Raw genomic sequence first — 72,089 nt, forward strand, 5'->3', positions numbered from 1 at the left:
AGAAATCTAATTCATTTTCCGAATCGAGCCGTTTGCGTGGTTCTTATAGTCACCCGTTGACCACGAACGCTGTAAATGGTTCGAAACGTCGGGATGTAGGTAGTATGAATTCAATATACGCGATATAATCCGTTTCAATAGTTTTATTTCATGCGTAACTATCGCGGTAACCGAAGACAATATTAGGTTCTTATCGTGTTTTGTTCGTCTTAGAGAGATTACAAAGGTAAACCGAATAGAAAAATCGTATTCGGGAGGTAATTATACAAACGCATAAATAGTACTGTATAACCGTTTAGGGAATCGTTGATAACTTAGTTTTAATGAGGTTAAATACCTCTTGTTTGAATTATGAAGGTGTTAATAGGGCGTTTTCAGAAATAAATATAGAAAACCCGATTCTCACAGATCCCGGTGTTTTTGGGTTCTTTCAACTCAGAATCACTAGCATATTCAATTCTGATGATAAAATAAAATGTCCCAAAAATTTGTATGAAAATTGTACATTCACACGATGTCACTATGTCACGCACATACAAGTGAAAAAAAATTTCATACTAAAACGTGACGTAATGGAATGGACATTTTGGGACATCTGTTTTTAATGGTGGGATGGAGAATGCTGTCGATTCTGAGGAGAATGAGCCCAAGAACGTCCAGATGTGAAAGAATCAGGTTTTCAATATTTATTTCTGAAAACGCCCCACAAGGATTTCGCCTTATCGAGGTTCCACTGTATGTATTTTAAAAAGTTCTTATGTTTATACCTGCACACCTTGGGTATGCTTTAAACGTGCTTTATATACCTGAATTTTAAGTTTTTTATAGATTTTTATAATTTACAATGTACAAAAAATATTTTCCTCTTTGATAAGCTGTTTATAAAGGTTACTTAAAACAAAACTTTATGCATTCAGAGAAGGGTGCCGATCTCGTCGCATATTAGTAATTGATTGTTCCAATGTAATGTTATGCATATAAAAATTCTTTTCGCATAATTTTTCTCCAGCTGAAACAAAGAGTATTTTCGGAAATATTTTGCATAAGGTTGTGTAGAATAGGGTAGGATAGGTTAGGTTTGTTTTATAATTTTTCAGAAATGTTATTAGTTTCAGCACAATAACAATTATGCGAAATGAGTTTTATGCGTAACATAACATTAGGACAATCAATTATTATGCGACCCAATATAGACCCTTCAGAGAGATGTACAATATTTTTCTATTTTTAAATATTTTTCAATTAAGAAAAAAAAATCGAACATAGACCGATAAAAATGATGTACTTATCTAAACTTACGTCTAATATCACCAGACATTATTAACTCTATCCTCATAAGCTCATAAAACTTGATATAAGAGTGGACATCACAAGGGCTACTACCGAGTTAGCGTTCTCGTAGACATCTGCGCCTGAAACAAAAAGGTAGATGTTTAATTTTGAATAAAAGCACTAAATCTAATACCTTTAAACGATCAATGTATGTTTATATATGTATATGTTTCGGAGATTCCCGAACAGCTCTAACGATTTCGATGAAACTTTAAACTCTTGCGTTTTGAACACAAACGGGTCTACCGCGATATAATTTCATTGTTTCATTGTAACGTCCGAATTTAAGATAAAAACAATGCAATTACATCGCGGTAGACCCGTTTGTGTAATTAAATGTGATTTCGATGAAAGTTAATATATGGGGGTTTTCGGGGGCGAAAAATCGATCTAGCTAGGTCTAATGTCTGGGTAAACGCGCTTTTTTTAGTTTTCCAAAGCTCGGTCTCCCAGATATACATAACTTACTAATTTATAGACAGTGAACAAGCTTGAAACATTCATTGGTTTATAATTGTCACACGAATCTAAATTACGCTTTCATTTTAAAATTGTATGGGAGTGGCATTTTGCCAGCGTGACTGTGATCCTGATACATTTTTTTCTTTTCGTTAGGCGTTTGTCATCTTGGCTAGGCGTCTTGGTGGGTTTAATTTCAAGGTAATGAGAGTAGTGTTTTATACAATTTTAAGGCGAATCTAGACGGATATGAACCGTGAATACATTTTGTATTGTTTTCGAGCTCCCGGTCGATATAAAGTCTAGTGAAACTAACCGTGAATCATTCAAAACTGTTTAAGGCGATTGTTTAAAGTTTTTTGTATTTTAATTAAAATTTATAACTAGTTAGCAAACTTTAAATTAAAATTTATGAAAATAATAAATAATACATTTATTATTCTCTAAGCGCACAAAGTTCTACAAACCTAAATAAATATTAATTTCGTATTCCCAAGTTGAGAGTTACAAAGCAAGGTCGGAGCTCCAACAACGCCCAGCCTGTTGAGTCATAGTTGGACACTATAGTTATTTACAAATTAACTACGTTATTTAAACATGCTAGCGTCAGTTCATTTTGTATTAAACCTTTAATAACTGACTTATTTATTCGCAAAATAAATAGTTAAACTATAATTACAGCACGCCAATGCTGCCATTGTAATTGGTATTTTAGATGTATTAGGTTAAATATTTTATTTAGGTACCTACTTATGAATTAAGTAAATCTAATCATTGGGTTACCTATTTTAAATTAAATATTTTTGGATTGTTATTTCAACTCAGATAATTTTTTTATTACTGGAATGAAATATTCTTTCAAGCTATTATGTAGTTTGTAATTTGTTGTGTTGGTAATTTATGTTAAGATTTTTTTTGTTTATTTTACTCTGTATTTATGTATTAAGTTTGATAATTTGTTTGAGTTTCATTCTAACCAGAATATTACACCTACCTTAGTAAGGAAAATAAGGATTGGGCGCACCGCGTTACGCTGCGTCTTACGTAAGCGAACAACTCGCGAACACGACGCGGCGCGGCGCGGCCTGACGCGGCGGGCCCAAGGCGTTCGCGTTCGCAACGAGATTGCCCACGTAGGACACTTCTATAGGTATCAAAGGACTGATTCACCCCGTGCCGCAGGCTTCGCTTCGCGTTCACGTGTTGTTCGCCTACGTAGTACGCTGCGTTATCTGCACGAATAGTGCTTTTTACTTCATACCCACCTCTGTTAGAAACATATTTGTCATAGAGCTGCGTCCTAGTGTTGACGGCGACAGTAGCGATGGCGTCGCGCAGCACAGGCGGATCCACCTGCACAGGTAATATATACAATAATATACATGACTTCGTAATAGACTTTCCAAAAAATTGTTGTGTATGTCTTACTTGTGCATCAGTAGCTTGAGAGAAATCCCACACTAGCGTCTTTTGAGCGCTAGCGTCTAGTCAGCCCCATGGAAAATAGTGTCTGCGCGGTTGCACCAACGTTGCGTCGAGCAGTAGTCATAGATTTGACTAGACGTCGACGCTCGGGAGACGCTGATGTGTGCTCTCTCTGAATACATTAGAGCATGAGACTCGATCGCACAAAAGATCCCTATGGGTCCAAGTGTATCCGCAAGGGCCCCCGAAAACCATAAGATAGGATAAGGGCATGAGACTCACCAGGAGCACGGACTCGCAGCGTACGCGCAGTGCGCCGCTGGCGGTGGCGGGCACGTGCACGCGCAGCACGCGCCACGACGCGCGCAGCCCGCCCGCCAGCGGCGCGCTCACCTCCGTGTGCTGCCACGCTTCGGGCTGCAACAATACCTGTGACGTTTATACAATAAAAGTGCAATGCGAACTACCTGCAAGTCGACATTCTGTTGTCAACTGTCATGGCGTACAGGCGGGTCGCGGAGCACACCTGACTGACCAACTGAGTTTTATTTATCACCTTGTAATACAACAGAATCTAGACGTCACAATGGCGACGAGGATAAAGAACGTAAGAAAAAACAAAAAATCGATGTAGTTGCTAAATAACCGACAAAAAGTTATCAGTTTGAAATTATTTTTTCAATAAAAGGGAGGGAGACGAATGACCCAAATAGCACAGGTATGATGGACCCATTGTGGACTTAATTTATAGCTCTGAGCACATAAACATCTTTATAAGGTACACTTCTGGTATTTAAACTATATTTTGATCGAGAAAAGAACTATTTTTACGCTAATATTATTACTATAGGGCACATTTCAACGTCTTATTCAGTTTAAATACTATTTAATGCTTTTACCTTTCCAAAAAACGGGTCGGTGAACAGAAATTAAGCCAAATACAGTAAAATAAGTTATTATAAAATAGAAATAAAACTTTTATATTGTGTATTTAAGGAAGCGTGTAAAACTATAATTAAGTTATACGTATAATAAATAAACTGTCGCGCATATTGCTGTGTAGTGCTGAATATGTCTGTTCACCGGTAATTTACTACAGGTAACTAAGTATACCAACGTGGTGCTGTCTGCGTTAACGGTTGTTGAAACAATATCTGGGTGCGCTGTAGTTTATTATTAGCTCACAAATGTATCAAATTAACGACAAATGCTTAATAATAGTTCACATAATAGGGTTAACACTTTTAACCAGAAGTTATCTACCTAAATAAATAATAAGTGTACGCTTTATTTAGCGTCAGACTCAATAAAAATCAACAGATCATCTGCTATACAACATGGTGCTACTTAGCTTACGTGTGCTAGTTAGATATGCATTTAAATTATTTAACCAAATCAGCATAATATTATCTGGGTCTTGTTTCTATAATGCAAAAGGAAAAATAAGTAAACAAATTGATACTGTCGGTGAAATTTGTCGTAAAGCTTAAGCTTAATACGAGTATTCTCCAAAAATGGAATACTTTTATGGTTGTAAATGTTGTGTTAATATTGCACTCACCCTCCTGGGGCCCAGCCATACAAGGAAAAAGTCTGAAATTTGCTATTGAAATTTGAATCTATAGTGTAGGATTCAGGGTTGATTTTGTTTTGTTTAAAATGGAACGAAGCAAAACAGATGCAACTCTGCTTCAATTAAACATTAGGTTGTGTCGCTAAGGAGCAAAATGTCATGGTTACGGCGACGGCAAACATTGAATCCTGAACGAAGCGAGGTATTAAAATGGAATACTGAGCGTAGTGAGGGATTCAAGTGTTAACGCCCAAAGTGAAAATAATTTTGCTACCATGTGACCCATACTGCTTTTCACATCACATAATATATGTATAAGGAAATAAAAAATAAAAATAAGTTAGATTAAAGAACCTAAAGTCTTAAGAGTTTAAACCTAAAGAGTCTAAAGAGTCTAAAGAGTCCAAAGAGTCCAAAGAGTCTAAAGAGTCTAAAGAGTCTAAAGAGTCTAAAGAGTCTAAAGAGTCTAAAGAGTCTAAAGAGTCTAAAGAGTCTAAAGAGTCTAAAGAGTCTAAAGAGTCTAAAGAGTCTAAAGAGTCTAAAGAGTCTAAAGAGTAAAGAGTCTAAAGAGTCTAAAGAGTCTAAAGAGTCTAAAGAGTCTAAAGAGTCTAAAGAGTAAATAGTCTAAAGAGCCTAAAGAGACTAAATAGTCTAAATAGTCTAGAGTCTAAAGAGTCTAAAGAGTCTAAATAGTCTAAAGAGTCTAAAGAGTCTAAAGAGTCTAAAGAGTCTAAAGAGTCTAAAGAGTCTAAAGAGTCTAAAGAGTCTAAAGAGTCTAAAGAGTCTAAAGAGTCTAAAGAGTCTAAAGAGTCTAAAGAGTCTAAAGAGTCTAAAGCGTTTAAAGAGTCTAAATAGTCTAAAAAGTCTAAAGAGTCAGAGTCTCAAGAGATTAAAGAGTAAAGAGTCTAAATAGTCTAAAAAGTAAAGAGACTACAGAATCTAAGTTAGAGTCTAAAGATTGTAAGAGTTTAAATAGTCTAAAGAAGTCTAAAGGGTCTAAGAGTCTTGAGAGTCTGAAGAATCTAGAGTCGTACATGTGTGCAGTAAACAGATTTTGTTGAAAATAATTATAATAAAAAAAAAAAAACATTTTCCGAATAAATGTAAAAAAATTCTTCCACCGAACTTAGAAAGTACCTACTACAGCTGGTAGGACCGTGGGCCTTGGGAAGGTATGGCTATGCTTAATAATTCTGCCGCGCCAACAATGATTGCGCGGTGATCGATTACATTTGGAAACTCATGAAATGCTTATCTTGTCCTCCTCAAATAAATTCTTTATTTAATTATTTAAACGAGTTTTCAAATGCAAGTACCGCGGTTATGGTGGTGGGGCGGGGTTGCTGATGCCGACTATGGTGTATTTAAAATAACTAACTAGACATTGACACAACCTTGCCTATAAATATGAAAACTAGAAAAGTCGAGTTTCATAGGCTGAAAAGACAATGGTATTAATGTATAGTTTATGCAAGATACGAGTTCCGTATAAATAAATACCTACAATTGGAGTGAAGACTCCGTGAGTGGAACCTAAGTCCGAATAAGGAAATACCATTGGAGTGAAAACTCCGCGAGTGCTGCATGGGATATCGGCCCATGTAGTGCAAATGATAAGTTCTTCAGAATTAAAAATAAATATAGCTCATAAAAAAATCCATAAAATTTAAATTGTTAGTAATATGTGACTATAATTAACGTTAAGGAGTGAAACTCAGGTTATTGTCACAAAGACTCGTTGAACTTTAATGTATGTCTTGGGGTCCAATCCTATGTATATGTGTCTACCTGTTCTGTTTGTTACACGTTAGGTTACTTCGATAACTCCTTAAGTACAGAAACTCGGTAGTTAGAAGGTACTTACCTAACGCACATGTTCCGTGCTTACTTACGGATAGTATTACAATGATGTCTTAATTGTCCGCTTTAGAATGTGCCTGAGTGTCGTGTGCCTGCTAACTGCGAGCACTCTTCCAAGTACGCACGTTTCAGAAGCTAGCGTAATGGACATTTTTAAAGTTGCTGTCGACAAATTATAAGAATACTTTTCGCAAAAACAGAGTTTGTATGAACGATTCGTGTTTCGACTGATGCAACAAGAATGGTACTTTGGAAATTTCTAATCTAATCTATTCCTAATGATTCTAAATGTGATTTCAATGCGGAAAATTGAGCCTCCGCCGATCTAAAGGAAAATATTGAATCTAGGGGTTTCAGTTACAATAAACAAGTGATTATGGGAACAAATTTGATAAAATGTTAGGAGGCAACTGAAAGAGTTTTTGGGCAAACATAACAAACAGGTAGACAGGATTGCGATAATGGCGCCGCCTTCCCCCTAAAAGATAAAATGTGCCGGCATGTGATAAATGTGCCTACAAAGGCCAATTCAAAATGCAAAGCTGCACTAGGACTAAATCAGTACCGATAAAAGTCGACGGGCCGACTAAATTAAAGTCCAAAAATAAATAAATTACCTAAAGCCAATCAACTAATTTTAGTGCCAAAAGAACACAATAATTTTAAAAATAAATAAATTACCTAAAGCCAATCAACTAATTTTAGTGCCAAAAGAACACAATAGTAATTCTATAAATTTACAATCAGGTCAAAGGTCAATTTACGGTAAATAAATAGACGCTGGGTCCGTCACAATGCCACACATTGTGTAGGTATCTAAAGTAAATGCTGAAAAAAATACAAAGTACCAATCAGTGACGATGCGTGAAACCTTGCACTCCCACTGCGCTACTTTATATATGACTTGTTCCTAATAGTGAAAACATACACATACGAACATAGTAACCAAATCCGTAAAATGGACGGCCAAGCGATGGCGTCAATATCGGACAGTTACCCAGATAGAGATGAGTTTTAATTAAGTGTAATAAAAAGGCACGTTAGTGGGAAATTTATACTGTGTACGTATAAAAACGTAAGGACCAGACGTGATCTTGATTGCACCAAATTGCAGTTTGCCTAGTTGAGGTTGAAACTAACAAAATCAAACAAACCTTGTAAATTGAGGTTGCAGATCGAGCCTCTATATTTGCAAGAGTACATATATATTATCAAAGAGTTATTTATTTAAGTCGTTGTTTAATTATCGTACAGGTACTAAGTACCAAGGATGAACTAAAACCCAAAATGGCCTAGGGTTTTATTAAAGCAACGGAATAATAATAAAGTAAATGTTCATGGTAATGAAATTCCATTGGTTCCTTGTAAAATATACATAATTAGAGTTAAACAATATATGCCACCATCAAAATGAACATACACAGGTGCTAGTTTTGCTCTATAATATATCTGTAAGTAATTGAACCAAGGGAAGCAAAATGTCTATAAAAAATAATAATATTAATGTGACTGTAACCATGGTCAAATTAAGGCTGTGTATATTGTAGTCAAGGGCTACTGTAGACTATAGTCAAGGCTAAAATCAACTTCCAATTGTAAGCAGGGATTAAAGTTGTTTTCATAACATAAATAATATCATTCATTGTATAAGTAACATTAAGTTGCTAGATTAACAGTAGGTCGGTATACCATACTTGAATATAATTGAGGTCAATACTGTATTCAGCAAGTATTATAATTAAAAAACGGTAATAAAATAATGTATCCAATGCAATTTATAATAATAACGGTCAAATATGTAGGTAACCTACATCATTTTACCCGAGTAATAGAAATCTATTTGTATAGATCATGGTTTGCGTAAATAACATACCAGTACACAAGTAAAACTAAATAGGTTGTGATATCTGGTATGACTTTTTACCTTACTTAACATTGGACCATTTACGTATATTATAAATTGCATTATATCTATATATTATACTATATTACCTATCAAACAGCCAAGTAAAACTGAGGAAATCAGTTGTTGCCAATAAATAATGTACATGTACGAGATGTTATTGGAAAGCGACCTGTATGTTACAATTTTATTGGAAATTCACGAAATAGGTATTAATTGTGTGAAACATGTATATAGCTTGAACGCTAATGAAAATACCTAGAAAAGTGTAAGCATCCAAAGAAAATATGTATCAATTAAGGTTAAACTCGTAAGATATTTAAACCTCGAGTTATTATCATTTTGAATAAAAGAAAGCAGACTCAAAATTCAAAACTGAAAAAAGGAGAAGGAGAGAGACTGATATTGTAAAAGTAAAACCATAATTGTATTAAAACACTTTATTACGCTAAACAAGTACGTAACAATAAGAGAATAGAATAAATGTGTACAAAGGCGAACTCATCCCTTTAAAGGATCTCTTCCAGCTGACCGCTAAGCAACTGAGAGAGATACTAGGAATAGTGTAAATATTCCAAGGTTATATTGTTAAATAATGTTTATTGTTGAACTGTTGAGAAATGAATATATCCACACCTCGCCGAGTTTCTTCCGCCGGTTCTTCTCGGGTCTGAGGTTAACGCTGTTTTCCGAACCGGTGGTAGTATGTCGGAATTAGAATCTAAATTAACCTAGCAGTTATAAGATAAACAGATGTGAGATGACTGAACTATTGTTGCATGGCTAACGCAAAAAATAAATTAAATAAATCATTATAAAAAGGAAGAGATGTGACGTTTATACAATAAAAGTGCAATGCGAACTACCTGCAAGTCGACATTCTGTTGTCAACTGTCATGGCGTACAGGCGGGTCGCGGAGCACACCTGACTGACCAACTGAGTTTTATTTATCACCTTGTAATACAACAGAATCTAGACGTCACAATACCCATCGATTACTATACTTGCCGCAAAACTAAGTGGCGATTCAGGTCGTAAATCATCGGAATCATACTACTTATCTCTTTCGCACTTGCACTGCCTTATGGAACGGGACACGAGTAGTATTAAATATATTATCGGGTAGGACTACAGTAATGCGGGTAGTATTACATAAAAAGTGCGGTAGATACTTTTATTGCCTGAGATGTCGTACTTAGCAGCTTACAATGTTATCTCATAAACTGAACTGGGGGCCTAGCCAAGATACCAATTGTTTCCGCCGTAGCGAACGAAATGGTACCTAATGTCTCTCGTATCACCCGTGTATTCTCATGAATATAGTCCGGTTAGACGGGGCAACCGCGTAATTAGTACGAGTGCGAACCAGGGTATTCAATATACTTATACTGATTTAATATATTTATACTAAAGCATAGAAAATTGAGCTTCATACATAGACCAACTCAGAATCATTGCAGGTTTCAATTCATTGTAGGATTTGAAGTTTCTAATTACGATATTGAATAGGTCCATTTTGCAATACAATTAAAAGGGTAGTCACGTCCCCCAGTCACGTTGGCGTTGGCCCCTATTATGTAAAGTATTGATAGACCACCAACCTTTTGTATTTCGTTGTCGATGTACCAATTAATGTTTGAGGGCGGCAATGAGTAGTCCGTCGTACAATTCAGCAGCATCTGATCCCCCGGACGAACAAAATGCGGAGCTCCACTTATAACTGGATCCTTGTCGGGCATGGCTGCAGGTAAAAATATTTTATTTTATCCCTTTATTTATCTTTTATCTTCGGCTAGGTTTTTGTAATATGGATATAAAAGTAAAATACAAAAATATATTATAAGAAACCTAACCTAGGGTGCCGCCGGCAGCGAAGCAAGCCCTAAGCTGCCGGTGGTCAGAGCCGCAGAGTGAAGAACCGACTTACTATACGCGCCGTGTCCAAAATTACCGCCTCGCCTTCTGCGTCTGACCCACCCAGCGAGAGTCTCTCTAGTTGTTGGTCGAGACACTCGAGACTCTTATATCATCACTACACCTTATAAAACAAAGTGTCTGTTTGTGTGTTTGTATGTTCGCGATAAACTCAAAAACTACTAAAAGGATTTTCATGTGGTTTTCACCTATCAATAGAGTTATTCTAAAGGAAGGTTTCGGTACTTTCGTTGTTTGTTATATAATTTGTTAACCCGTGCCAAGCCGGGGCGGGTCGCTAGTTTATTTTTTTATTATGAGCCCATAATTATTAATGTCCCACTGCTGGGTAGTAACATCCCTATTCTTCCACGTATCCCTATCCTCGGAAGTCTCACAACTCTCACAGTCTTTGTCAAAGAAATCAAGCTGGTCCAGCCATCTCCGGCGAAGTCTACTGTGACGCCTTACAATTTGTGAGTCCCAACGGGTAAAATTTATTTGAATGTTGTCAATCCACTTCAGTAATAAGACTAAGTCAGCCATGAAGATTCAAGGGGAATAAATATCTAAAAATAATTGAGTCATATAAAAATTGTAAGAGAAATTCCTTTTGACACCGTTAGGTTCTCGAGTTGTAACAAAGGATCGAAGCGTAATTAAATTTAGGCGTTGAACCAATCGTAGCGGCGTCTCGTTACGCCTGAATCAATGGAATGACAATGTGTTGTTAACCGCAGCTCTCGACGTGCGAGTCTTTCGATTTTCTCAGTAGGTAATTTAAGAAATGCGAAATGATTACAAAGAAATAAACATTCACTAATTAATCTGCTAATTTTTACAAGATATACTATAGAAGGTTGAGTCTAATTTTATAGGTAAGTAGGCGTAGGCAACTGACCTAGTTTTATTTGAATAATATAAGATTAGGTTCTTTATTTGCATTCTGCTGTTTCGGAATCAGAAATGAATACATAATTATGTTTTAATTATTATTTCGCGATAAAATTGTCTCTGATGTAATGCCTACATATTTTGTAAACAACATGCCATGCGATTAATAAATTATGTATTTGTTTGAAAACAAATGTTACATAAAAGCGATCTAAGATTGTTATTATAATAACAGAGTGGTAATGAAAATTACAATTGCTTTTCCGCTCGAGGAAAACTCACTGTCACGTTTCTCAGATATTCAATCTTCCTGAAATTAATATCCTATTGATTAAGCAATACAGGAAATGCAGGAGAGCAGGCCGCGATGGTATGGTCACGTAAAAAGAAGGCCTTCTGACTACGTAGGAAATTTGGCGCTACAACTTTCCATCCCAGGTCGAAGATCTAGGGGCAGACCCAGAACAAGATGGAAGGATGTAGTGCTAAAGGACATGAGTGAGTGCAAGGTATCCGAGGACGAAGTCGTGGACAGGGCGAAGTGGAGAAGGTTAAGCAGGAAAGCTAACCCCGCCACCATGTGGGATGGATAGCTAGGAAGAGAGAGAGATTGATTAAGCAATACAGATATGAAACAAATAAACTCTACAGGGCAATTAGGTTTAATTTTTTCATGGAATACTGGATCCGTTCTGATTGGTTTGCTCACGCAAAACCTACCAAATTATCTACGTCTAGCCACAGAATAAATAATATTACTAGGTACAGAATGTTCACTCTCTAAGAAAACGCGTCAATTATGCATATGAAGCGCAATCGCGAGCAGGCGTCCGTTCCGTAGCGGTGCGCGGCAACTACTACTGCTAGACACCAAAATTGGTGTAGGCAGCATGTACTTGTAGCAATGCGACGAAATCGCGGAGTAAGCCACGCCTGATCTAGCGCTAAAACGAGAAGCTGACTAGACTGACTGAAACGTAAATGGACAGGAAGAGTAAAATTGATCACTATAGTATCTCTGTCAACATGTATTCGGTAACACGACATAGGGGAACTGTCAAACTTTTGATAAAATGTGTGACAAATTGAATATCAAGTCTGTTTAATATCAAGAGTGATACTTGAATACAGCTTTTCTTCCACTAACCTTACGTTTTGGTATATTCAAGCGGCATTTACAAACGCAGTTCAAATGTACCGCAATTAATACCACACTCAGGAGGAGAATAATAATAAGAACATAACAATTCTCACCAACAACGGTCATGTGTTTGGTCTGGCGGGCGATCTGGAACATGGGACCCTCGGTGGAGACCTCGCAGGTGTAGGCGGCCCGCGTGGCCTGCGGCAGCGGCATGACGCGCACAACGCACAACTCCAGCTCGCATGACCCGCCTTGCACCATGACGCCGGTCACGTTGAACAAGCGGATTTGAGTCTGTAAGATAATCATTTTTAAATCGACATAGTTTCAGTTCATTATTCAGGTGTTAGCTAGGTAGTTTAGATTCGGAACTTATGTACGAAATATCATTTTTATATTTAGGTACCATTCGTTTTTCGGTGAAGGGAAACATCGTGAGGAAACCGGACTAATCCCGATAAGGCCTAAGCTCTGGGTTAAGGTCAGATGGCAGTCGCTTTCGTAAAAACTAGTGCCCACGCCAATTCTTGGTATTAGTTGTCAAGCGGACCCCAGGCTCCCAGGAGCCGTGGCTAAAATGCCGAGATATCGCGAGATGATGAGGGAACTCGTTCAGATAAAATTTGCATTCAGATTGCACCAGAGTTACTGCAGCCTATTGCGGCGCAACATTGTTGCTGACTGCATTGCTGCAGCAAATGTCAAAAATCCAGGTATCAACATTGATTTTCACATATCCATTAGCAATGCTTCGATACGGACCTCGTACTATGATAATACCAATTACCAAATACCAAATAAATCTAGAACGTTAAAATTGACAAGTCAGGTTAGTCGTATTTCACGAAAAATTATTCAATCATTCAATCAATCAATCATCCATTTATGACCCATTTTGTACCTTGTCACAGTGACAATAGTATGTGGTCTCCAGCTACTTTCATATCGGTGGTCACTGTGACAAGGTACGAAATGGGTCATAAATTAATACTTTGAAAGGTACTGTACGTGTTTGTGAATTGGGCCAAGTCTGTTGGAATTTAATTTATGTACGTCGACAGGTGTTCAATAATCAATTATTAATGAGAGTGGTCTACTTTAGGAAAAATAATTAAATGCAAATTGATATTTAAGATGGAATCAATTTAACAATAGGATTTCACGCGTTGAGAGAATTTTACCTTTTGAGAGGGGTTGTACCGGAAGATCTCGTGCAGGTCGCGGTACCACTTGACGGAGTGCAGTTTCTGGTCGTCCATGTGGAAGTGGCAACTGAGCTCGGCCGCGCGCCGCGGGTCCGCGTGCAGCGGGACCTTCAGCTGCGTTATCTCGTGGCCCGATGTCAGGACTGGCGACAAGGAAAAAAAATATTACTGCATCGTAATAGTACCTACACAACCCTAGCCCTATAGTAAGCTTGATAAATGGCATAGACTAAGGGCACACCTTAGTTAACTTTTGTGGAGCACTTACCGTACCTACCAATTGTTGAAATAAAAAAAAATTAAAAGTTTATTTCGTTCTGTTGCGATGCCCCTTTTTATAAGTACCTAAACAAATAATTTGTACATTATCGGGTAGTTATAACATTTATTGATTAACCAACCAAAATACAAAACCACCTGGATCTGTCACTGAACGACCTGACTTTAACCTACATTATTTGATCATGTAATGTTTTCATCTACCCTCAACTGGCTTAAGAAGCCATTTGAGGGTAGATTGCGTTAACTCTTTTTTAAATACCTAAAGACACAGGCTATAAGCAGGTATAAGAGATAATTGTATTAAGAGCCAACAGGAGTGGCCATTCCTCCATACAAACGTAGTCCTCGTTTTCCTCCGTGGTTTTTGAAGCTAGAGCAATGATTTTTTCAACACAGATTAATATTGTCAATATCTGTGTCGGACCGTTTTGCTTTTTTTGATATTTTTGTTTTTTAAGGCGCTAGAGCCCTTCAAAAACGGCCAAAATGGCCTAATAGACTATGCCGCAATGAGAGGCGTGGTATTCAAAACTGATATCAATTAGCCAAAAAAGCAAAACGGTCCGACACAGATAATTTCATAATCATTTAGATTTCCAAATTTGGTTACGATTGGTTAAGTTTTGGGGGAGGAAAAAGAGGACTACGAAACCTCTATTTTTGTCATTTTTACGCAGGATTTTTCGCCTCAGCTGCAGTTGTCCCTATCGCACTAATTTTAGGGGCGGAGTCAAGTTTCTAAATACGTACACAGCCAGAAAAGTGATGGGCAATAGTCGACATTTAATGTCGATAATCTAGTGATGTAAGAAGTTATCGATAAACCGTCTTGTGTGAAAATATCTAGATCCTAAGATACAAGGGGTTTTGGGTTGAGAGTAGGGAACACATTTTTGTAGTTATGATATACAATCTATTATGAACTTTTTGATTCTAATATTTCAAATTAGAAATCAAAATCAAAAATATTTTATTGCATGGTTAAAATGGGTTAACAAAATTTTTAGGTACCTACAGGCACGCTTCGTAATTGTCGAGCAATTTAGGGTCCTAGCTGAATTGGTTGTTCCATACTTACTCGTGCTCTATGGAATGTCCAATTTAGCTAGAACCCTAAATGGCTCAACAATCACGGAGCGTGACAGTACTAATGATTCATGTTCTGTATATCCTGCCCTACAATGGCGTTAATATTTGGTTGTCATGTCTATACTTCGTTTTTAAGCATTATTGAAAAAAAAAATAGTAAATACTAATATTAACCACTAAGTACATAACTATTACAAAAAAAGCTAAATAATTATACGATTGCATGCTTAAAAAAGACACATCACCTTCACTCTAATGCTAAACAAACGAAGAATAAGAACTAACAGCGATAAGACCGCCTGTTGCTACCTTTATCTACATTGTAAATCGGTTTTAGGGTTCCGTACCCAAAGGGTAAAACACGGGACCCTATTACTAAGATTCCGCTGTCCGTCCGTCCGTCTGTCACCAGGCTGTATCTCACGAACCGTGATAGCTAGACAGTTGAAATTTTCACAGATGATTTATTTCTGTTGCCGTTATAACAACAAATACTAAAAACAGGATAAAATAAAAATTTTAGTGGGGCCTCCCATACAACAAACGTGATTTTTGACCGAAGTTAAGCAACGTCGGGCGGGGTCAGTACTTGGATGGGTGACCGTTTTTATAAATAATGGTACGGAACCCTTCGTGTGCGAGTCCGACTTGCACTTCGCCGGTTTTTTTTTAATTTGTTTTTATGTTTGTGGTGTAATAAAGAATATTTTAGAGTCAGACCAAGAAAAGTCTACAGCAATTTTGATAGCACACGCAGTGCAAGTGTTATTTATATGTCATAATTTCATAGAAGCGACGTTTGAAATAATACTTGCACTGCGTGTTCTATCAAAATCGCTATAGATTTTTCTTGGCCTAACTCTACTTTAAATTACAAAGTAAGGCCTAAATTATAAAATAAGGCCCATCAATGTTTTTTTTTTGTGTTTATTAAACTTGATATTTTGTCTATAGTATTAGCGGACATGGCCTCAAAATTTAAACCCGCTTAAGAATCGGGCCTTATTTACAATACTACCCATTTTTGTGTAGTCATTATTTATACTATAGAAGCATTGTTTGAGTAGCCAATTATTTAAACAGTATTTTTTTAAAGGGCAACGGTGGCAATATTTTAAGGTCTGGATAATAAGATACAGATCTTAATAAGGATATCAATGTAAGTGAATGTTACCATGACTACCAAACAAACAAATGTGATAGAATTTGCCAGCTGGCATTGTAACATTCAGACAGTTACCTATGTACCTAATCTGAAATATGAATAAATTAGTAATATTTTAAACAGGAAAGTAAACCGAATTTTGGCCTTTTGCTGGACACAATCACAATAGTAATTTGTTTTACAAGAGGGCAAAGTTTATCGCCACCGGTTGATGCATTTGCAGCACCAATGGTAGAAAATGCAAGCTCATCATCAACTGCATAATCGACGTTTGATATGACTATTGAATCCGAGCTTTTTGATCATGAATCATGATAAAACAAAATTTTAGAAGGTCGCAGAATAGTGGATTTAAAATATTTATTTTCTGTGATCTCAAATATCAGGCACGATCATACAAATTGTACATATGCTGATCTTGCCTTTGTCATTGAAAGACGTAAGGGTTTACACAGAGAATATATATTTAAGTGTAATATGTGCAAAAAAAAAGGAAACGATACACTCTGAAGACCCAAAAAGAAAATGTTAGTAAATACTGCTCCTCCCCATGGTTACTTGGTTCCTTATTCAACCTACCTGAAATTAAACGAGTAGGTTAGTAAATTATATCATTTTACATTATAAAGTTAAATGTTTAGGTATCTCAATCACTTACTCACTGGTGGACATGGACGCAAAATTTTTGCCCATCTACTCTTATACTATCTTATAAAAAATGAAATTTTGAAAGTTAGCACGCTTAAAGTTCGTTTTTAGGGTTCCGTACCTCAAAAGGAAAAAACGGAACCCTTATAGGATCACTCGTGCGTCTGTCTGTCTGTCCGTCTGTCACAGCCTATTTTCTCGGAAACTACTGGACCAATTAAGTTGAAATTTGGTACACATATGTAAATTAGTGACCTAAAGATGGAAATGTTTTTTTTATAATTTTAAAATACATAGGTTCGAAGTTATTTAAGAAAACAGCCAAAAAATGACCATTCATCCCCTTTTATCTCCGAAACTACTGGGTCTAAAATATTGAAAAATACACAAAATAGTTCTTTACCTATAGATGACAGGAAAACCTATTAGAAATGTGCAGTCAAGCGTGAGTCGGACTTATGTACGGAACCCTAGTTTTTGCATTAAGGTAACAGATTTTGACATGTCTTATTAAAAATTACCATTGAAAAATAAGTCATAGCAAATATGTTAGAATTATAAATCATATTAATCATATTAATGAGCAAGAGCACCCTAAACCGGCGAGCGTGTATGAGGAATGTTATGAATGTGAAGGAAGCGAAAGTGGTATGTCAGGATCGTAGCAAGTGGAAATCCGTGGTCTCTGCCTACCCCTCCGGGAAATAGGCGTGATTGTATGTATGTATGTATTAATTATATACTTTTTTATATTCTTTTGCTTTCGTAAGTAATATAAACTAATTTTTGAAAGCGTTTTTCAATAATTATTAATAAAAAGACACGTCATGATTGTTTACCTTCTTTCTAATGCTAAAAAATAACGAACTATAATAACCGGGCCTTATTTGGTACAGAACCTTGATTTGATAGGTAGATCGGATATTCTGGGCCCCTGAGTTTGTTACGTAAAGGACAAAATGGTGACATGTGGTTAGAGCTGATACTGTTAAACTAGTGGTTCTGTGCGCTAAGTATAAAAAATAAGCTTCAGCGAACTCATTAAGCCTAGAAAAAACCCTACACCCTACTGCCACTTAAGTCAGTCTTGAGTCTTTGAATCAATTTCCGTAGTAGTACTAGTACTACTAAGGTACTAGGAGGTAATAAGGCCTATAGTAGGTATAATAAGGCCTACCTGAAAAATAATGTTCTTACAACAGTGTAACCGTGTTAGTTATTTGAGTAACATATATGTAAAGTGATACAATTAAAAGCTAACAGCAAACCAGTACATAAATTATATCTTATGTACTTCTTATGAATTACACTCTTATAAAGGTTTCGGCTAATTACGCTTAATTACTTGAATAAAGGTAGATGAATTGCGTACGGTCCAATAGGTAACCACAACTCACGGAGTCCAAAACAATAAGCTGATCAGCAAAGTCAAGTAAACAAAGCCAAGTCACAGTAGTAGAAAGATTATCGAGTTCCGTAAACGTAAGCCGGGTCAAAAAATTCAATCGCAACACAGTAAGTAATAAGTGAACGCCTCGTGGCAGTAACGCACGAAAAATAACATTGCAAATTGTCGGCAATGAGGCGCGCGCGGGTGCAAGCGTACGCATCTGTGTGCGTGCATTACACACACAAATACAGTCTCTCACGCCCCGTCAGAGCGACGGGTATATTCAGCTTGAAATCTCAAAATTGACTTTTAGCTCAGCTCCCGTTTCGTCTTAAGAAGCACCGCTCTTCCGTAATAGTACCTACCTAGCTTACAATTTTGGTGTGTGTACTACAGTAGGTATACTGTTGCAGTGTTGATCAACAGTTGCTTCACAAAAGTTAACTGCGGTGCGGATGCAACATACAAACGCGGGAGGGAACAAATGAACATACATATGTATATACATATGTACATACCCACATACATACCGGTCAAAATCCTCCTTTTGCGTTGCCGTAGTCGGGTAAAAATACTAAAAATGTATCGGGATCTTAGAGCATTTAGTAACTGGTGACGCCTTATCGGTCATTTTCTGTACAAAACAGTCTGCCGATTTCTGCGGGGGAGGGGCACGTCAAATGTATGGCTATTTGTACATGAATTGTACGTAACGTACAGATAGCCATGTCAGATAAACGTCAGTCCATACAAAAATTTGCACAATTGTGCAAGCTAGGTTTTCGGTAGAGGGGTAAGCTCTTAAAGGCGACTCCTGTTACTAAATGCTCTAAGATCCCGATACATTTTTAGTATTTTTACCCGACTACGGCAACGCAAACGGAGGATTTTGACCGGTATGTATGTGGGTATGTACATATGTATATACATATATACATACATATGTATGTTCATTTGTTCCCTCCCGCGTTTGTATGTTGCATCCGCACCGCAGTTAACTTTTGTGAAGCAACTGTTGATCAACCTGCAAGTAAAAGTCACGTGATAATATCTATACATTATTTAAGTTTCAATTGATGTTTTCTATAAACGGTTGTCGATCGTCTCGGCCCCATGAGAATTGGAGTTTTTAAAGTGTTTTATATTTTGTCTCGTGGGGACTTTGTTACATTTGTTTGGAACTTAATGTAATTATTTACGGCAAAGTTGTCAATACAATAAAGTAAGAATAAACTTTAAGACGTGGGCCGTAATCATGTTTGCATGTTAAAGTAGTTTATATTCAAGTCTTACTCCAAAGTTCTTAGAAACTCTTAAGAGCCCACGGGAGTGGTCATTTCTCCATACAAACGTACTCCTCGTTTTCCTCCGTGATTTTTGAAGCTAGACCAATGATTTTTTCAACACAGATTAATATTGTCAATATCTGTGTCGGACCGTTTTGCTTTTTTTGATATTTTTGTTTTTTAAGGCGCTAGAGCCCTTCAAAAATGGCCAAAATGGCCTAATTGACTATGCCGCAATGAGAGGCGTGGCATTCAAAACTGATATCAATTAGCCAAAAAAGCAAAACGGTCCGACATAGATAATTTCATAATCATTTAGATTTCTAAATTTGGTTACGATTGGTTAAGTTTTGGAGGAGGAAACAGAGGAGTACGAAACCTCGATTTTTGTGATTTTTACGCAGGATTTTTCGCCTTGTCTTATCGCACTACTTTTAGGTGCCGCTTCCGTTAGCGAGACGGGTATATTTACCTAAAATATTTAAAACCCAGCTCCTGTTTCGTCTTAAGTCTTGTATTCACGCAACTTGTCAAAGATACTCTGGAAAGTTTTTACACGTGTACAGTCTAGTTTAGAAACAATTTTACAAGCCAACACTCCAAAAATATATTTACACGATCTTATTGTCAGTGTTATAGTGATGTGCCGATGAGAACGTTCTCGTTTCTAAGAATTCCTTTCCGAAGAATTTCCAACTTTTTCGAGAACGTTCTCTTATTAGCATAACATATCTGGGAGACCGAGCTTTGCTCGGAACACATAAAAACACTCAAAAATGCGAGTTTTCCCAGAGATAAGACCTAGCTAGATCAATTTATCGCCCCCGCCGAAAACCCCCATATAGAAAATTTTATCGAAATCGTTAGAGCCGTTTCCGAGATCCCCAAAATATATATCGTATAAATAAACAAGAATTACTCGTTTAAAGGTATTAGATAAGTTATGAACAATCTTAATTTTTTTAATGGAATGACATAATTATTTACTTTTGTTAAGCTTATACCTTTTGCCTCAAATAACTTGTTTGGGCAATTTTGTGTTGTTTTACTGCTGGTTTTTTTATCAATTAGTATTATTTTTTATATTCCTATGAATGGTGCCAAGTATTTGCTTTTAAGCTTCCATGGTATTTGTCTTATCTCCTACACTAAGCGGTTATAAACAAAAGAATTCATCGCTTTTGCGACGAAAGGGTAAAACTCTCAGAGAACATTTCCGAGAACGTTTCCGATAGATTTCTCTGTTCTCGGGAAAATATCGAGGACGGCACATATCGCTAGTCAGTGTCTTAGAGGCGTGTAAATATATTATAGAACGTTAACTTGTGAAGTTGTTTTGAACTCGACTGTACGTAGTTCGTCGTGTCGTCGTCGAAGTTCGAATTTAAGCATAAAGTTTGCTGGAGCTTATAAATAAATGATTAAATATGCGCTTTATCAACTCCAAAACACTTTAAAAAAAATTGTTTTTGAGTTGTATAACTCTATTATGTATAAACCCTTGCTTTAACCATTATCGTATAACGTAGGTACTTATCGTAGAAAATATTACGATTTTTTGGTTGTTGTACACATGAACAGTTGTACACTGAGCTGCAAAGTTCATGTGAACTTAATGAATGAATTCCATTCATAATGACATCGTAAGATTTGGACCCGTTAGTTTACAATCTAACGTAGGTTAGGTTAGATTAGTTAGTAATCTCCCTACCGTCAGTTTATAATTTAACTAGCGAGATTATAAACTGCCCAGTGTTTACAATTTTACGGTGAAATATGCAATTTTGCAGCTGGCAGTATGTAGGTAAGTAGTATGAACTATACAGGGTGGCTAAAAAATAAGTGCATTCCCGTTGCCAGGGAGGTTTTGGGATTATACTGGGCAACTTTTACTATGGCACAAAATTGGCTGTATGACATTGTGGCTGGTCCATTTTCTATGGGAGAGTAATTTTTTTTTCGCGATTTCGGGGTTGGTCTCATAGTAAAAGTTGCTCAGTATAATCTCAAAACCTCCCTGGCAACGGAAATGCAGTTACTTTTTGCCACCGTGTAAGCCCCATAATCTTCCTACACTAATTATGTGAACAGGCAGAACGCACTCAAAGAACCTAAGGGTAACATTCCATTTCTGACCGCAGCTGCACTAATAGTACGAACGCGTCGGTGTTATTGTCAATTTCCATAGTAAAATGAATGGTAGTGGTAGTGCTGCTGTCGTTGGTAATGGACTGTCACCTTAACTTGTGACAACACAGCCCCAAGAATTATTTTGGCATCTGTCAAACCAAGCTCTAAGCACTATTGTCTGATAGCTTCGGGCGTGTCGTTAGAAAATCGATCAAGTATCGAGCTTGAAGCGGCGCTCTGGCTGCTTCATCCAAAAATGCCTACGCATACACAAAGTTGACGAGTTCTTCATGACGCCCCGGCCCGGGCCCGGACCGTTGTAGCGTGAGTCATCCTTTGGACCGCCTGTTCCTACTTAATTCTGTTTTCTTAATCCCTGTGTTCATTTTACATTTTAGTTAATGTAGCAATAAATAATATTCACTGAGGTACTATTGTCAGAATGGAACTGAAATTTATAATCAAATTAATTTAGAACTTACCCACAACTTCACTAAGTCATATGATATGACTTAGTGAAGTGATATGACTCATATCATAGGAACTCAGACAACAGCCCTTCCATAAGTATTTACATAAATTACAATACTAAGTTACGAAGGGACTGATTGCATATGTAGAAATTCATAATTTAATTTATATTTAGTTTGCCGTGAAGTTATATATTATGTCGCCGGCAAATTGTAAGAATCGTTTACAAAGCGTCGGCATTTTACAAACGTTTCGCCGTTTGCAAATTGTCGAAGAAACTATGCACAAGGAAACGTACCGACGAGAACGGTAGATGGTAGCACTTGCTTTGGCAATGTACATGTGTACATATGTTTCCGATTCAGGCCACGAGATGGCAGACTCTCCAACGCGCACGGTCCCTATACTCATGGACAAATGTAGGGAAATGCAAAAAAGGTTTAATTACTGGATTACAGCACCTAATGTCAAAATTAGTATTTTTTTTGTGTTCCTCTAAATTTGTCCATGAGGGTGCAGTTTAATCAGTAGGTAGTGCTCGCGATTCTGAATAGGAATAACCTTAAATTTTATAAATCCTAAGAACAGTTGTACTAACAAAGACTAACAACAATAAAAAAGTCCATTTGCAATGAGGGCGAGCATCTTTTTAAGTGTAATTTACTGTAATATTTCTGGATAATTTATTCGCGAAACGGATATTCCAGTCCATTTACTTTACTTTAGCACTTTGGTTCGGCGGAGGGAAAGAAACGTTTTTAATAAAAGTACATAATTTCGAAACTTTATTAGATTCGACTCGCATAAAGGTTGACGCACGCTAGACAGCGCCAAGCCCAGGCCGAGGCGTCTCACACATTTTCTATGACGGCTGATCGGTGATCACGTGGTGCTTTCCATAGAAAATGAAGCGCCGGAAGCTCCGGCCCGGCCCCGGCCCGGTCTAGCGTGAGTTATCCTTAAAGGTTGAATAATAACTATGGTGGAGAGTTCCCGCATTTTTTGAAGAGGAATGTGGACGACCGCTTCTTCATACAAACGTAGGTCCCATTTTCCTCTGTGATTATTAACATTATAGAATGTATTTTTACACAATTTGATGTATATTAACCACTGGTATTCTCCTTCGTTTGACTTTTTTAGATTTTTTTTTATTATATGAGTTATGAAGAAGTTTCCTTAATTCGCAATTTTTTTCGCTTATAACAGTAATAAGTAATAATTAAAAATATCGGATTATATTAACGGATTAAATGTCATCCTTAGAGCATTTAATAGAAAAACTTGCACAATTGTGCAAGTTTTGCAGTTGGCTATTTGTACGTTACGTACAAATCATGTATGAAATATCAATACATTTGACGTTCCCTCCCCCGCAAAAATCGGCAGACAGTTTCGTAAAGAAAATGCAGCGATGACATCTCCAGTTACTAAATGCTCTAAGATGTCATCTCATAATCGCGGCCTTCGACTCCCTCATACATAACAAAATTTGGGAAGCCCTAAAGGAGCAAGGTGTATTGCCGAAGTACATCAGGATAATAAGAAATATATACGAAGCAAGCACTGCTAGAATACAGCTAGAAAGTAAGGGAGAAGAGATCAAAATAAACAAAGGAGTACGACAAGGGGATCCTCTTTCTCCAAAAATATTCTCTGCAGTGCTTGAGGGAATATTTCGTAATCTTAAACGGGATGGGAATCCCAAATACGGACTTAAAATTAATGGTACTACTCTTACACATTTACGATTTGCAGATGATCTAGTGCTGATAGCAAAAACAGCTGAAGACCTGCAAAATATGCTAAAGGAACTAGCTTGCGAGAGCGAGGCAATGGGGCTTCGAATGAATGCAGAAAAAACAAAAACAATGACCAACTCCAAAAAGACACCTATAGTGGTAAGTGAAGAAACCATCGAGTATGTCGATGAATACATATATTTGGGACAAACAATATCCATGGATAACCAGATGGAGAAAGAGATTGCTAGAAGAACAACAAACGCATGGAAACGGTACTGGTCACTGAGAGAAGTAATGAAGAATAAGGAAATTAATATAGCCACGAAGAGGAAGCTGTTTAATACATGCATTTTACCAGTCTTAACCTATGGCAGCCAAACTTGGACTTTAACTAAGAGCAATCTAAACAAACTACAAGTATGTCAAAGGTCCATGGAAAGAAGTATGATTGGAGTCAAATTGAGAGATAGAATTAGAAATAAGGTGATTAGATCTAAAACACGTGTAGAGGATGTAACCATTAAAGTTAAATCACTCAAATGGAGGTGGACAGGACATATGATCAGAGGCAAAGAGAAATGGAGCAAGAGAATTGGGGGTTGGGGGTTGGGGGTGGTTCCTGAAAGATAGAAAAAGAAAACAAGCACCACCAAACATGAGATGGGAAGACGAAATTGTAAAATTCGCAGGGAGACAGTGGACTAGACTAGCGAGAGACAGGGAAAAATGGAAAGGGATGGAAGAGGCCTTTGCCAAACGGCATAAGGACCAAACCGATGTTGTCTGAAATAGTAATAAGTTAAATTTTATATTTGATAAGTTAAGTACAATAATATGTAAACTCTTAAACTGTAAAATTTGTCTGAATAAAAGGCTTATATTATCATTATTATATTGTACATAATCGCGGCAGTAATGAGGCGAACCCATTTTGTACAAGTAAGTAAATTTTGGAAATGTTGAAAACTTGAAAGTCTTGAAACTTAATCAGTTACAAGTTTGGGCTTGAATTAGTTCAAGTTTGGGCTCGGTTTCATCAAACAGACAAAATCAGTTCAACCACATTCGTGGCCCAAGTTTGGAAACTTTGAGTAACTTACGCTAAAATCATTCGTGCGAGACGGCCAAGACGTTTAGAGGCCAGTTCGAACGTACTGTAACATCAAAGTGGTAAGTATCGAAATGATGTCATTTAGTCTCTCTCGCGCCTATACACGTACCGGCAAGTACAAGCGCAATGCATGATAACTAAATGACATCATTTTGATGTCAGTGTACTTTCGAATTGGGCTTGGAAGTCAGAACCCCTAGTGTTTATTCGGTAGCGTGACGAGCGTTCCCGTTTGCGTTATGTCTATTTTTGTATGGGATTTGGAACAGCGCCAAGCGGGACATTTTGGAAACTCAAAATCTCATACGAAATGACACTTAACGCGTTAACGCGTACGTCACGCCACGCTATCGAATAAAATTTACACTAGGGGTGGTATACAGTACGCAAAATCGTGGCAGTTCCGTGGCGCATTGCCTTTTCCCTGCCTCCAGGGACCTCCCTTAGTAAGTAATACTAATCAACATTTTTGCAATAAGTAAGCCTTCGCACAACGAGCGTACTACTAGTGATTAAGCTACGTTAATTTTATTATCTATGACGTAAATATTAATTTATATTTGTCATGGGATTTCATGGGAATATTTATTTTGAAAATCTGTTTTCCTTAATTATGAGGATTCTCGGTTAAAACCATTTATAATTTTGAAACTAACACGGGACTTCATCGCGTGAAACTTACGTTTATTTATGGTCTGACGCTTAGAACGTAAGTTTATTTATGGCCTGGCGTTTCGAACGTGACGTTACGTTCGAAACGTCAGGCCATAAATAAACGTAAGTTTTAAGCGATTAAGTCCCGTGTTAGTTTTAAAATTATGAGTGAAAATCGTGTTAGTTTAAAACAAAACTATTTATTCCTTGTAGCTGCGTATCACTAGGTACGTATAAATAACCTAATTGATTGCGTATCACTATATACTTAAGCTATCATTCTAATTAAGAATTTCCATGAACCACCCCCTCTCTAATTTAAGGCTTGAACTCGATCTATAAATAAAATTGTAAATTAATAAAGTCAAATCCGTCAAATAATTCTTTTTGATAACGAAACAGCAAAAGCTATTAAATTGTACCTATTATTTATTGTACACCGTGGGCTTTCCGCGTTCCAAATGAAATTTTGTCGTTTTATTTGTTCCTTCACATTGGTAGGTAGGTAAGTTTTACATTATCCAAATAGGTATAAACTTATTTCGTGAGCTTAGCCTGTTTCCACGGGTGCAATTTGGGTTAACGTTTAGAAAGTGCGAAGACAAGGGAAACTTACTACTTAATATGTAAGTCGATGCCTATAAAATTATGAAGTATACAGTACGGTTACCATCAGTTTGTCACTGACATAAACGCCGTCGAGAACGTAATTTACTTTCTATACGTCCCGTTTGCACTAATATGCGAGTGCGAGCGAGATGTATAGAAAGTAAATTACGTTCTCGACGGCGTTTATGTCACTGACAAACTGATGGTAACCGTACAGGTGTCAGATATACGCTAACTATGTACTTGACTTACTATACCCAATATATGTAAGTAGTCATACCGGAAAATTTTCAATAAATAAGAATAAATGAAAGAGGTTTTGCAAATAGATCATAGGTAATGAAATGAGTAATGACTAAAGCTTTTAATTGCAATATGAGATAAAGCATTGTACTATATGTAGAGTTATAGGTGACACAGCTCAGGTAAGAAAGCACATCAAAATTTATGAAGGCATCTCATAACAATCAGTCAGATCCCTATAATATGTATTCTCATTTCTTTTATTGACTTTAAATTCTTTTTTTTGTTTTGTATTTTGTCTCTTTTCCTGTTGAATTTGATATGTTTTCTGAAAGAGCTACGTATTTGTTTCCTAGTGATTTCATATATGTACATATATTTTTTTTTGCACGCATTCTATACTAATTTCAATTGTATTTTTCTTATTTACTCGTAATGCATGTTAATTATAAGATGTAAGTAATAAAGTTTTGAAAAGATGTGTCCCGCCGAGTTTGTTGCCGGTCCCATATTGGGATACCCTCCTCCAATTGAGGGGGGATTTAAATCTTCTCGAGGCAGAGGTGTAGGGTTGGAACCGGTGTAGCTTTATTTGACGTTCATAAGCGCATTGTAATATGCCTACTTGAATAAACTATCTTTTATCTTTTATCTTAATTAATAACGTTTACTTTGTTAATGACTTCAAAATTACTTTCCATCGTTACCAATAAGTCGATTTTTAAATTATCACTAGCGTACCTACGTTTTTTTCCTAAAAAAACCGTTCATGTTCATGCCCGGGCTAAATATGAAATACAATTGTCATTTTTCTTACTCTTCCAGCGTTGGAAAACTGTCAGGCATAGATACCTACGTGGCATCAAATGGCACCTATCAATAGCAAAAAGAATTGTCGCCTTTTCTCTAAAATATTACATTTGGCGCAGAAACTCTACCTCGAATTGGACAATTGCTGTGTGCTGATATCTGCTATTTATTGTTGACGATGTGGTTCATTTGTAAAAGGTTCATATTGTGCGAAATTGCTTTTAATTTAATGAATTTGGTAATTCATTCATCATCAAAATTTAAGAGTATGGCTCTTGTCGGTGGAGTATGCGCCAGTTCATTACTTGCTATTAAATATTGTACCTATTTATATTTACCTAGTAAAACAAACTATTACATATTATGTACTCTACAGTCTCTACACCTACCTTATATGCTACAATTATAATATATGTCAGTGGGTCACTAAGTACGTCATTATTAATTATGTTTTAGTTTTTCAGGAGTGTTGGGTTAGTGAATAATGAAAACAACGAGTTAATAAACGATTTTGAAGGAAACTATTGTTCTGCACTTAACAAAACTAAAAACCGGTTTACCGTTTTTTATATTCCTATGTCGGTTAATTACCGGTATTGAAAATCCACCGGTAATTACATTCTCTAGACTAGCCGCGAGTCAATCATCTAACTTCGTCAACAGAAGCTGTTTAATTCCACTGACAGTTGAATAAAAATTAATCAACTTGTTGACGAACGCAACAATGCATGTTGTTTCGAATTGCTGGGACTTTGACAGGATTTAAACGCAAACCTTTATAAATTACGCCTAAGATAATCCAGTAAAATAATCCCACTCAAACCTCACAATTTGTACAGAAAAACACTTCTCGAATTCGGATAATCCTCAAAGAAGATTCTCTTATGTTGTGCAGATTGTGTAATAAACGAAACAGGATTTCATGTTTGTTTTCAATCCGAAGGTCGAGGGTTCAAATCCTGGCTGGTACCAATGAGTTTTTCGGAACTTATGTACGGAATATAACTTGATACCTAGCTATTTACCACTAGCTTTTCGGTAAAGGAAAACATCGTGAGGAAACCTGCATACGTCCGCGAAGAAATTCAAAGGTGTATGTGAAGTCCCCAACCCGCATTGGGCCAGCGTGGGGACTATAGCCTAAACCCTCTGGTGCTTGAGAGGAGGCCTGTGCCCAGCAGTGGGACGTATATAGGCTATTTTTTTTTTTCAGCACAGCGTTGGGAAATACGAGTACATGTATAGAGAAAGCTCTTAGTAGATTTTTGATTTAAAAAAACAGCGCTGATGACTTACATGTATCACTGACAATTATATCCCCTCTCCAAAATTCATACAATACACAATTACCCGCTATTATATTAGTTTTATTTATATCTCCGTTGACATTTGCTGGAACGTCAGTCTTTCCGTGATAACAGCTGGTGCAACTCAGCTATAACGTCGGAATTGAAGGTAGGTAAACAATGAAAATATATCGCGGTAGACCCGTTTGTGTACTTAAATATGTGTAGAAAACGCGAGAGTTTAAAGTGTTATACCCGCTATTAGAGTTGTGATTGGTCAGGATAAGTTTTGATTAGCTAAAATTAAATTCTTAATAATGTCAAACATGCATGTTGTCTTGCGTTGTCAAGCTGCTCGCAGTACAGTTGAGTCGCTTTAAAAGGCACTTGGGGTCATTTTTAGGGTTCCGTACCCAAAGGGTACCTAATAGGACCCTATTACTAAGACTCCGCGGGACTAGCGGACAGTCTGTCCGTCTGTCCCTCTGTCCGTCCGTCTGTCTGTCACCAGGCTGTAACTCATGAACCGTGATAGCTAGACAGTTGAAATTTTCACAGGTGATGTATTTCTTTTGCCGCAAAAATACATAAATATTTATAACAAAATAAATACATATTTAAGTGGGGTCCCATACAAACAAACGTGATTTTTTACCGTATTTTGCATAATGGTACGGAACTCTTCGTGCGCGAGTCAGACTCGCACTTGGCCGATTTTTGAGCTCCAGTCTAGTCAGGCTTCTATAGTTATTCTTGTTCGTTGGTTGAGCATATAATGTGCCGGCAGCTCACCGGCATAATTGCGTTATATCTGGTTGCGGTTAAAGCTAAATTATTCACTAATCTCTCCCAGGCGCAAATTAATAGAGCTTAGCTTATAAGCTGTACCGTAAAACGGGGTGAGTAGGTGTCGCGGGGAGAGGTGGGTTATGAATGGGGAGAGAAGGTTTGAGAGGGGGTGAGAAGGGATTTTAAGGCTACTGCTACAAAAATAATGTATTCCAATTTAAAATGGAGCTAAAGTAATACGCATAATAAAAAAATTTTATCCAAAAATCTTCCAAAATCACCTTTGTATGAAAACCCCATCTCACCCCATATACGAGGCACTACGGGGTGAGGTGGGTTTTCCTCTTTATCGTCAAAGTTATGAAATGGAACTAGGTACCCAAAATAAAATAAAAACTAAAATACAAACGTCCGGAACACTTATTATATACAGCCAGCGGTCGGCAACCGGCGGTCCGCGGGCCGCATGTGGCCCGCGAACCTCTCACTTGCGGCCCGCAAGCCTCCCTGGCTATTTTGTATGTAATATTGACAAACAACAATGTCTAATAAAGTCATAAATATTAACAAAGTGCGGCCCGCGTCAACTTCGTTAACTACTATGTGGCCCTTGGCTGCTAAAATGTTGCCGACCGCTGATATACACCATTCAGATTTCATATTTAAAAATAAAATTTTATCGAGGTTTGAATTTCAGTTTTGACCCTAGGACCCTACTCACCCCATTTTACGGTACTCAACTAATTACACAGCAATTGAGATAAGTAGTGGCAATATTATCACGCACATTCACAAACAGAGGCTATCAACAAAGTGGTAGCAAAAGTATAAAACTTTGCCCTTTAACATAACTTTGCCCACCGCGTCACAGTTCAGTTAAAGCGAAAAAACAGATACACTTTCTTCACATTCTACAGAAAGTGTGTCTGTAACTACTTTTAAGTTATTTTAATTCGCGCAGTTTCAATTGTATGGCGGTGGCTGACTTTATATGATGACTCCTAAAATAATGTACTGCAGTTAGTCAGGTATTTTCGGAGCGGAAGCTTTCAATTCAGGCAATTGACTCAGTTTGAAGACGGCGCGAGATTTATTAGACCGTTCTCATTTATTTGAATCTCGTAAATTTGAAACGAGCGGAGCGAGGGTTTATGCATTATTTATTACAAGAAAAATACTCTGGAAAATACCGTTGGGAAATTCGCATTATAAATAGAAGAAGAGTAGTATGCGATTGGCATTAATGTAAGCAGGTTGTAAGCATGGGAACGTAATATTTCCTTTTCTTTCCTAAAACCCCTTGATATTATGAACAGGCATCGTAAATTTTATAGCATTTTTGGTGCAGCGGAGTGGTGTTAACGGAATCGGTATAGATAATTCCAACTGAAATGGGAAATTAAATAAATAAAAAAATAAATATTGGGGACATCTTACACAGATCGACCTAGCCCCAAACTAAGCATAACTTGTACTATAGGTCCTAGGCGACGATATAAACGTAATTATATGATTAATACATACTTATACATATACATAGAAAACACCCATGACTCAGGAACAAATATCTGTATTCATCACACAAATAAATGCCCTTACCAGGATTCGAACCCAGGGCCATCGGCTTCGCAGGCAGGGTCACTAGCCACTAGGCCAGACCGATCGTCAATCAATTAAGGTTAATATTTACGTAATTAGCGCCAATGAATCATTAGGGTTGAAATTGTTTATATTATAACAATTCCGTTAACACCACTCCGCTGCGCCGAAAATGTTACGATGTCTGATTATGAATAATTTGCAGAGTACCTAATGATAATGACAACATTTTTGTAAAAGTCTATATAATCAAATTCAAATAATATAAGTATTTCTGACTAGTCACTATTAATCACTATAGAGTCTGTTCGGAAAGAAAAGAGTCGTGGAATGTATTGGGCCTCATACATTCCACGACTCTACTCTTTCCGCACAGACTCTACTCTGTAATCTCGTCGCACTGTCAATACGATCGGGTAGATTGGGGAGTAGACGTACTGGTTAAAATTTATATGAAAACGTTCACCGAAATAAAATAATTATCAATAAAAAAAAGTTATTTGGTATCAAAATTAAGATATGTATTATATTATTGATCTTTCATTATCTGAGTCTGCGTAAGTGCGTAACATTATAAATGATTTGGGGTCGGCCGAAGTCTTATAGAAAATACAGCCATTAGGTTTTGTTACCTATTGAGTACCTACTTAAACAATGATTAGGAAAACATTTTAACTTTAATTTAAAATCTAAACCCTCTTAGCGCCACTTGCACCGTTCCACTAACCCGGGGTTAACCGGTTAAACCTGGACTTACCACGGTTACCAGTACAATTTGACACTGGGTTAACGGTTTAACCGGTTAACGCCGGGTTAGTGGAATGGTGCAAGTGAGCCTTAGGAGCTATAAGTAACTAATACTATTGATCGTAAATATTTGCTAAATACTCATGTATACATATTTTTAAGATATATCAGGCAAATGCGCAGACGAATCGCCTGATGGTAAGCTATTAACGTCGCCCATGGCCACCCGCAACTCCAGTAATATCTCGAAACTGAATTACAAAATCGACAGGCATAGGCCGAGCCGGGTTAAATGAATCAAAATGCTATTTTGCTTCTAACGGGGATCAAAATCCGCGATTAAATAAATCTTATATAAAACAAGACACTTTACTCACCACATAACGTAATTAGCAACAAAAACATCATCTTAACAATGTCATGAGTTCACTCACACACTTCAAATAATTGCAATTTGTAATTACTTAGTCACATCACGTTTCCAATTAACTAGTCCTATCAAATTCACCTACCATCTAATCGATAGATACCATTAATTAAAACAGAATTCGATGTCAATTTTGGTTTCTAAATTCAAAAACTTTCATCCGTTGTTTACAAATGACGGAGCGCGATCGTAGGCCATGTCAGCGCGAGGTGCCGCGAGCGTGCCGGCCGAGTGCGCGCCGCGAGCCGAGTGCCCTCCGTGCTCGCTACCCTAGCGACATGCGCACTCTACACTTCCCCTAAAGAGTCAGTGGACTAAGTTTTTAAACTTCGATGATTTATAGAATGACAAGGTTTGTTAAGTGAAAAGTTGGTAATGAAACAACGTTTTGATTACTGTTTTAAAATCTGTAAGATGTAACATAGAATTTATCGGTTTTTTTTTTTCGTGTTATGTAATGTTTTAACGTCAAAACCTAGTCAGATTATCGTGTATATAAAATGTAATTTTAGTCATTTAAAGAAGTCAAAATTATTAAAATGAAGTAACCTTTAACCTTTTAGTGATAGGTAATATTCTACAAACAATATCCTTAAACATATTTTAAACATACTTGTCTATCTTCATTTAACAGAGTTGTGAAGCATTTACTGCTATTTACATTTAGCGAGTGAGCGATCTTCAAAAATAAATAAACAGAACAAAATAAAATTATTTACTATAGTTGCAAGCTCTGTTACACATTGCAACTAAAATTGCTATTTTTCTCAACCACTATAGTAGCGGAACTCATATACAATAACTTATCTTGGGATTGTTAGAGTGAGCTCCGTCCGCAATCCTAGTCTAGTTCTGAGTGGAGCTACTCTCGTGCAATATGAAACAATAGGCTACATGCGGGAAAAATATTGTATAATGTCTGTAGTCTGTACATAGATCATTCTAGTCTCGTGTTGTAGCAAATTTAGTCTACTTTAAAAAAGTCCAAACTCGGGGTTTGCCAGAGAGCTATGGAGCGCAGCATATTAGGTGTAAAATTAAGGGATCTAGTCCGAAACACCACGCTGCGCTCTAAGACTCGAATAATTGACGTAGCTCGGAAAGCGGCTAAGTTGAAATGGGACTGAGCTGGCCATGTCTGCCGAATGCCGGACGACTTGTGGGCCAAGTTAACCACGGAGTGGCAGCCCCACGATTCTAACCGGGGATCCGGAGGAACTAGTCGGCTGGACTCCTTTTTTAGAGGCTGGCCAGATATAGCACAGAACAGAGACGACTGGAAAAAGAGGGGGGAGGCCTTTGCCCAGCAGTGGGACACAGTGGGCTCTGAATAAATAAATAAATAACTGGATTTGACGCAAACGCTAAATGTATAATGTTACTGGATTATAAGCAGCGAAATGCTATACATGGAAGTATTCTGTCCGCTCAATTATGACCCAACGCAAACTACCCCGCGATAGGCGGTACTTACAAACTGCTCGATTGGCAATCTCAGTACCACCGAGATGACAGTCAGTGACAAATGGCTAAATTGATTTATAAAAACAACGTTTTTTTGTAATTAAAAATATATTCATCTGTCGTGAAGTGGTGCAGAAGTTATTTTAGTTCATACCAAGAACAGTGGAATCACTTTTCACTTGTAGTAAACAGATAACTTCAGTAGAATTTGGAAAAAACATGACGATTTGTTTTCGATACTACCGTGCTAAGCTAAAACGTAACAACTGCATACGACTTTCATAACAACATACGACTTTTTAAATTACGAGGATAATAGGGATGGTGTTATGCTAAATGAACTAGACTATTTTATTAACTTGTGTTTGGTTTAGGTACTTTCTATATAATTATAAATGTAGTAATAAATTCCTTCTTACAGATTTGTATTTTCCTTTTTTATTTCATGAGATGGAGCTATAAAAAAACTACCTAGTTATTTCAAATTAATAATCAAATTTGGTATTGTCATTTTACATTACTTTCCATTCAGATTCCCACAAGATGCTATTCGCAGAGAACTATGGAAAAAAGCTGTCCAATTAGAGAGACATGTAATTGAGTGGATGCCTGGCAAGATATCTAGAATATGTTCTATTCATGAGATATAACCCGTGAGATAATCATACCCGGTCTCCTATATGTAGATACATTTTTCCTATCATGCTTTCACTGAATTAATTTAACAAATACACACATTATCTGAAAATGTTGATCATTTGAATCCACCCTCTACTGTCACATATATGTAGGTTCTCTCTCAAGCCATTTCCGTCAGTAGAAAAGAGCGGCAAACATATTAACTCACATTATAGACGGGTCTAACGCGAATTATATTCAATTACCTTGATTTACCGACGTAAATCAGTTTAGTTTCGTATAATGTGAGTTAATATGTGTTCAAAACGCGAAAGTTTAAAATATTATAAGAGCGGCAAATTTAGAAAATGTAAGCGCGCGAACGGCTGTGGTCCTATACACAATTTTAATTTTGCACCTTTTTCTACAGACAAACTTGCTTGACCGGCTATATACATATAAAATATTCTGAACTGAAAGTGGGGATTTATTGTGACTCCGCCTGTTCAAATATTTTTGACCCGATTCGTGTACCCATGTAAATTTTGCAGACTGTATAGCCAGTCCGATTTCTAAGATCAAGTTCGCCATACATTTACTATGGCGTACTTCATCTTAGAAAAAACCGGGCAAGTGCGAGTCGGACTCGCGCACGAAGGGTTCCGTACCATAATGCAAAAAAAAACGAAAAAAAAAAGCAAAAAAAAACGGTCACCCATCCACGTACTGACCACTCCCGACGTTGCTTAACTTTGGTCAAAAATCACGTTTGTTGTATGGGAGCCCCATTTAAATCTTTATTTTATTCTGTTTTTAGTATTTGTTGTTATAGCGGCAACAGAAATACATCATCTGTGAAAATTTCAACTGTCTAGCTATCACGGTTCGTGAGATACAGCCTGGTGACAGACAGACGGACGGACGGACGGACGGACGGACGGACGGAAGGACGGACGGACGGACGGACGGACGGACGGACGGACGGACGGACGGACAGCGAAGTCTTAGTAATAGGGTCCCGTTTTACCCTTTGGGTACGGAACCCTAAAAACGGACAGACTATACCTGAACGTGACTTCGCACTGCCATGCAGATTGATAATAAAATATACAAAATACGTATTATAGCGGAATACATTTATACAACAATGATATATTTACTTATGTTGAGTTAGTCTGTCATGTCATAACAACATTTTAACTAGTTATCTTTTAATCTGCATTAAATTATTATACGTGAATTATTTGACTGGTTCTTCACTGTATGGCATAAACCTATCCCTGTCCAAGTCATATTCTAATCAAATATGAACCGCGAACTCTCAGCGGCCAGTACGTACAGCAAGAAGGTTATTAGCGGATTAATGTCGCTGATTGGTAGTTATTGACATTATATGCATTTCATCTACACTTAGCTATGTACCATTAGTGTAATAAAGATGACTCTTATTTTGTTTACCAGCTTTGATTACAGGCTCTGTAAACGCGTCGTCTTATTTGAATGTAGGCGTAATTGTGTATGTGTGCTAATTTGGCCCGAGAATTTGAACGGTAATGTTCCTAAAGGCGGTATCCATGGTTATATATGATCGCAGATTATAAGTAAATCAAATTTATCGTATGTTTCATGTAATTATCTTAATTGGATGGAATAAATGTAAATTACTGATAGCATATCAGGCAGTAATATATTTTAGTTAATATATTTCTCTATTATCGGCAGTGGTTCCGCCCAATCGGTTATTTTCGCAAGGAATTCGACATTTGTTTTATTGGTATAACAAGCTCAAAGAACTTTTCACCACACCAGCTCGGAAAGGCTTACTTTGCACTTCAAAAACTGATAGCAAAGTTGCATTTTATTCACATGTGAGGCAAAGTAATCAAATGCAAATTTTGAGTTGTTTTCTTATGTTTGCTGGTAGAATTGACTTTTAAATGATGATTTTGGATGATAAATATTGAATAACATTCATTTGGAATAGATTTGGTTTGATTTTGTTTGATATTTTACATTTAATATTTGCTTCGGGTTGGTGTGGTGAAAAGAACTTTGTCTATTGCCTGCGGAATTAAACAAAGTTGTCAGTTTCTTTACGATGTGAAACGTTTGGCTCGCTGCCAATCGTTGTATTGTCTATTTACTCCTCATGTGTTTTGCCGACAATGTGCCTGTGACAAGGGTAAATGAAAAAAATATATAAATCCTGTACCTCCGTCAGGGCAGGTCAGCGGAATGAAGTGCACTCGCAATACTAGCATGCGGAAATTAGGACTCTTTTTATCAAACTAAGTCCCACTTGCACCATCCCACTAACGGGGTTAAGCGGTTAAACCATTAACTAAGAGTCAAATTGTACTGGTAACCATGGTAACCCCAGGTTTAACCGGTTAACCCCGTATTAGTGGAATGGTGTAAGTAATAGACCTAAGACAAAGATCCTTCCTTCCTTTGTGCAGTTTTGAGTACAAATCAAAAGGATATATAAAAAACAGTTGGCTTTGGCCAATTAGTATTTTTGCCAATTCAAAAGGTTGGTTGGAAAGGGTAGTTTTAAAGGTAACATTTTGATTCAGATTGCACCAGCGTTACTGCTGCAGCGTTGTTGTACCTACAGTATCGCTGCTCGAAATGTCAATTACCTGGGCATCATCAACCCTGATTTGGCATTTCCAGTAAAGCAGTAATTAGCCTAATTAATTGCTAGTAACGGTAATTACGCCAGTGAATCTAAATCCGTACACATATCGCTGGCTACAAATCGCATATCACACAAGGCTTAATCCGGCTGCCCATCTGCCATAGACAAAAACTAATCCGAACGAGTTTTCCGCCAAGCCCCTGTACACGAGTTATATAATTTATTTGGAACGGTTATCGACAAGCGTTGCTCCGCGGACCACGACTGTCGATACCAAGGGAAATTGTTAATTCTATCCGAACGAAACACATAGGAAATCACGACTTAGCTTTGCTCGTACGTCGCGATGGCTTGGCACCCTTCCAGCCAGCGATTGGGCTTTACTATGGCGATTATTTGTGCGCTATTCAAACTGCTTCAAGTGGCGACTAGATGAACATGAATAATTTTCGTGTGCAACGAAGGAATATGTTAGACATTTGTTCCTTGGAATCCCAGAAATATTGTGGACCCAATAATTTATTTATATAATCTTTATTGCACAAGGTAAATACAAATGCACAAAAGGCGGACTTAATGCTCCCTTCTTAAAGGTTTACTCCCTTCTTTTATACCCAGGAGCGCTTATAAATAAATAAATATGTAAATAATAAATAATAAATATTATAGGACATTTTTACACAAATTGACTAAGCCCCACGGCCACGGCTTATGGGTCGAAGTGTTGATTATTTAAACGGCGTGGCGCTGAGAATAATATTGTATGTTGAACACGCAGCGTAAAACATTGAAATTGTTGTTAGGAAATACGTTTACGAAACCCGGTCATTTTTTATGGCCGAATAATGTCAGTTACTTATCAAAAGCTATTACACTGTTTAATTTTAAAATATGACCTATGATGTATTAAAAAGTATTTCTTGAGTGATGCAACTCACATTAACATGACATTCGGATGGCAACTGCAGCTGTAAGTAAGGGTAACATTCCATTCTGACCGCAGCTGCACTACTGGTACTGAACCGTCGGTGTTATTGTCAATTTCCATAGTAAAATTAATGGTAGTGCTGCTGTTGTTGGAAATGGACTTTACTGTTGCGAAATGACTGTTGCTGCTTTGACGCGGGGGCTGTTATTGTCAATTGCTTGTCGCATCTAGATTGCTTTCTACACTAAGTAATAGAAAAATCCACGTTTTAACGTGGGATTCTATCTGCTAAGCATATTACTTACAATCAAATGCTTGTGCCGCACAGTACCGCACACTGGTGGAATCCCGCCTTTAAATAGTAAGTGCCAAACTAATATTTTTCTGATAAACCTAACATGCATAAGGTAAAAGTACTAGTGCTCAACATGCTAATGCCCAATAGATGACCAATTATTGAGATTGAATTATTGATACTTATGTACTGGGACCGCGTCGAGCACCAATACGTTTACCTTACGTGCTCCAAATGTTATTTGCCATAAATAGTCACAAATCGACGAATACTAACTAACAATCCAGGAAATTTATTCCCATCTACAAACGAATCCCTGCGAATACAGTCATATTGAGCTCGGGTTCAAAGGTAATTAATTGTGTATTAGCTAATCCTTACAGTACTGAGTTGGACTGGTGAATAATCGGGGGGAATCTATTTTCCATTCATACGGACACATAAATATTCAAGACTCGTTGTTGCTCGTCATCTTTGTACAACTTCGTAGTGAAGAGGCATATTAACGTATTAAGATATACTTTAAGTAATAATTTTGATATTTTTAAATATAACCTATAAAAAAACTAAGTATATAAACTGTAGATAGAACCATGTTGTCCTTAAGGGTCAAACACAAAATTGTGTTGCGTGTTTCCTATACACAAAAGTAGGGCAGTTAAGGTTAATTTTCTTATTAAACCCTTATCCACATGAAAAGGTACACCTTTTATTTGGATAAGTATGATAAAATCATTATCTACATGCCCACAAGCTGTTAACTATTGCCCACAGGAGAGAAAACTGATGTACAGTTCGCGCGAACACACAAGTTTAGTACGCATGACTGCCCATATTGCCCTTGTAATACATTTCTTACTGGTTATAAAATATTAGAAACTAGCGACCCCCCCCCCCCCCCCGGCTTCGCACTGGTAAACTTTAACAAATTACTTATACACCTAAACCTTCCTCAACAATCATTTTGATAGGTGGAAATCTTTGAGTTCTGTTGATAGGTGGAAATCTTTGAGTTTATCGCGGACATACATATGCACGCTGTAGGTTTAGGAACTTGATTAGAAATCTGAAGAGGCAACATCTGGAAAATCACCTAAGAGATATCGAAACTTTGATAAGAGCTAACAAGAGCAGAAAGTTCTATCAAGAGCTGTGCATGATTAAGAAAGGATACCAACCTCGCGCGCAGTTTCTGGAAGACGATAATGGAGACCTTGTAGTAGAGACGGAAGCAATAAAATGTGAATGGCGTCAATATTTCATGAACTTGCTCAACTGTCAACCGGTGAACAGTCGTATTGATGTGCAGGCAACGGAGGAGTGTGTGGATACTGTAGAAGAACCAACTTTCGATGAAGTGAGGAAGGCTATCATGAGGCTGAAAAACAATAAATCCCCAGGGATAGACGGAATATATGCAGAGGTATGGAAGTATGGCGGGGGAGCAGTGCAATCTAGATTATATGAGATAATCATGAAGATCTGGAAAGAGGAGCGACAACCCGAAGAGTGGAACACTGGAGTGATATGCCCCATCCACAAAAAAGGTTCCAGGAAAAAGTGTAACAACTACAGGGGTATTGCACTGCTGCCAACGGCATATAAAGTCCTCTCATATGTCTTATTGGGTCGACTTCAGCCTTATGCCGAAAACATACTCGGTGACTACCAGTGTGGCTTCCGCCAGAACCGCAGCACTGTGGATCAGATATTTCTCTTGAAACAGCTGCTGGAGAAGAAATGGGAGTACGCACAAAATATCCACATGCTTTTTGTTGACTTTGCCAAAGCATACGACAGTGTTGACAGAGATACACTGTACAAGATTTTGCGGTACTTCAAAGTACCAGAAAAATTGGTGAACATGGTTATTGTAGCTACCAAAGTGAGCAAGATGAGGGTAAGAGCTTGCGGAGAACTGACGGCCGAATTTGCAGTTGGCACTGGCCTGAAGCAGGGAGACGCCCTTTCGCCAATGCTGTTCAACTTGGCACTCGAATACGTCGTTCGAAAATTGCTTATGTATGATGGGGGTATAGAGTTGAACGGCAGACATAAGATCATTGGTTATGCTGATGACCTGGGGTTATTGGCTCAAAACAAAAGGGATCTGGAAGCCATGGCTAGAATTGTGGAGCAGGAAGGGGAGAAGATAGGTCTCAGAATCAACCACCAGAAAACTGAATATCTCCAAATGAAAAGGTACAAGAACACCAGAGTGAAAAGAGAAGACCTAGTAGTCGGAGCAACCACCTACAAAGGTGTGGATCTTTTTAGGTACCTTGGTTGCACAGTAACTGATACCAACCGAAGGGAGGAAGAGATAGATATCCGAATCCAAAACGCCCTAAGATGCTCGGCAGCGCTCCATCGAGTCTTAGTGTCCAAGCTGATCAGTAGACCGACCAAGATTCGAGTCTACAAGACTGTAATTAGACCAATTTTGATGTATGGGTGTGAAGCTTGGACGCTGACTCAGAAAGAAGAGAGCAAGCTCTTAGTGGCGGAGAGGAAAATCTGGCGGAAGATTCTGGGGCCTATCAGAGAGGAAGATGGGACTTGGAGGCGAAGGAAGAATAGGGAGCTAGAGGAGCTTGTTGCGATGCCCAATATAATTGGCGAGATCAAAGCCACACGACTCCGCTGGCTCGGTCACCTGGAGAGGATGGGGGAGGATCGTGCTGTGAGAAGAGCGTATGTGGGGCACCCGGGCGGAAAACGTCCGTCGGGGCGTCCCAGATACCGCTGGAGTGACGAAGCCCAAAAAGACCTGTCCGCCCTCGGAATACCCAACTGGCGTGAAGTGGCGCAGAATAGGGCAGAGTGGCGCTCTCTTGTGTCAGAGGCCAAGATCCTCTTTGGGTCACTGAGCCAGTGATGTATGTATGTACATATGTACAGACAGACTTTGTTTAATAAGATGTATAGATATTTTGTTAAGAAAACCAAAAATTAAAGAACTCATTTGTATACTAGTCTTGATATCATTAATCAAAATACCTATTCAATCTGTTACGAGTCTTGAGTTCACGGAGTTATCCGCCTTACCCGGCCACATCGCCAAAACTTTATATTTGCCTGTCCCAAACCTTGCCTCAAATCATTAGAATACTTAAGTCATTTACAATTGGTTAACTAAATTTGCTACGTGGTCGCTTGTCAAAGTCTTTAGCGAGTTTATTCGCTTCTCGGAACATTGCTCTTTGGCAGTTGTTAATTATTTAGCAAGGAAGTCTCAATCTCAATCGCCTCAACAAATATTTTCGTTCGCCTCAGAGTATTAACAAACGCATTTGGTGGAGTTTTCATATAATTAAGATAAAATAAATAAAATTGTTTGTTCATTTTAGAAAATTCAACTCCACATCCTTATGTAGGTCGTTTATGAAATAAATTCCGAGTCCCGGTGAAATTTACTACATAGTTTTCGAATAGCATCCCCAGGCTTGGCCGCATTATTGCAATCGCCGGTCGGTTTACGAATTATTGTCAGACAGTCTTATATATTGGCGTGAAACTAGACTAGTTTTATTTCTTTTCGCAATAAGGATCGGGCGAGTTATGATTCAGACGACATTAAATTAAAGTATAGGACAGGTCCAATTTGTTCTTTTGTACAATTTTGCTAATAGGACACATTTTTTTCTACCGATTTTCTTTACTATTGGCAGTAGATGGGCTCTCGTTCGAGTTCTAGACGAAAGAGAACAGTCGAGTATTTAAATAGATTATATCCTAACTAAGGGCTGATTTAGACGATGCGAGAACTTGCATGCGAGTTTCATACCATTGCGGGTTTTCATTGGTCGGTTGAATTGACGTAACCAACAGTCTGCAATGTAACTAAAATCGTATGCGAGTTCGCGCGCCGTCTAAATCAGCCTTAAGACGAAACAGGAGCTGAGTTTTAAATATTTTAGGTAAATATACCCGTCTCGCTAACGGAAGCGGCACCTAAAAGTAGTGCGATAAGGACAAGGCGAAAAATCCTGCGTAAAATTCTCAAAAATCGAGGTTTCGTACTCCTCTGTTTCCTCCTCCAAAACTTAACCAATCGTAACCAAATTTGGAAATCTAAATGATTATGAAATTATCTGTGTCGGACCGTTTTGCTTTTTTGGCTAATTGATATCAGTTTTGAATGCCACGCCTCTCATTGCGGCATAGTCAATTAGGCCATTTTGGCCATTTTTGAAGGGCTCTAGCGACTTAAAAAACAAAAATATCAAAAAAAGCAAAACGGTCCGACACAGATATTGACAATATTAATCTGTGTTGAAAAAATCATTGCTCTAGCTTCAAAAACCACGGAGGAAAACGAGGAGTACGTTTGTATGGAGAAATGACCACTCCCGTTGGCTCTTAAATGAACGTCTGAGCGAGCGCGAAGTGCAAGCGATCAGGATATTCTAATTTGATAATTATATGGATTTAAAAAAAGACACGGCCACAGGGGTTCGCTACGTCTGCGGCTTGCCATATTTCATCACCATAGCAGGCAAATGATGAATAGCTTTATTCACGTGATAAAATAAGTGCCACTTTTTACCATAAGGCAATTGAAAGATACGCTGTCACGTAGACAATTACAACCATTATATCCGTACAGGAAATAGTCTCAACGAATTCGACTGAACTATATGACAGTTAATGGCAAGCAAATGTAAAGGTGGGATGCAAATAACCTCTGGCGTTAAGACGTGACACGCGCCGCTCCACGGCCTGAATACGAATATAAACCGCGATAGGTGAGCGGTCACAACAATATACGAGTTTCCTGCATCTTTACTGCCTTTTTAAACTATCTTGGCTACATTGATATAACCGACGGAGCCGCAGTATATTTCAAAGTGTGAGCCTGAGGGCTCTTATCGCTCGCGTGATTTGAATGCTGCGAACTTTTGTTTGGTACTGGCCAGAATGTTTGCGACGACTGCCTTTTGAATACATATACTTTTCTTATCGTTACTTTTTAATGAAAACGTTGCGCAGTATTCGAATGATAAGTAGAATTGTATCAGCCGCTAAAGGGTAAAAACGGGACCCTATTACTAAGACTCCGCTGTCTGTCTGTCCGTCTATCTGTCCGTCTGCCTGTCTGTCTGTCACCAGGCTGTATCTTATGAACCGTGATAGCTAGGCAGTTGAAATTTTTACAAATGATTTATTTCTGTTGCCGCTATATTAATAAATACTAAAATCAGAATATAATAAATATTTAAGTGGAGGCTCCCATACAAGAAACGTGATTTTTTTACTGTTTTTTGCGTAATGGTACGGAACCCTTCATGCGCGAGTCCGACTCGCACTTGGCCGGTTTTTATTAAATTATTTATAGTAAAACTGTGCTATCCTGTTCGTCGTACTTTAATTTTCCAAACTAGAACCACACACTGGTAAATTTATACGTATCATTAAATACCTAGTTAGCACTTGCATGTTTAGCTGCTCGCGAAAAGCGCGTTGTCAATAAACGGATTCAGACGTGGGTGTATGTGACATTCTGAAGTCGTGGTTTCAAACCTTGGTCGTAAGAAAATGTTCTCGAAAAAATTCATAAAGATGACAAAAAAATTAGGTCAGGATTTTTATCATACGTAGACGAGAGGTTTTAAGTCTCTCCCGCTGTATTGAGGTCAATTCTCCGCAACGAAATAATCCGTACATCCTGGGCAGATATAATCCTTGCATGCAATCTCCGCCGTCATCAATCAGGCCCGAGCGAGGATGAGAGACGAAGAGGGGATTGGATCGGCATAATTACATATTTACAAAACAGCAAACGATCAGATCCTGGATTACCTCGCACGATTAAGCGAAACTCGCACATTTATATACCTCGCAGTATACATGGCGCCTAAATACCGCGGTTCCCATTAAAAGCCCATCAACGTGCACACTAGCGCCACTGCTAATGCGTCCAAAGTTAAAACGGCCGTTTTTGTTTTGAGTTCATAGATCGACGAATCCAGCAACATAAAAACTAGTTTGATGTAAACTTAGAATAAATTTAAAAGTGGAAAAATTACTGCCTTGAACTCACGGCCTCTAGATTGATACTCCAGCGCTCTGCCATCTGAGCCACCATAGCGACATCTACCGCAAGAGTGTTACACTTCTTAAACGGCTACCGGAGTTCCAAGTCATATTGGAAATTCACCAGTTACGATGTGCTACCCATACTAATTTTAATTATTAACAAGCAGAAACGTCTGCGAACGATGCTATTAAGCTTAGAATGAATTTAAAAGTGGAAAAATTACTGTCTTGGGTGAGACTTGAACTCACGGCCTCTGGATTGATACTCCAGCGCTCTGCCATCTGAGCCACCAAGACCTCATCCATAGCCATCAAATCTTTCCACCATATACACAGACAGCAGACGTTTCTGCTAGTTAAAAATTAAAATTAGTTTGATGTATTCAAAAGGCATTAAAATACAAAATACATTACGTAGCGGCCCCCTATTTTAAATACCTATCGTTACATTTAAATAATCACGTTCACGATTATTTAGCAGTGGCGCTAGTGTGCACGTTGATGGGCTCTTAAGGTGATATTCGGATGTCAACGCCGCAACATTAATGTCGCGGCGTTAAAACCGCCGCTGTATCTGTCAATTTGCTAGATAAAATGACGGATTGGACGTCATAATTATGGCAGTAATGCGGCAATTAACGTTGTATACCTACTAAGGGTAACATTCTATTTCTGACCGCAGCTGCACTACTAATATGAACGCGTCGGTGTTATTGTCAATTTCCATAGTAAAATGAATGGTAGTGCTGCTGTCATTGGAAATGGAGTGTCACTACTAGTAGCACTAAAAAAGATACTGTCATAAATTCTCTGTTCAAAATGTAATTCAAAAATGTAACCTTAAACTATTAATTAGTATAATAAATATTCTTACACAAATGGGGTGTAGATATTATAAATACCTATTACAATATTCTTATTACAACTTCCTTATTTTGCGGCCGGCTATCTTATTTCCGAAATTACCAGTATTAATAACAAGAATAGAGATGGTGATATTTCCGCTCCTTCTTGGTCTTCGTCACGGTTTTTGCAAGAAATTAATTCAGATCGTTTATCAAACAGCTACTAAGCGAGGAGTGACGAGAGGAGCCAAGGTTTACACTTTTAAGGTTTTTTTCGTTAACATGACATTGATGTCTTAATAGCTCGGTAACAAGCGAGTCTTTCAGCCGCGAGGCGGGTTCTCATTTCCTCACGGGCCATTGAGGTGTAGTCAAAAAGAAACATTTCAAATTAACCGCGCGGCTATAGAATGCAGCTCTCCACGAGATGTGCCACGGTAAATAGCTCGTTACTAGTGATGTACCGACTATTGATTTGGCCGACTAGCCGACTAGCCGACTAATCGGCGCTCGAACGGCCGATTAGTCGGCCGACTAGTCGGCTAGTCGGCCAGATCATTAGTTTCGTATAAGTTCAGGTGAAAAACAATAGTTTTGCTCCTTTGGATGCGCTATTCATCATAATTTAGCTTGGCTACAAGGTGTTCTCTACAGGTTCAAAGACCTATCACAAGAATCCTCGTTTAATTTCTGTCTTTAGTTCTTTTATTTTGCGAACCTGAGCAGACCGTCGGTACAGCTTGTAGGAGGTATTTCCAAGGCTCTATTTCCCGTACGTAGTCGCCAGTTAAGAACCTGTCCACTGTGGTCAGCATCTTTACAAGCAACATGCCCTGACTAAAGTCTCTAAATTTTGCAATAACATCAATAGTTCCTCATGTCTCCACCATTAAAAAAAAAACAAAAACAAAAACTGAATACCTACTAATAAAAAAAATAACTATAGAACTTGCACATGAAATTACACGAGAATCAGTTGAGATCGACCTGTAGAGGAAAACACCAGCCCACCAACATACGATAACAATCAAACGGTCAATTATATGAACAAAAGTTTTAGTATGCACCCTGAATAGGTATTTTAGTAAAATAAACATAAAACGTATGGTAAATATTGACTGTTGATTTCTTATTTTTCTGTTTTTCTTTCACTAATAAAGTGCCGACTAATCGGCCATTTTTGCCGACTAGTCGCCGACTAATCGCCGACTACAAATGTGGCCGGATAGTCGGCTTTCCCGACTAGTCGGCGACTAGTCGGTACATCCCTACTCGTTACCTGTAAAATATTATTATGCCCGTATTGAGAGCATATTTTTAAAAGTTTAAAAGAAAATAATATTTCAAACTGTTAAGAGCGGCATAACGTAAAATTACAGTTCTTACATTGAATTTTTACACGTTTTATCAAGGGTAAATTACTGTGAAAAAAACCCTACGGAAACTAGATTATACGCATAATATCTTTCAGCTCAAGTTTCACGCGGCGTGCCATATCTTTGGTTTCCTTCTAATATCATGGCTTTACGCCCGCTCCCTCTTCAATAAAATAATGGTAACGGTATTTATTCTGCTCAATAAGTACTCATACGCCATCGCTTCGTATTGCGTGAAGAAATACGTAATATTTTCAATCACTAGTGCCTTACGGCACTTCTGATGTGGCTTTTACCGGGATATAGCGGTGAAATATTGGAACGTCAAATACATTAATGTCACTCGTAAATACTTTACATAGATTGGATTCAGGGGACACAAAGACGCTATGAGGGCTGTTCGAATAAAAGAGGAAGATTAAATAACTTTTGACAAGGTAGAGCGCCGAAGTGAAATCCGTTGTTTAATATTGCCTGTTGTTTTAAGGTCGTTTTTCAGGCATCTAAAGAATTTCAGTTACCACCGATCTAACTAATGGGCAAAAAAACCGGCGAGTCAGATTCGCGCGCAAGGGTTCCGTATCATTACGCAAAAACGGCAAAAAAATCACTTTTGTTGTATGGGAGCCTCACTTAAATATTTATTTTATTTAGTTTTTAGTATTTATTTTGTTGTCATACGCTATGACAACAAATAATGTATTTACATCATCTGTGAAAATTTTAACTGTCTAGCTATCACGGTTCATGACATACAGCCTGTGGTGACAGACCGACGGACAGCGGAGTCTTATAGTCTGTCAAGCAAAGTATGTCAGTAGCAATGTACAGCAAAGTGAAGTAGGGCAACACTCAAAGATCAGTATTGCGCTAAGAAAAGCAGCAATGTAAATATTGGTATTTAATGGTGACAGCAGAAATTCCTCTTGAAATACCTAGCAACGATTCAGAATGTAAACAAAAAAGATGGCTGTCATGCACGATCCATATTCCACAGATAAAACACAGATGACACACGATTTTGGAATTATTCGAAAACAGTGTTGCTAACCCGCGATTTTACAAATTAGCCGCCTTTTGCTACTGACAAGATTTGCTTGACCAAGTATAGTAATAGGGTCCCGTTTTTACCCTTTGGGTACGGAACCCTAAAAAAGAACGTCTGCAAAGAATAAACACGTAGTAACTACAAAATTGATAAAGATTTTGCATAGTCCATTATTATGATTAATTACTGAGGATGCAAGGTTGTCCTACCAACGGACATTTCGAAAGGAGAATTAAATAAACTATAATAACTATGGAGAAATAGAGTAGGAACTTAGGAATCACTATTTTTCTACGCGCCACTTGCACTATCCCACTAACTCAGGGATTACCATGGTTACGTACAATTTGACACTGGGTTGACGGTTTAACCGGTTAACCGGTTAGTGGGATGGTGTAAGTGGCACTAAGATGATTACTTTAAGAAGATATATTAAATATATTAAGAACGGGTCACTCACGTATTTTAAGTCGAAAAACGGTCGACATGTTTCACTCCATGCCGAGTTTTTCGACTTAAAATACGTTAGTGACCCGTTCTTAATATATTTAATATGTCTGTGTCTCACGGAAGTTTTGTGACTTTAAGAAGATGATTGAATTTTACCAATAATTATCTAACAAACGCCAGATGCAGCCTCCACTCTCGAGCGAATGATCGCCTCTGCTTACTCAAGCCCGGCGAGAGGGATAATGCTTTATTTATTTAATGGAAAGACGTAGACGGCCTTATTAGGCACCTTTGAGCGGCCGTGCTCTTGAGACGTAGTTGGATCGGATAATCGTATTACGGTCTTTAATTGCTTAGGATACGATTTCAATTTATTTTGCTTGTAGTAATTTATTCCCCTTTGACGATAAAATGGTTGGCAAAGTAAGCAATAAAATGCTATATAATTGAGGGGGGATTTAAATCTTCTAGACTTCTAGAGTATCCGACTGAAATTTCGGCATCAAAATCATGTTTCGGCCGAAGGTTTGGTTCCGGCCAAAACTATATTTTAGTAGGTACTTACATCCAGCTGCAGAGAAAACCCTGCTTAGAAGGGTACCTGGGATGTCCCTTTATAGAAGTTTGTATGCAAAGGTTAGCACCAGCTTAGCAGCTAATAGTAATAAATCAAATCATGTAGATAGATAGATAAAATCTTTATTTATACTCACAACATGGTATTGGCATCAGATGATAAAAAAAAAGAAAAGTAGGTACAGTCACCTGCAATAATATGTTACACAACAAAGGCCGCAAAAATATCTGACACGATCTTATTTGTAGAGCCATAAGAGCGTGTCACATATTTTTGCGGCCTTCGAATAGTAACATACTATTGCAGGTGACTGTACAAGATAGGAATATATGCAAAAACAAACAGAAAAAGCAATCGCAGTTTGGCGAGGATTATAATTGTTAGAAAATTGTTGTGTACTTTATGATAAATAAATTAAAAAAAAACTAAATTACTTACTAAAAACTTATTATGAAGTCATGTTTTGTAGCACAGAGAAGGCGCTGGCTCAGCATTGTGATGCGGCAACCAACATCCCTGTTATTCTACCAGTACCTTAATGTAATGTACTTAATGTCAGCAATGATATTAAAACATTCTAAAAACAAACCATTCATAAATTAAATTGGACCTTCATTTTAACTCGTGGAGTGGCAAATACCAACCGCTGAATAATTTGATTTCTCCAACGATGGAATGGTCACTATTTTCTTTTTGCAAATAAGTAATGAATTACAAAGCGAAGTAATGACGGAAAACCCCGCAGGTCTTGAACTCGTTTTGATGTGACCTTGACGATCGTCTTGGTGATTGAAGTAGGTACGTCTCATGAGCGATCTTCAAGGTCATACCAAAACCATAACAAATTCTTAAATCTGTATTAGACTCCCGTTGAAATGTTTATGAAAACCAAAAAACATATGGTAGTCGACTCTAAGACTTGCTACATAGTCACAAACATAAACTTAAGTTCTAATCTAAGTATTTAATATTACAGACAATAATTAAGACCTCACACAACTCGATGGTAAAAAAAACTTACTTAACGAATCCTTTGCCAATTAAACATTTCTATTGATCTTTACAAAGTGGCTTTCACAATTAGATTGAAAGCGACGAGAAAGTTTCAATAATCTCAAATACGCTAAACCGAACAAGGCCTAAACTTTCAAAGTTGAAAAGAAAATGCTTTCTTTCATGAAAAACGTAGAAATTCTCGAGAAGTAGACCGTTTTTCGTATCCACACAGAGTGCTGCGCTCAATCGGGTCTCAAAGGCGGCGAGATCAAAGCCGGCGCTAGCGTTCGTTAAATACCTGAGGATCTACCGCGAAAAATAAAACTTTAAATTTCGTTTTGTGCCTATCTCTAACGCACGAATGTCGAACAATATTATACTGCCCGATTCCAACTTTAAGATACGTCAATTAATAGTTCTAGAAGCGATATGGATTAGATGTGTCAGTGTCAAAAGTGACGTTTTTGTTTGAATAAACGTCACATTTGACACTGACATATATCTAATCCATATCGTTTCTAGATATATCAACTGACAGATCTTAAAGTTCGAATCGGGCCGATAGTTTGATTTTTCTCAAACGATTTTTAAAGCCATTTTTATTTTATGACGAGCCCAAGCTTCCAACTTTGGCGCGTGGCAAAGCAACAATGCCGTTTAAAAAGCAACTGTATCGCGATAGGACTAAATTTCAAATACAAGCGCTGTGTATTCTCGCCTTCATTGGGGTGGTCGACCGTACTATATTAACAAAAGGTGTTATCTCGAATGAGCTGTTACATATATTTGAACTTTAATACTCTCACGATACAGTTGCTTTTTAAACGGCTTTGTTGCTTTGCCACGCGCCAAAGTTGGAAACTTGTGCTCGTCATAACAGAAACAATGGCTTTTGTTTAACAGATTAGGGTCTTAGGCGTAAAAATTTGAGGAAATTCAACATTGATAGATCTGAAAGACATTGTCTCAGAGAGTTGTAAATTTCTTGAATTTACAACCCTCCCCCGCTGTACATGCATAACCGCACATTTATCGACACCAAATTCCATGTTGAAGGCACTACTGAAGACTTCGGTGGTTTTCAGTAGCTCCAACAAGTCTTGGCTATTTGGTGCAAATAATTTGAGGTTGTATAATCTTCTACGAGGAGCTCTTCAATAATTTTACACCATTGATGATACAAACTAATTTTAATAACGTTTTGGAAAATTTACAATAAGTTGGTAATGAGTGTGTCAACGTGACCGCGTTCGGATTGCGTCTGTTGTCGGGAGGTGGGGCGCATCCCACGGTGCCGCCCGCTGTTGGTGCACAGTGCTTTACTGTGTCTAAACATGCTCCCGCGCCTTGAAAGCTCCTGCTTTCAACAGTGTTGTCGGTCCTCTCCGTCCTCTCCGTCCGTCAGCAAAAGGCATATGCAGGAAATACCACGTCGAACTAAGCCCTTGCGTGTCCGTACGTCTACAACGCGGCATAGTCCATCAGATCCTTTGTGTAGCTTTTCGATGCGCCCAAGCGGCCATGTCAACGGCGGGCCGTGGGGTTGCTTCACCAGGACGAGCTGACCCAGCTGGAGGTTAGGCTGTCGCGAGCGCCATTTGGTGCGCTGCTGCAGTAGGCTGACATACTCCTGGCTCCATCTGGCCCAGAAGTGTTGGCGCACTTGTTCCATCCGTGCGTATCGGTGCAACTGATTCGGTTTGGCTTCCTCGAGGTTTGGCGCTGGCAACGAAGTCAACGGTCGTCCGATCAAGAAGTGCCCTGGGGACAATGGGGACAGGTCGTGAGGATCAGATGATAAGGGACATAAAGGTCTACTGTTGAGAATAGCCTCAACCTGGACAAATATCGTTTCCAGTTCTACATATGTGAAGTGCATATTGCCAATTATTCTTTTAATGTGATATTTCGCGGATTTAACTGCGGCTTCTATTAAGCCAGAGAAGTTAGGCGAATACGCGGGCGCGAATCTGAACTCAATGTGTTCATTAGCAAACGTTTCTGAAACAGAGTTACAAGAGCTATGAATAACTTGGCCTATTTCGTTACTAGCCCCCAGAAAGTTTCGGCCATTGTCAGAAAAAATCTCGTAAGGCTTTCCTCTCCTGGCAATAAACCGCTTAAGAGCTAAAATGAAACTTTGCGTGCTGAGATCACTGGCGAGTTCAAGGTGAACGGCCTTTGTTCTCAGACAGCACATTATGCACAAAAATGATTTTATTAATTGGGCTCCACGCCCTTTTTTACTTAAAATTAAAAACGGACCAGCATAATCAATGGCCGTGGACTGAAATGGGTACCCTGGCGTCACGCGCTGAGCTGGCAGGTTTCCCATAAGTTGAGTCGCAACTGCTCCTCGCAAGCGCTTACAAGTTATACATGTTTGATAAGTTTTACGCGCTAACAATCGTCCGCCGATTATCCAATATTCTTCGCAAACGCTTGAGTGTAGCAGCTGTGGCCCGGTATGTTTTAATTGTTTATGGAAATGTCCATATATTAACTTACTTAAATAATGTTTACCGTCTAGAATAATCGGATGTTTTTTATTATATATATAATCCGAGTTGGATAATCTGCCGCCAACTCGCATAACACCATCTTCATTTATGAATGGGTTCAAAGACAATAGCTTTGACCTTTTGCTTATAGGTAAATTATTTTTTAATAAATCTAATTCGTCAGGAAATGAAGTCCCTTGCGAATATTTTACAAGTTTAGTTTCAGCCGCATGCAATTCTGAAACACTTAATGGCCCTTGAAATTTATTCTTAGGCTGTTTACAATTATTTATAAATCGTAAAATGTACGCGACCGACCTTTTCAAGCGATTAAAGTTCGAAAAGTTTTCTATTTGAATGAAATCCATTGACGCGTTTGTCCTCAGGCTCGCGCTCATTACTTGAACAGTGGATTTAACTTCCGGTATATCTGAATTTAATTCAATTGAATTGTCTTGAGAAGGCCAGTCACTTTCGTTACACTTTAGAAAAGACGGCCCTTGAAACCACATACCGTCCGACGTCAGCTGATCGGGTAATAACCCGCGACTAGCCGCATCAGCTGCGTTTTGCCCTGACGGAACGTAATTCCATTGAGCGCCGCGAGATAATTCCGTTATCTCAGATACGCGATGTAATACAAAGGTCTTGAGTTGCATTTTATTTGATTGGTAAATATTTAACCACGAAAGTACGATTTTAGAATCGACCCAAAAATACACTTTATCAATATTCTGCCGTAATGACTTCCTTATTTTGTCATAAAGTCGACTGGCTAACAATGCGCCCAGTAGCTCCGCACGTGGTATAGTAACCGCTGGCCGAGCAGGCATGACCTTGGCCTTCGCACAGAGCAACCGAACTACTACTCCCTTATCGCTTATCGAGCGAATATATGCGCACGCGGCGTAGGCCAATAAGGAAGCATCCGAGAAAAAATGCAACTCAATATTTTCCACCTTAGGTTGCAATACATAACGATCAATTTGGAACGAAGTCAAAATATTTAATCCGCGTACGATCTTATTCCACGTTTGCTTTATATCTGAAGGCACTTCATCGTCCCATTCCAGGTGCAATGTCCAGATATTCTTTAAAAGTATTTTAAATGTAATTGTACAAACACTTAACAGACCCAAAGGGTCAAATATGCTTGCAATCGTGGATAAGATAGTACGTTTTGTACACTTAGTATCGGCATTGTTTACATCTTTAACGCCCTTCGAGCAGCTGATTAACAACTTATCCGCCGCTGGGTTCCAACGAATTCCGAGCGTAGAACACTCGTCATTAAAGTCGACATTCGTTTGTTCGTTAAAGTTTTCCTCATCTTGAAAGAGTTGAATGCAATTAGATTTTATTTTACGTAAATTCATTTGCGCCTTTGCTAAGGTTTGTGAGACCGATGTTAAAATATATTTTAACTGGTCGGGACTGTCCGAGCCCGTAACTAAGTCATCTACATACATATCTCTCTCAATTATAGTTTTTATTAGTGGATCATCACAAGTCTTAGCAATTTCATATAAACATCTTATACTTAGATGCGGCGATGACGACATGCCGTAGGTAACGGTATCGAGGCGCAGATATTTAATGGGTTCCGTACTATTTTCACGCCATAAAATGACCTGTAAATGTCTATCATTTTCGTTTACTAGGATTTGGCGATACATTTTTTCAATATCTCCGATCAAAACATATTCATGTTGACGAAAACGAGTGAGAATTGAAAAAATGTCATCTTGTATTGTTGGTCCAACCATTAAAATGTCGTTCAACGACAGACCCGACGACGTCTTTGCTGAAGCGTCAAAGACGACACGACAACGTGTCGTGGACGATTTTTCGCGTAAAATTGGGTGGTGGGCAAGAAAATTGGCCACTTGCGGCTTTTCTATTGGCGTAAGGTGCCCTAAATCTTGATATTCGCGGATAAAATCGCAATATTGTTGTTTTACGTGAGGTTGCCTTTCAAATCGTTTTTCTAAGTAATGCAATCGTTTTTTAGCTATATGAAATGAGTCACCTAATTTCTCGGGTGACTCCTTTAGAGGCAAACTCACGCAAAACCTACCGTCGGGCAACTGGTAGGTATTTTCGACGAAATGAGCTTCGCATGCTTCTTCTTCGGCTGTCCACTTCTCCTGCTGTGGCAGCTCTTCTAGTTCCCAGAACTTCCTTAACTGGACGCTGATTTCGTGGCTGAAGTTACAATGAACTTTATTGCCTAGCCCATTATTATTATTATTTGAGATAAAAGTGGTTGGACCGACAACAAGCCATCCGAACTGCGAGTTCTGTAAGAACGGTTTATTTTTTCCTAGCTTTATTTGTTCTTGTATAAGGAGACCCCAAAAAACTTCGCCCCCTAGTAACAATTCTACTTCAGAGGGACGATAAAATGACTCATCCGCCAAATCTACGTTTTTAGGTATCTTTAATGATGAAATATCGACCTCGTTTTCCGGGACTTCGTTGCCTATATCATCGACTACGAAGCAATTTATAGGTATTTTCATTGACCTATCCCTGGATTGCACTTCTATTGTGCACCGTCGTATCGTTGTAAAAGATAATTTATTAATACCAAAGACCTCAGTCTCATATTCAACACAAGGAAGATTTAACTTTTCCTGTAATGACTTTTTTATAAAAGAAGATTCACTTCCATTATCAAGTAACGTACGTACGCGATGGCATTGATTATTTTTGTTCACAATATCTACCATAGCCGTTGCTAACAACACCTGTGTTGCGGCCGACGAACATAATGATATCGGAAATGCATTTTTTACTGGGCTGTCACCTGTTGTTGAGGTGCTAGCCTGAGACGTACTAGCCTGAGAGGTACTAGGTACCTGCGCGTTTGGTACATACGTTCGATGTAATAACGAATTATGTTTACGTCCACATACTTTACATGGATTCGCTCGGCATTGAAATGCGCGATGACCACCTCGAAAACAGACTGGACATACCTTTAACTTATATATTTCGTCACCTCTTACTTCTGGTGTCATTTCGAGAAATTTATTACACGTATAAATACGGTGGTCACCTTTGCATATCAAGCACGACGATTGAGGCGAGCTGGTTGTCGTTGGGTTCGAAGCGGTTGCGACAAATGTTTTTTGAATTTTATCTAATTTCTTTTGAGGCTGTTTTTCAGGCCTTTCAACGTTATTGCCGCTTCGAGCCAATGACTCCAGTATGTCGGCTCTGCTACGAAGAAAGTCAGTGAACTCAGATAGCGTCGGCGAGTTTTCTAAACTGTTTCTTTTTTCCTCCCATTTTCTTAATGTGATCGGGTCAAGCTTGGAGGAGCAAAGAAAAACAATAAGCGTATCCCAGAAATCTACTTTCTCGCCGAGGCTCTCGAGTGCACGTAAATTCTTTGTTACATTATCAATTAAGTTACGCAAACACTTATCTGACTCCCTTGTCAAAGACTCTATGCGGAATAAGGACTGCAAATGGTTATGAACCAACTGACGCTTGTTGTCGTACCTATCACACACTAAACTCCAAGCGACGGCGTAGTTGGCGGCAGATATTTCCAAAGATTTAATTACAAGCGCGGCGCTGCCCTCCAGGGAGGTGCGCAGATAATAAAACTTATTTATTTCATTTAAAGAACTATTATTGTGCACAATAGACGTAAAAGTATCTCGAAATTCAAGCCATTTGCCATAATTTCCATCGAAGGACGGCAGCTTAATTTGGGGAAGTTTAATATTAATTTGCTGGCTTGAATTTCGGCCACTAACACTTCCATCGTCAGCATCAGCAAACCTTTGCTTGTGCGTATCTATAAATTCTTGCGCGCAATTGATAAGATCGAAGAAATCGTTTTCAATCTGTATATGTTCTCTCAGCTGATCGTTATCGCTGGTTATTGATTCTATCTTTTCCCGTAAGTCATCAAAATTATTGAAAACAATTTCAAATCTGCTCAACCGCAATGCTAGCTCATTAACTTGACTGGAAGTAATATCTGTTTTGCTCTCAAATTCCGCATATTTATTTTTAAACACAGTTACTTTACCCTTAATTACACTACGCTTTTTTAATAAGTCTTTTAACTCTGCTTCAGACATTGTAATGAACAATTAGTAATAAAAATGTTATAAATACCGTTTAATCCGGCAAACCTTGCAGTTCAGATTCAAACCCGTGCAGCGTTGATAGTCTTAAGAATGTGCAATCACGCCGATGGAGTGGCCGATGCGCGTGATCTATTGTTCTCCGCGAGTAGAAACTATTCCCCGATTCTGGCCCCACCTCTCAGTGGTCACCGATCCTGACCCCAGGGCCGATCCACCGCCCCCGCTAAACCTAAAAAAAAAAAAAAAAAAAAAAAAAAAAAAAAAAAAAAAAAAAACAAATAGCCCCCCATTTGAATTGATTGCGCTAGGTCTCGGCAGTGCCCGGCGCCTCCTTCAGGTACTTACGAAATACGCTAATTAAACAATACACCTTGCTCACCACGGTAACAATAGGCTTATCGACCCTTTTCTATTGTTCGATCTCGACTCGGGCGCGTTATTGTGTTACCGAGTATACTACCTGGATGGACCCTTCACCCACCGACGTCTTCATTCATGCCTTCTTTATGTGTGTATTATACTGTAGGTGTTTGTGATAGGTATTAGCGATAGGTATTTGCAATAGGTATTACCGATAGGTATTTGCAAAAGGTACTTATTTGCGATTCATTATCTTATTATCTTACAACCTCTTGGAGCTATTTCGATTTATAAGGAATACAGTTCTAACCTAACCTAACCTAATTAGAATTTACACAAGTAATCCGTCGGTAGCCTAAACTAACCTAAACCTTCTTTTACCAAACCTAACTTGACCAAACCTAACTAAAATCAACCTAACTTCTCATTTCAAACTAACCTGCTTTCACCTAGTCTTCGTTCAAGTTATGTTTTAACCTAAATACCTAAACTTCTTACCTATCCAAACTAAAGCATCCTACATATCGTATACATACTTACCTATATTGTGCATATTGTATTGTGTTATTTTATTTAGTTTTACCTATTTCTAACTCATTATTTTTGTCTGCGATAAATGCAATTCTACCTAATGTAGCCTTTTTTATTCTTAAACTTAGTATGTAAGTATGTCTCATTATCTAATACTATATGTTTATTTTCACATACATTTTTATGTTCTTTGTAACACGATAGAAAGTAAACTCGTAGCTACTTGTTTCTTTGTATTATTAAAATAATAACTAGGCGTGTGAGGCATTTCTTGTGCACTTGTTTTCATTGTTATAACAGCTTAATTGCTTTATTGATAGACGTCTATTATATTTTATGCTGACAATGGATTATTATGTGGATATAATTTGGGTTTGAGTACAGGGAGCGTCTGTTTAGATGAACTTGTTGAGACATGTTACTTTGTATGATTTTAAAAAAATAACGAGACGTGTCAACTGGTTTCAACATGATTTAGTCTAATACGTCGGCATTTCTTGTGTGTTGGTATTCATTGTTATAACAGCATAATTGCTTTATTGGTAGACATCTATTATATTTTATACTGACAATGGATTTATTGTTTCCTATTATGCTTTTGAATTTGGGTTTTAGTAAAGAGAGCGTCTGTATTAGATGAACCTGTTGAGACATGATTTGAACGATACTGTATCCTGCTCACTATCACAGTATAAAAGCCGAAGAGAAATGGCTTTGAGTAAGTATTACTGTCGTGGCAGTCCTCTGTATCAGAGCTCCTTGTATCTACTGCAGTATATAGAAATATAGTGTTAATTCAACAGTGAAGTGTTTAAGTGTTTATAGAAAGACCCAACAATGGATGTAAGTATGTCTTTTATTACCGTAACTTACTTTGTTTTGTTTTCACTTGTGTTCTTTGTGTTTTAATTATCAAGATTGTAGACAGTGTGTAAATTATTGTTTTATATTGTTTCAGTTCACTGAAAATACTTTCAAGAACTATTACTACCCGGATGATAATAAAGACGAATCAAGCGATGAAGAGGGTACGCTTGGTCTCAAAGTTAAACAAGCCATCGCAAAGAAACGTTCAGGAAACAATATCGATAGCTTCTTTGAACGACCTAAAAAGCAGTCTAAAGTTGTGAAACGGTCTTCAAATGTGAGCAAAAGTTCACCAGACGGTGTTGCAAACTTGTCATCCGGACAAGACGACGGGGCCTATGCATCACATTTGATTAAAATCGAGATATATGATATGCATAAAATCAAAAACGTCCCACCCATGGAACACTGGAAGCATGCGGACTTCAGATTGAAATATTTTGCGTTGGAAGACGATTTGGAGCTACAAAATACGCGAAATATTATTTATAACATAACAAAGCAATTAGCTTCTAAGGACAGTAGTGTGAAATATTTTATAGATAATAAGAAACAGTGATAGTTCTAATTATTAATGATAGTAGTAGCTTAATGATTGTGTTAACGTATTTCTCATTTTTTACCTCTCCTTAAGTACATTTTCCATGTAACAGATTTTTTTGTGTCGTCTCGTTTTTTAAGTAACAAAGAATGTCAAGAAATATTTTGTAAATAATAAAATTAAAAAAAAAATGTGTGGTTTAAAAGGTCTTTGTATTATATGAAAAAATAAAAAATCTTATTCAAGTACACGTATTATTTTATTTCACAAAAAATGTTTTAAACATATTCCTTAATATAAGGTCATTACATACAGAATTATCAGAAAACAAACTTAGCATATCTGTCATAGTTTTTCCATGATATTTAAAATACAAATAAACTAGACAATATTCACCACAAACTGAAGTAAAATGGTTTTGAAGAGGTTTATTGTTATAAAACCACTGTCTGGTGTTTCTTTTTAAAAATAAGTTATGGTAACCTGAAGGTTTCCGTCCGAAGGAATCAAAATATTCTCCTATACCAGTAACATCAATGTGTATGGCAACCCAGTGAGAGCCTGGTTTCGTGTCAGGGTCCAAATTACTAACAATAAAGACAGGTAGATCGACCCAAATAGGTATTTTGTTAGCAGCAAAAACATTTGATTCAAAAAGTGGGTTTAATTTCTTCATACAAAATTGAATCTCATTAGTATCCATAATTACTTAATTAATAACAATTTATGTCTTGATGATGCTGCAAACAATGACTACAACAAAATAAAGTAAACGAAAGAAAACATTGTATTTATATAATTATGTTATTCAACTATTATAATCTACAGACACATCACGGTTTTTGTTTATTTCAATAATGTTGTCAAATTCTGCATACACGATACAATTAATGGTGCTAGTTAGAGCCGAATCAAAGCGTACTTCTATCCGAACACTTCCATGTCTAACAAGATTCCAGTGTGAAGTTGAACTAGCAGATAAATCAGGGGTTAAATCAAAACATAACAAACAATATCCTCCACCATAATCTGTTCTACTTATTCCATTACCTTCGTTGTGAAAATGAATACCAGTTCCAGAAAATAAGGTGTGATATGCCGCCGCTATTAAACCAGAACTAAATGACGGTTGTAATGTTTTAGAAGGAATTTCATGACCATCTACAAACAAACTAAATGAATTCATATTATAATTTTGAAAATTAAATGGATTCAAAGCTAAATTTCCATTAAAACCTGAATTTGATACAAATCCAATAATACAGCGTTTAGGAATTTGCCCGAGAAATATATTATCCAATGTTTTACCCTGGACCCCTGTTGGTATTGTGAGAACCTTAACTTCTGCTCTCGTAATGGGGTACTTCGCAGTCGTTGTTGCCAATACTTTTTGATGGGCTAACAAAACGCTAGGATTGATTTTTGTTCTTCTAACAATGAGACTAGCATCTGTTATTTGTACTTTAAGTTTTTTATCTTGATGACAAATTAAATTAAATGATTCTTTTGATCGGACTAACTTAATACGCAATTCAACACCATTTATCAAGAATTTCTCTTGGTTAAATATATCGCCATGCAAATGTCCAATCATTTCCACTTCCTTACTCTCTTTGATAAATTCTAGTCTTTTCTGAAATCCTTTGTTGTTGGCGTCAACGGTATCCATAAAACCTGGGGTATCCTCATACCATAACCCACAAGTAAGATGGGTTTTTTTGGCTGCCGGTCCATAGTTGAGAAGATTTTCCATATAAGCACGGTAAGCATATGTATTGTTTGGGGGTGATATGAGTTTTTGATTTAAATATACATCAAGTTGGTTGAAAAGGGAATGTAGCCAGTTATTGGTGGGTCCAACTCCGGCATCTGCTTTTAATTTTGTCCCATCTTGATTCAATACTTTAGCAGTAATATGTAACATTGTGTGTGATAGATCAATGTAGTCATCTCCTGATCCAGGTACTTGAAATTCAATGGGGCCATCATCACTTAAAGATGAAATTGGTTTGTAATGAATCCAATGTCCGCTTTCAATACTTGTTTGAGTTGATGGAAGGGCAAATATATCTAATTCAGATTTTGCACATTCACATGAATGACTGTGTAGAAATGACATTATTTAACTTGAAAATATATCGTTATTTTTATTATTATTTCTACTTCCTCTTCGTCGCGATGCTTTTCGAGTAATGAGTGGTTCTCTTCTTTTATTCGACATTTTATACCCAGATCCTGACATGAGAGAATCAATTTTTTCATCAGCCTTTCTTTTTAGGTTAGCGCTCGCTTCCTTAAATCGTGATCGAATGGAACTATCCATAGGACGAGAATTTACCATATCAGTTAACAAACCAACCCCTGCCCCTAAGGTTTCTTTTCCAATGGTTTTTAAACCGCTAGATAACAAAGGGAGCACTGATCTAAATAGTCCACCCAAAAAACTGCCTATACCATGTCCTCGTTGATATGGAACTCCCTTATAGACAATACCTATCCCAGAGCCGGCTTGGTGTGAATAATAATGTTCGTAAGGACAAGAGACTGACGATCTGTTGTAAATCATTTTACTCGTTGAAAGTGTAGCTTCACGCAAGAAGATCCAAATTGAAATGGTACTCTGACACCAGTCGTTGTTCTTATATCTATTTCAATGGTATCGAACTCTCTTCGTAAAACTGGTACATAATGAGCGGGTGAGAAGATGTGAGTTTTATAAGCTCCATAAATGAACTTAGTTGGATCTAAAGGTATTATTCTGAGTAATGAAGTAATAACATCTCCGACTACTTGTGGGTGTATTATATCAGTATAAACAAATATTTGAGATGGTAAACCTAAATATAAATTTGCAGGGCTTTTTCCTAATGTATTTTGTTTTAAATTTGTTTTCGGTTTAAAACCCAATTGCAGACTTAGTATCGGAGTTGTAATGATAGATGTTATTTCTTTATTTGTTGTTGCTATTCCAACCAGTTTTGTTAATCCATCATATCGAAATTTCACGTTATTTTTTAACTGTGGGTTTTCATTAAACGCTTGAAGAAAATGATCTATATTATCATATGTAGTGGCTGGTATATGAGTTTTTATATCTACTATTTTTGTAGTTTTGTCGGTGGGTGATAACACCTTTTTCTTTAAATAAATGATGTTTTCGTGCTCTTGAACATTATACATGGAACAAGGATATTGAAATTCCACCAACCCAACTACCCATTCTCCATCCAATTTAATGGTCTTTGGTAATTTAGTTAAGAAATGTGCAGTCGTGTTATCCGTGTAGTAATCTGATGAACTATTACTTAACAAAGTTAGATAAAAACTATTTTCACTCATATTTTCTTTAAGTTTGATTCAGGTATCCAAGAATTAAATTTATTAGGATAACCTTGCCACTTAACTAGTATTTCCTTTCTGCCAGCAACTCGACGCGAGCGTATTATTTTATCAATTTTATACTCGTTGGAGGGGAGGTAAGTTACCTTTTGTAATTCTTTAGAATAAAATGTACCAATGATGGGTTCACCTTCTAAATCCTTTATTGTATAAACAACTCGTGGCGATCTGTTAATAATCGAATCAATAATAAATATTTCATCACTCCAATTACTTTCATAACCTTTTTGAAACACATGCTTATATTTAGTGATTCTAACATGATCACCTACATTTAGTTTTTTAGTTTCTAATGAAATTTGCCTATCTTTTTTGCGATCATATAAATTACACCAAACAGTCATAATATTATTAGAGCTAACATCAACTGGGCGCATTTTAATGCTAGAATGATAGCTATGGTTGTAAGAATGTAGAAGATCTTGTAATATATTTGTGTAGTTATATGTATTCTTATGAGTGAAGTAACGCCACATTTTCATTTTAAGTGTTCTTTGAAACCTTTCTACTATACTTGCTTTAATGTCGGGGTTATTAGTGGTATAATAATTAATATTTTTGCTCTTAAAGTAATCTCTAACCGCCTTTGAAACAAATTCTGTACCTTTATCAGATTGGATGTGACGGGGAACAGAGCTGGCTTCAGTAAATATGCTTTCAAAACATTGTTTAACAGTTGCTGAATCCTTCTTCTTCATGGCTCTTGCAAAAGCATATTTACTGAACACATCAATAACACAAAGAATATATTTATACCCATCATTATATTGACTATAAGTACTCATATCACTTAAATCAGCTTGCCAAAGTTCATTAAAGTTCGAGAGAATGTATTTATTTCTAGTAAATCGTCTATGAATAGGTTTATGCAGCGTGTGCGTATCTTGAGATTGTAACCATTTTTTCACTTCCTCTTTGTTCATTTGACCTTTCATTTCCTTTGATAAATTATTTAAACTGCTATAGCCAGCTGGATTAGAGACGTCATAATAGATTCTGTTAATATCTAATAAGGAGTCCATCTTTCCCACTCTATTTTCTTTCCGGATCGCTTTTGCTCCCGTGTAGCAAGAGGCGTAGAAGTATTATTATCTTTATCTGTTGAGGCTCTCGTCTTCACAGATGTGGAGGGGGTAAAGGGTTCAATCAAAGGAGTACCATTAATAAATGCTAAATTTGTAGGATTACCTATGCATGACCTAGGAACTTCGATATCTTTTAAAAGTAAAGCAAACACTTCCCATCCAATTGGCTTAGGACGTTTAAGACATCTAACGGTGTCGCTTACCAAATCAGTAATATTACTATTTTGAATGGTTTGGTTATTTATAACAACTTCACCAGTCTGTTTCCACCAAATTTTCGGTTTACTTGAAACAATGTAATCTAACAACGTTCGAGCTTTTTTTTCATAAGATTTAGGTAATATGTTTATAATTTTTGACGGACTAATTGGCATTAGTTCTTGATTTATTTCGCCAGGTGGTGTATTAAACGATGACGGTGTGGCTGCTTCAGTTACATTATCTGTAACTGACTCATTATTTTCAATCTCCTCCTTTTTGTTCACTTTTGTTTTTATAATATCATTACTTTCGTTGATGACTTGATCTACCCCCTCCATCACGATGGGTATTCTAAACGGTTTTCGATCTGTTTCAATAAAATGTAGAAATCTTTGTAATGCTTGAGAATATAACGTCCACTTTTCGCGATCATTCATTTTACTTTTAAGGATTTTTTGCATTTCTCCATCTAGCCGAGATGAGGAGTTTTCGGGTGGACTCTCATTCCTTTTCAGCCTTTCAATAAAATCTGATTCAACTAATAACATTTTTTTTGTGTTTTCCATTTTGTTTATGATAAAGAGTTCACTAAAGCACTTAAAACTGCACCTAAAATAATAGGTAGAAATGCACCTCCTTTTTGAACTATAACAGTTTTTCTTATTTTATGTTTCCCTTTCGAAACTAATTTTCTTAAAATATCTTTATATTTTTTTAGTTTCGTCTTTTCTTTTTTTTCTAATGGAATTTTCCCATTTAGGACGTTATAAATGCACTCACAAATAATGTTGATCTCTTCATCGTCACAAGATTTAAGTAATGCAGTACGATATTTGGGTTTAAGCAACTGCAATGCTTCAAGTAAATGTTTATATGTGTTTACTCTTGCATGCATCATGTAGAACTGACTAAAATATGGTGATTTTTATCATATTTAAACCCCTTTTTAGGTACATACACTGTGCAATGCCCATCAAACGGAAATATTTTTGTTTTAAAACGGCATATGTCATTTGTATTTTGTTTCAGGTCAATCATGAGGTAACCATGAGCCTCCTTTGTAGCATCTTTGTAGGCTTCGTCCACAAACTTTGAGTTTTCTGGGTAAACTTGTCGTGACAGGTAGCGTATTTGAGTTTTATCCCTGGGATTTTTAAAAAATACAATGTAGCTTGTATTCAATGAAATATCACGTTGACCTCTACCTTGATGAAATACGTTTTGTGTAATATAAAAAACACTTAAGTTTCTATGATGACTACCTTTCGTAAAAATGTCAACGATTCGTCCATCTGATTCTCTCATCAAATCATCTATAATAAGAAGTTTAGGTTTCTTCCCATCAAACATTGAAAAATCTGGTATTCCTTGACTATAATTTACATTTTCCAGATTGTAGAGAGGTTGCATTTCATCATAACACCAAATAATTTCATCAAATTCAACATTACATATCTCTTTGGAGTTATTCAAAAAGTTTGTAACAAATTGCGTTTTACCACACCCACTAGGACCTGCGACAATGGTGGTGAAAGGATGATAAAAGTGAATCATTATTAAATATCGTAATCTATGTGTATGTGTGTATGTGTGTGGGTGAGTGTTGATATGTTAACGGATGGACTTTAAATGGTAATATTCAGAAAGATGATTACTATTTAAACAACTCAGATATAGTAGACAAAATAACAAAACAAAATGATTACGTAATTTTTTTTTTATTATTTATGATCACACTTTTAATATTATTTTTTTTGTTTCGTATTTACAAAAATACCTTAAAAGATACAATAAAATAAAATTCATACATTTTTTTACATGTTTACAAGTAATACCTTAAAAAATATACAATGTACAAACAATAATTTGGAATTCGAATGTTCTGTGTGATTATATTACAACTTTGAAACTTTTTCATTATTGCGGTATTTTATAATGACCCCACGCTAGAGTGTCAGAAGAGTTTTCTAATAAGTACCGTTTTGTATCTTCATGCGATAATGATATTTTATTTATTTTTTGAGTGAATATTATATGTTTTATAGACTTAAATCTTAGCATTTGAGCGCGTTGCAAATTTTTATTAAATAAACACGTTTTGTAATTGTCAAGAGTAAATTTTTTTGTAACACATTTATTGACTCCTTTGGCTTTTGATAAAACACCGTATTTTTCGGTTTTCTCATCATTCTCGTCATATTTTTCAACATCTAAGGTATACATTTTAGATCTCAGACCTACAAACTCTTTTAAAATTCTACCATTATTTTCATCTTTGAAAAACCCTAATCGCTTTTTATTTATTAACGGCAAATCATATTTATTGTTAGGAGGATAGTCAGATGTATCAAAATATAAATTAAGATCTGATTTTATATCTGCGTAATAATTTTCCGTGAAAATTTGATATACTAAGCTATCAGTATCTGTATAAAGAAGCTTAAGATTGTCTGGATATTTGGTTTTCATGTAGCTGTAGTGAAAGTCATACATCAAAGTTTTCGATATATCTAATACGCAAAATCCCAGATAAATCGGTTTATTATAAAATATTTTAGTTTTATTCAATTGAACGGCCACTAAATTCTCAGAGAATATGGATAAACTATGGAACTCAGGTTTCGCTATCAAAGATTGAACCCCCTGCGTTTTTCCTCGATTTTCCCAGTGATTTAATAATTTGACATTTACGCGTTTTGCAACATTTTCCATGGTTTTACCGAACACTGAATTATTCATTAGTTTAAAGAAATCTTTTTCAAAATCGGATGATGCCTGTGATCGCATGTGGGTGTTCAAATCTATGTAACTTTTTAACCACATAGACTGCTGAAATTTAAGAATGCGATGGATTTTACTCAATTTCAAACCATTCTTCAAACACTGTTTTAGATTTCTATAATGAATGACATAATTCGTTTTTTTATTTAAATTAGGAATTAATTTTTTTTCTTTGGAATTACCCAAACAAACGTTTTCAGGACAAAATGGCAAATCTGAATGAGAGTCATGCAACTCGTTAGGGTATTCGAGATCAACTTCTAAAATTAAACCATGATCAGCGTCATCAGATATATTAAAGTCAGTATCTGTATTAACCCATTCAAATTTACCGGTAGGAAGACATTGAGACATAGCCCACCCGTAAAGGTTATTTGCATCAAAGTACATAAGAAATGACGATGGGATATTTTGATTATAATCTTCCAAAAAAATATTATTAGCCTTCGCGTATCTATTACTACATTGTGATATGCCACCTCGAATATTTTTTGATATAAAAGCTATTTTATCGATATCAGTTAGGAGTTCTAGTTTTATTTTTGTAGTTCTTAACATTGCATCCCAACTTAATCCCGGAGCAGTATAATAATGAGCGGGGTCTAATCCATACGTCTTAAGACAAAGGTTTCTAAAATTTTCAAATATATCAGTTAGTAATAAAACATCAGTTTTTAAATATAAATCAGAATAATCACCCATATTTTTGCATTGAAAATGAGACCAAACATCTTTTGCGTGATCATAATCCTCTTCTGAGATGTGACTATCAGACAAGGAACTAAAGAAATCATCTTTAGAGGGAAGAGCTGTTAAGTTTAAAGAATCGTATGATGACATGTGTTCATAGGGATAGACACCCTTTCGTAATAAGCGTTTAAAATCCTCCTCGCATGAAAAATTCAATTTTAATTCATGAAATTGTTCAGGCAACAAGTTTTTTGCCAATTTGTCAAGACTACTGGACATAAATTTAAGTGAATCGACAAATCTCAATTTAATTGTGCGATTATTTATTTGTAAGCTCTTAGAAAATGAAATGTATTTCTCTTTGTTCTCTGGAATCAGTTCAATGTCGCCTTCCGCCAAACCAAGCCCATGCACTATAAAATGACTATCATAGTTACACAAATTATGGAAAAATACAGGTACAAAATTAGGTGCCCTGTATTTTTCAGAACAAAATGTATGTGCCACTCCTTCATAAAGACCAGTATGGTAATTATAGGAAATGACTGAATCCTCGTTTAAATTTTTATCACAAATATAACATGTACTACTCTGAGCAATATGCACATTATTTGCATTAGATAAAGGCAATGGAGTTTTTACAAAAGTATTTCTCCTACAAATGGCCTTTAAGTCTTGTTCCATATACTTCATAAATTCCTGGGTGCAATTTTTGCCTTTATATGTTCTGTACACTGACAATTTATCATTATAAGAACATTTAATGTAGTATCCAAAACTATATACCTCATGTTTTTGTACATTTGTTGTTGAGGATGTAGTAGGATTAATTGTACCTGTTTGAATCGGGTTTAGAAAGGCCTCGAAATCAGCATAAATAACAAAAGGTACCCTTAATTTACGTTCATAATTATCGAAAGTAAGTATATTGGAGGAAACGTTTTCATTGAACCAGTTTTTCTTTTTATCCTGTTCTGAAGGTAAATGTGTACAAACATGGAAACAATCGTTTCTTTGATGATTCATTAAATTGTTGCGAGTTGTAAAGTTCGACAAACAACCATCACAAATATGTGCAGCATGCTGTGTATTTGATAATTGTTTAGATACTAACCTAGATAAATTTTTGATATAGCAATAATGCCCCTTACTGTCTTTGGATATGTACAATAAATTCAAGTGGGTAGCTTTTTTGCACTTTGTTAAGTGTAATGGGCCTACTACGTCATGTTTTTTACTTTTCGAATTGTATTCAAGACCAAAAACGTTTATACTTATATCATTCATTTTTTCAAATTTTTGAATATCTCCAACCTTAAGTGGGAAAGTTAAATTTCTAAAATTTAATTTATTTTTATGCGCTATATACGATTTCGCAGTGTTTGAACGATGACTTGTAGGTGGATACAAGCCTGACAATACAGCCCATCTAAAACATTCATGATCATTATTTTTTACATTAATAACTGCTTTTCTGTTCTGAATATCACGTGGTAATTCGATATAGGAAGAACCACGCAATGGATTAAATTTGTTTACATTGACATCTAGATAGTTAAATTTTACTAAACTCCATCCACTGTCTTTTCTCTCAAAGTTAAATAATTTTGTTAATATATCTTTAACAACTGACTCGAAAATATCATCTTTGTCGCTGCTAACATCAACTACATTGTTACATAATTGGAAATCAAATGTATTATTTACTTGTTTGCTCTCTTGAGTAAAATCCGCATTCAAAATAAAGTTTACTTTTAAAGCATGGTGATCAGTGAGGGAACGATCCAATAATGCAAAGATTTTCTCTTTATTTCCTAGTAAAATGGATTCGGGAGTAAATGGTTGGTGAACATTTTCATTTAATAGTATTCTGTAAGTGGCCACCCTATTCTTAAAAGCATTTTCAATTAACTGAACATTAACCCATTCAATGTCAGCCCTTAAAACATTATTTTTGTGAAGATTACTATTTAAATGATTTTTAAAATATCTTTTAGAAACAAACTTATTACACACAGAACATTCAATTTCATGATTATTATTTGTACTCACAATGACATCGGGAACTGGTTCGGATGATGTTGATGCTACAGGTTCAGCAGCTGCTGAACGGTTTTTCTTTACCAAGAATTCTTCGGTCTCCAAAACTGCAGCTGTCCTTTTTACTCCCCGTCCTATTTGAGAAGATCTATAACAATACATAATAAACATAAATATCTTAATGTCAGATAAAATAAAAATAATTACTAAAACGGTTGGTTGTATATACTAACGTAAGTCTTTTCGACACTGCTGGCAATAGGCCCGCATCATCAAAACTCCATCAATCACATCTGATGACTGAGTATTCCCCTTGGAATTTTTGATATGCCCATCACATGGTGTATAATACGGTATAATATCAGAATCTTCCAGTAACGAGTGAGGTAATTTGTTTGATATATACCACATTCTTATATTTCTATGAAAATATGCTAAAATAAATTCTTTACTTAATTCCTCAATCTTATTACGAGGCAAAGTGAGACCAATATGATAGTAAGTAAACACCATTATGGAAAAGGATATCACAGTACAAGCACGGCACCAAAACACTGAATGATATGAACTCGAGATACCCCGCTTATATAACCAGCACTCTCCCACCCCACGTTTATCCTAACATTAAGTTCTGGTCACAACAAGTTAGGAGGAACCCATCCTTTGTTAAACAGGTACTGGTTAAGAGTTATAAACATGTATGAACAGGAATACTTTTACTTACGCCTCTCGATGTAGTTGGCTCACAAGACGGGCAGCCTCGCATAGATCTTCATTTTCTTCTATTTCTTCACAGAGTCTGATAAGTTCAAGATCGTAGACATCACAACTCAAAGAGTCCATTATGAAATGAGAAATCATACAGTGCTTTCTTTCATTTAAATAGTTGACTACAGGTATAAGATTTCTAAGAGTGGGGACTGTAATCTTTACAAATGAGAAGTATTAAATTAAAACTTGTTGTAATGTGATACAATAAAAATAATCTGTTACATGGAAAATGTACTTAAGGAGAGGTAAAAAATGAGAAATACGTTAACACAATCATTAAGCTACTACTATCATTAATAATTATAACTATCACTGTTTCTTATTATCTATAAAATATTTCACACTACTGTCCTTAGAAGCTAATTGCTTTGTTATGTTATAAATAATATTTCGCGTATTTTGTAGCTCCAAATCGTCTTCCAACGCAAAATATTTCAATCTGAAGTCCGCATGCTTCCAGTGTTCCATGGGTGGGACGTTTTTGATTTTATGCATATCATATATCTCGATTTTAATCAAATGTGATGCATAGGCCCCGTCGTCTTGTCCGGATGACAAGTTTGCAACACCGTCTGGTGAACTTTTGCTCACATTTGAAGACCGTTTCACAACTTTAGACTGCTTTTTAGGTCGTTCAAAGAAGCTATCGATATTGTTTCCTGAACGTTTCTTTGCGATGGCTTGTTTAACTTTGAGACCAAGCGTACCCTCTTCATCGCTTGATTCGTCTTTATTATCATCCGGGTAGTAATAGTTCTTGAAAGTATTTTCAGTGAACTGAAACAATATAAAACAATAATTTACACACTGTCTACAATCTTGATAATTAAAACACAAAGAACACAAGTGAAAACAAAACAAAGTAAGTTACGGTAATAAAAGACATACTTACATCCATTGTTGGGTCTTTCTATAAACACTTAAACACTTCACTGTTGAATTAACACTATATTTCTATATACTGCAGTAGATACAAGGAGCTCTGATACAGAGGACTGCCACGACAGTAATACTTACTCAAAGCCATTTCTCTTCGGCTTTTATACTGTGATAGTGAGCAGGATACAGTATCGTTCAAATCATGTCTCAACAGGTTCATCTAATACAGACGCTCTCTTTACTAAAACCCAAATTCAAAAGCATAATAGGAAACAATAAATCCATTGTCAGTATAAAATATAATAGATGTCTACCAATAAAGCAATTATGCTGTTATAACAATGAATACCAACACACAAGAAATGCCGACGTATTAGACTAAATCATGTTGAAACCAGTTGACACGTCTCGTTATTTTTTTAAAATCATACAAAGTAACATGTCTCAACAAGTTCATCTAAACAGACGCTCCCTGTACTCAAACCCAAATTATATCCACATAATAATCCATTGTCAGCATAAAATATAATAGACGTCTATCAATAAAGCAATTAAGCTGTTATAACAATGAAAACAAGTGCACAAGAAATGCCTCACACGCCTAGTTATTATTTTAATAATACAAAGAAACAAGTAGCTACGAGTTTACTTTCTATCGTGTTACAAAGAACATAAAAATGTATGTGAAAATAAACATATAGTATTAGATAATGAGACATACTTACATACTAAGTTTAAGAATAAAAAAGGCTACATTAGGTAGAATTGCATTTATCGCAGACAAAAATAATGAGTTAGAAATAGGTAAAACTAAATAAAATAACACAATACAATATGCACAATATAGGTAAGTATGTATACGATATGTAGGATGCTTTAGTTTGGATAGGTAAGAAGTTTAGGTATTTAGGTTAAAACATAACTTGAACGAAGACTAGGTGAAAGCAGGTTAGTTTGAAATGAGAAGTTAGGTTGATTTTAGTTAGGTTTGGTCAAGTTAGGTTTGGTAAAAGAAGGTTTAGGTTAGTTTAGGCTACCGACGGATTACTTGTGTACATTCTAATTAGGTTAGGTTAGGTTAGAACTGTATTCCTTATAAATCGAAATAGCTCCAAGAGGTTGTAAGATAATAAGATAATGAATCGCAAATAAGTACCTTTTGCAAATACCTATCGGTAATACCTATTGCAAATACCTATCGCTAATACCTATCACAAACACCTACAGTATAATACACACATAAAGAAGGCATGAATGAAGACGTCGGTGGGTGAAGGGTCCATCCAGGTAGTATACTCGGTAACACAATAACGCGCCCGAGTCGAGATCGAACAATAGAAAAGGGTCGATAAGCCTATTGTTACCGTGGTGAGCAAGGTGTATTGTTTAATTAGCGTATTTCGTAAGTACCTGAAGGAGGCGCCGGGCACTGCCGAGACCTAGCGCAATCAATTCAAATGGGGGGCTATTTGTTTTTTTTTTTTTTTTTTTTTTTTTTTTTTTTTTTTTTTTTTAGGTTCAGCGGGGGCGGTGGATCGGCCCTGGGGTCAGGATCGGTGACCACTGAGAGGTGGGGCCAGAATCGGGGAATAGTTTCTACTTCCGCGCGTGGCAACAGCCCGGCCGCTCGACTTGTTTACGCAAAACCTGGAATAGTCGGCGAGTGCAATAAGTACCTATGCAACTACTATGGGGAGGAGTTATGATTCTAATTAGAAATACATTGAGCTTTACACCTGTCACAGAAATTATACATCTTGCTGAATCATACGTTTTTGAATGTTGTGCTGTAACTATTCCACAATATAGCATAGTCGTGATCTGTGTTTATACAAATAAGGTTCCAGCATCGCCCTCATCATTGTT

The 72,089-nt window shown here is 37.0% G+C and overlaps 1 protein-coding gene and 1 non-coding gene across 2 annotated transcripts; both read right to left on the bottom strand.

The window, feature by feature from the left end:
* Nucleotides 1–1,283: 1,283 nt before the first annotated feature.
* On the bottom strand, nucleotides 1,284–32,227 carry LOC134791829 (uncharacterized). Its single transcript, XM_063762963.1, has 7 exons — nucleotides 32,142–32,227; nucleotides 13,687–13,853; nucleotides 12,616–12,799; nucleotides 10,155–10,294; nucleotides 3,499–3,633; nucleotides 3,057–3,144; nucleotides 1,284–1,412 (listed from the first exon to the last, which is right to left on the bottom strand). Exons 1-7 carry the CDS (start codon nucleotides 32,170–32,172, stop codon nucleotides 1,333–1,335), a joined length of 825 nt encoding a protein of 274 aa, XP_063619033.1. The 5' UTR covers nucleotides 32,173–32,227; the 3' UTR covers nucleotides 1,284–1,332.
* Nucleotides 32,228–44,400: 12,173 nt separating this feature from the next.
* Nucleotides 44,401–44,473, bottom strand: Trnad-auc (transfer RNA aspartic acid (anticodon AUC)). The gene has a single exon. It is a non-coding gene; the product is annotated as a tRNA-Asp (tRNA).
* Between the last annotated feature and the right edge of the window lie 27,616 nt (nucleotides 44,474–72,089).

Source organism: Cydia splendana, chromosome 6 (genome assembly GCF_910591565.1).
Source record: "Cydia splendana chromosome 6, ilCydSple1.2, whole genome shotgun sequence".
Taxonomy (NCBI): domain Eukaryota; kingdom Metazoa; phylum Arthropoda; class Insecta; order Lepidoptera; family Tortricidae; genus Cydia; species Cydia splendana.

Excerpts from the sequence above, each read along its gene's own strand:
- LOC134791829 (XM_063762963.1), bottom strand. The coding sequence starts at position 32,172 with ATGATGTTTTTGTTGCTAATTACGTTATGTG. Across the intron at positions 13,854-32,141 it reads GTTGCTAATTACGTTATGTG|TCCTGACATCGGGCCACGAG; the intron begins GTGAGTAAAGTG and ends CCTTGTCGCCAG. Across the intron at positions 3,634-10,154 it reads TCGACAACGAAATACAAAAG|CCCGAAGCGTGGCAGCACAC; the intron begins GTTGGTGGTCTA and ends GTATTGTTGCAG.